The sequence below is a fragment of the Lytechinus pictus genome, unplaced genomic scaffold (genome assembly GCF_037042905.1).
Source record: "Lytechinus pictus isolate F3 Inbred unplaced genomic scaffold, Lp3.0 scaffold_19, whole genome shotgun sequence".
Lineage (NCBI taxonomy): Eukaryota > Metazoa > Echinodermata > Echinoidea > Temnopleuroida > Toxopneustidae > Lytechinus > Lytechinus pictus.
Genome location: NW_026974140.1, coordinates 3,751,834 through 3,812,781, shown reverse-complemented (window position 1 = coordinate 3,812,781; position 60,948 = coordinate 3,751,834). Strand labels below are relative to the sequence as shown.

The window sequence follows — 60,948 nt, the reverse complement described above, 5'->3', positions numbered from 1 at the left end:
TATTTGAAGAAATATTTCATCTTTACATCTTTTAAACAAAGGCAACCCAAAATGTATATATATGCAACACTCTTTATGAGCTAGGTTGAGTTTAAGCTCATTATAAAAAATCATGATACAACTTACCCTTTATATAAAATTATGAAAAGGAAAAAGAGGAGGATTTACGTGTGAGGTTTATGAAAAAGCCGGTAAGAAAAATAAAGAGAAACAGAGGAAGAGAGGGAGAAAGAGAACGAGAAAATAAGATATAATATATATACAGTAGACAGATGAGAGAAAAAAAATCTTTATGATTTAAGCACAATAGAAGACACATGGCAGTGCAGACAACATCGCAATTATCATGATCAATTAAAGCAATTAATAATTGATATAACATATATTTCAGTGTACCATACTTATATAGTTAATAGTTATATAACGAAGATGTCATATGTATGATTGTTACACCAATGTTGCACAGTAGCTCCGTCTGAAAGTATTTGATTAAGGCCCCATTAAACCACTCCTCACTTCGTATTAGATCTAGATAAAGTACAACTCGACGAGTATCAAGATTACAAGGTAAATGAATATGATGGATATTTTATTTCAGAACTTTACAAAAGAGGTTTCCTTGCGAGAGCAATAAACAGTGCGTCCCCCAAAAAACTATACACTTTTGAAATGGCTGCCAAATAAAAAGTATATCACCTTGGGGGAAAGACTCATATATATAGAAAACCAATAAAGTCATCTTTCAAATGACACCAAAATGTTGGAAAACTATTCATGCTTGAGTGAGCACTACCCACTTAAACAAAGGGTATGCAAATTAGGGTGGGCAGGAATTAGCCTTTCGGTTTCTTTCAGTTTTTGAGAGGCGAGTCCCTTGGAACTTGCAAACTTGAGGGTGTTGTGATGAATAAATGGTCATTCATTATCAATTTAAATTGTTAGAGCAAATTTCATTAATTATCCAATTGAAATTACATGCATGAGTGAGCGTGAATTGCAATCTTTAGTGTAGCATTTTAACTTTACAATGTGGGTCTCAGCAGTGTGTTTATTGGAGTCAGGAGAATAGGGTTAAGAAATTACTTCAGTGGGTGAAGTAAGCTGATGGGAAAAGGGTCAACAGAACGTTTAGCCTCCCTCCCACTGGCCCGTCCCTCCCCCTTCTTTTGAGATTGAGACTGATTGCTATTACATGTACGCATTAAGTCCAGAGCGGACTGTCAATTCTGAAAATTAGGACATCATTTTTACCTATCAATCATTCAATCAACAATCTGTTAGTAAATCAACTCAATCAATGTGATCAATCAAATATTCACCTTTTTCAATAAATTATCAATTAAACATTCATATTTTCAATAAATCATTTCATAAATCATCATAATTAGTCAAGTTCTCAATAATCATTCAATGGAAAAGAAAGACCCATCAACCATAAGTCACTTGGCATTTAAGTTTGAAATACCATCCAGGAGAAAAAAGGGGGTGGAGGGCGGGGGTGAGTACATGACATGATATTTGTAAGAGGACACAAAGAAGAATACCCCTTTAACCCAGTCTTACCCTATCTCACCCCCTTGCATGTAACATGTACCATCACATTACTCTGACTCTCACAAGCACTTGCTAAGATCCACATAATAAACTAAAAATGCTACACTAAAATTGCAATTCCTATTTACTCATGAATTACATTTCAATTTAGTAACTCATGAAATTTGCTTAAGAAACCAAAACTGATCTCAATTCATCAGTAATTTTGCATAACACCCTTAACTTTGCAAGTTCCAAAGGACTGACCTCTAAGAAAAACTGGAAGGCTAATTCCTGCTCACCCTAGCAAAGGCTAGTCTCTCAGGAGGGGTGAAAGGGGTAGAGAGAGAGAGAGAGAGAGAGAGAGAGAGAGAGAGAGAGAGGGGGGGGGGGGTTAAGTGTTCTGTTGACCCATATCCCGTCAACCTACTTCCCCCACCTATAAGTCCTATCCCTATTCTGACTTCCATGAACACATTGCTGAGATCCACTTGAAAAAGAGAAAAAAAAATCATGTTCACTCATGCATTAAATTTCAATTTAATAATTCTTGAAATTTGCTCTAAAAACCTAAATTGATAATGCTTGATCATTGATTTATCAAAACACCCTCAACTTTGTAAGTTCCAAGGGACTCGCATCTCAAAAACTGAAAGAAATTGGCTAATTCCTGCCCACCCTAAATTTCATACCCTTTGTTTCAGTGGGCAGTGCTCGCTCAAGCATCAATAGTTTTCCAACTTTTTGGTGTCATTTGAAAGTTGACTTTATTGGCTTCCATATAAGTGTTTTCTCCCAAAGTGATATATTTTTCATTTGGCAGCCATTTCAAAAGTGAATAGTTTTTTGGGGACGCACTGTATAGAGGAGAAGAGAAATACACACATTTTTCATATTCTGGTGGCTCAAATGGGAATAGATTCCACTTGAATCCGCTCGTACCAACGTCATGAGTGAAATGTGATTTTCTTTACTTGTATATGAAATTCTGTTTTAAATACACATTTACCAATAAACTAGAATAACACAAATTTACATAACAGATGACACCTGTGCATTCAAGGTTATCCATACTCTCGCGTTTTGTGCAATAACTTAAGATGAATCATAATTGTCAAACTAAATTCTGATTGAATCAATACAACCTTACCTTTATGGATTTGGAGGTTAAACGATGAATTTAATGTTTGAGGAAGAATAATCCGCATCGAATGGAAATATTTGTTTATCAAAACAAAATAACAGAAGAGACAAAGTGAAAATAGAAAACCAATAAAATAAACAAAAATCTGTTGTGTACCAGTCCTTATTTCCTTACATTGCTTCAATATCACACTTTCATAATTTGACAAATAATTTCATACATTCGTAGACTCGTCAATGTTTAAAATGCATTGACCAAAGGTAGAAAATGGAACACATAAAAGACTGAATTCGTATCAATAGAGTTTTTTTTCTCCAAAACATACATTTATATAGAAGTTCAAGAAACACACCCCTTAAAAACAATATTCATCAAATCATGATTGAGAAGTGACAGAATGAAATACAAATAATGATAAAGGATGCTAGAATTACTTTCGATGTATTTGCCAGGTTCTGAACGAAATATAAACTTAATATAAATCATGGTTTGGATTCAAGATATAGATAATATCAAGTGGATGACATCAGGACCCGTTTCATAAAGACGTAAGTTTGTGGTAATTTTTTCATTTCCTACCATGGTAACTTTGTCTTTCATTGACTGAGTCCTGTTTTTATATGGAATCTATCATGACGGCAAAGCTACCATAATCGTAGGTTCTTAAAACAACGGCTTCCTGACTGTTTTACTGCCATTTTTTCGTATCCACAGAATGTAATAAATTAATGTCCAATAAGTCGGAAACAATTTCTTAAAACAGTTTTGGTTACTTTAGTTCAAACGAGACAATAGTCTGTTAGAATAAAACCCATCAATATTCATATATCTACCAACTTATTACTTGAGGAAGGTTATAAAATAAATAACTTGAAAGAAAGACATAATAGATAATTTCAGCCATTAAAATGAACTATGACAGGTAGAGAAATGTACTATTTGAAGGTGTTCTCAGTTCTACAAATAACTGGAAATTTCACATTAATCGAATCGTGTTAAAATTATCATCAGATTATATCATCACCATCATGACCATGTAATGGATCAAAATTGTATTTCACTGCAGAGAAAGAGTAAATAAATAGCGCTCAGTGAATGAGTGAGAGAGAAAGGTGGATGGAGGGAAAAGAAGATATGGCGAGCAAGCAAAAGGGAGAGAGAGAGAGAGAGAGAGAGGGGGGGGGGGGGAGCACACAGAGTGGAGGGAGTGAGGAAGGGAAAGTGGATATATAGGTGGAAGTGTCTGCAGTGTCGGTGGTAATATATATTTAGATTCAATATGCTATATAATTATCACAACTATTACTTTCACGGAATGGAATATTAGTACCTTCGGAAGCAGTTGTGAAAGATACGTGTCAAAAAAGTGTACATATCAAGAAATGCTTAGTATTTGATAGTAATATATAAGTAGTGGATTATTATACATCATAATGAAAAAGACTTTTATCAAATATGATTTTCAAATTTGCCTTTGTGATTTTTTTTTAAAACTTGGATGAACAGAAAAAGTCGTTTCTTAAAGCACAACCTGCATCAAAGTAACGCCGATTGAATGGTTTCATTCGTCCACGTTCCCGTTGCATAAATATTACTATTATGGTAACTTTGCCATCCAATGGTAACTACCATGGTAACGATGCTCAACAGCCAATCAAATTCAAGAATGCCATGGAATATATCATTGGACGACAAGTTACTATTAAAGTAACTTTTTTTGCAACGGGGCCCAGAGCAAGAAGGGCTAATCGCCCTTTGTTCTCCTACTCTGTGGTGTCTCTAGATTGTAGTATTTTTTTGTCTCTAATCAATAAAGCCGAGTTATCACTACCCATTAAATTTCTTTAAAATTATACTTCAAATAAAGTTAAATCGGAATCTAATTCGATCGATCCAATGTAAGAAACGATCAATCGGGATGTTCAATGCATTGTGCATTTACAAAGGAAATAATTGTATTTAACAAATCGGCACAATGATGACAGAAATATAGAATTGTCAATTTTCGTCCCAAAGAATTGCAACATTCAGAATCGGCATTAGGCCCAGATTACTTGGCGCAATGCACATTTTCAAGTCTCTTGAAACATGGATTCGATGGTGAAAAAGAATAGATAACAAATGGTTTTGGATTAAACACTCTTTCAAACAATTCAAAATATTTTTTATTAGAAATTATTTAATTCCAAACATTTTTATCAAATCAGTAGAATAGAATACAAAAAGAAGGACATAGAGAGAATCTCTCTATCTTTCTGTTTTTGGTGGGGTGGGCTACATAGGAATGAGCCAGTTCGTAGTTCCACTTTGCGCATGATCAGAGGAAGGTCATTGGTTTCAAAGTGACATGGTGGTTTGAAATATAATGAGATAAGCACCGACTTTGATGTCTTGATTATTCATATTCTTTTGACTTGTGTTTTTCATTTACATCCACAAAAAACAACAACAATGTGTCGACGAACGACTGGTATTTCACAGTTTGTCAATTACATTGTACAGCACGATATAATTTGCATTTAAAGCAGAAATGCAATATATACCTTCATAGAGTGTTCATTGGTGTGCTATAATTCTAGTCACCTGGTCTATTCAATTTCTTCATCCTGCTATATAAGGCATGCCTACGTAATATCTTGCTTTGAAATCTGCCTATCATAATGAAAGAAATGAAAGGTCATTTGACCAAAATTGTCCATGTGTTATATGTAAGAAGAATTGTAGGAGCAATTACATTCATTTATTTAGTTATTTCCTCTTTAAAGTGATTGGTTAACATTGGTTTGACTTTTAAAAAATCTGAGCTAGAAGGTCACACTTGTCACCTGTGTCTGTGATATGTTACAAAAATGAAGCCCAGAAAAAATTGCGTTCGAAAATAATTATTCAGTGCTTCAAAAATTGAAATATAAAGTGACCGAAAACACCATCTTAATTTCATCCCATACACTTATGTGTACTATCTAGGCGTCTATAAGACGCCTATTTACAAAATCGTAATAATGGTTGTTTTCAGGGTTTATTAGTTCTAATACATGCACTTGTACACATGTTTCATCTTGGTTTGAGAATTTTTTTAATCGGCTGCTCACAAAGTTAAACAATACCTTTAAGGATATTCACAGCATGATTAAGAATATTCCAGAATGTCTCATAGCTTTGTGAGGCATGACTACACCTATTTAAAGTCTGAGGAATTTTGTTATTTCTGAATAGAGACTGCAACACAAAGAGATTCCAAGTGGTAGTGGAAATGAACAATAGGATTAGCTATGTTGTTTACAGTACATTGTTATTCGTCTGAGGTCATTCAAGAATGTTCTAAAATTAGACTGCTATAGAAATTGTCAGATTGTTCTTTTTGTAGACAATACTAGAAGCTTCCAGAATAGTGAATAATTTATATATAAGCTGGTAGTTTATTCAACATCACATCACATCATATCAGATCAGAACTCAGAGATTCACGCCAGACTTTATGTGAGAGCAGAGTTTATTTCCACCTGGAATATTTATCTTCTGTGGAATTATTTGCACGCCATCAATGAACTGTTTGCAGTTATTTTGAGAGAGGAAATTCTCAGTTCTCATCGAGATCATCAAGCTGTTTTAATGAACGCTTTCAACCCATGGATTGCTGAAATTGACTGTTTATCATCATCAATATCGTCTTAACAGACATTTCAACTCGTTAAATGACTCTTGTTATTCATCGTGCTTCAACATCAGTTTCATCATCGCCATCATTGTGAACTTTAATTTAAGGAATTTTTGCCAGCCAACCTAGATAATATTATTTGGAATAATTATCAGAACTTATACTTCAAGACATGTCAGATGTTTGGTTTTATTTGTTTGTGTATGGTTAATTATTTCCTGTAATAATAAAAAAAAAGGAAATTAAATTAAAAAACTATTTCATTGTTATATGTTGCAGTATCGTAACACATGAAATAACTACGAACTGGCCTATTAGGCGGAATTCTAGCGTAAGTTTACTGTTTATACAGTAAAACTGTTTTACAGTTTAGAATTTGTTCAAAACAAACAATTCTTTCCATGTTAATGACATATATTAGTAGCCACATCGATGTTTTGATTTTTACACTCCGTCTAGAATGCAATTATCAATTAAACATAGCAGGTATTGTTCTACGAGGCATAAATACAAAGCACTGTAAGGTGTCACGTCGGTCCGATGCAATAAACGCTTTTATTACATTCCACGCGTGAAATTCTCTTTGCTCGCACAAACGCTGGGAGATTACACATTGTGTAAGAAGTAAAAATTGACTGTTTTGGCCCTCATATTGCACATACCTTCAAAATACATTGAAATTCACCTGGAAACGATGAGTGAAAATGTCAGTTGATATTACACATTCATCTAAATATTTCAGGTAGATGATGTGAAGACTATCAGATCAACAATTTTTTTGTTGCTGCCGACGAGGGACATGAGTTTTGAGGAGGGAATGAAACATTAAAAGTACATCAATGTATCTCTAAAACAAATGCACGTCTATGTTGAGTTCGTCGCGACAAAATGACCCCAATCGGGGACTTCCTCATCATGCCATTTCCGATACCCCCAACGACTCAATTAGGTTTCCAAGATTAAATCTATGTGATTGGAAATCCATATTTTGATCCAACCTGAGCAGTACGCGACTGCATTGTTCAATAATTTCTTCATCAGCTACTTCCTTCTATTTAATCTAATGACCAGTTGACATGGAACAATGGATGACTAGTATACCTTGAGGAAGGTTTGTTGTGCGTTCCTGCATGCTTCCTCTGCTTCTTGATCATCAGTTAGATAGCCCGCTGCCACCCTGTCAGAGTAGTCATAATAATGACACAAATAATGCTGATGAAGATGATGAATGCATAGCAACAATAAGGCAGAAATGACAGAAGAAATTCTCAAACCCGTTGTTCAACCATGTTCTTGATTTTGGTGTACAGAACAGTAGTAGCCTTCATTCATGAAAAACCCCACAAGTTGTAAAAAATGTACAACCCTTTTCAGATTTCAAATATTTCAGAACATTTATCGGATATGAAATTGGAATGGTTTCTGCATAGCGTATAGTTTCATCGTGTGAAAAAAAAATAATTTAATTAGGAACAATGAATAGCTTAAATTCCAATCATTTCCATAGTCCGCCTAACTTTCCATGATGATAACTAAAGTGACTCCAACCTAATTCTGCAGATCTCAGACCTGATTGCAAGAACTTCCAAAATAAGATAATGTCTCTTATATGAACATATAAATGAACTTCTATTTATGTGGTAAAATTATTCTTGTAGTTCTTTTGTAAACGATCGACATACCTGAACTCCTGGAGCGTTTCCATCCCGCTAAGCACATCGAGCAGTCCAACTAGACCTCTGGCACACAAACGAACCTTGAACAGTTCAAGAACCTGAAGCTTGGGAAGGGCGGTAATGGCTCTTGTGAAAGACTGTGTAGTGGACAATCGGACCGAAAGTAAGTCTTCAGCTACATGGAAAAGGACCAAGATATATCAACATTTCCTGAATGTGAGCAATTGAAATTGAAGTAATGACTGATGACTTTTGGAGTTGAGAGCGAAGAAGTAAAAATTGCAACTGCTGAGCTTATCTTCTACTTCCTACTTGTTTAGGACGAACATTTGATGTCATTAGATTTGTAATATGAATACATCTGTATCAACATTTTAAAGTATGCGAATACTTTATCATAAATGTCATAGTCATTAATTTTTGTTTCAGCTGTTGACCCCTTGGCAGAAAATATTTTTTCTCTCATGATTATCAAGGATCTTGATGCTTTGTTCTACGAAGAAAGGGATTAATAAACTTAGAGGTTTCATAGAAAATGAATACGACAACATTATTTTGTTTCCCTGTCAATATATGAACTAAAGTCAACGAATAAGGAAGAGAAGAAGAAGAAGAAGGAGAAGAAGAAGAAGAAAAAGAAGAAGTAGTAGTAGTAGTAGTAGCACTAGTAGAAGAAAGGGAAGAAGAAAATAAAAGAAAGGAAGACCAATATACATGCACTTACGAAGTTCGTCATCCTCTCTGCACGTCAATGACAGCGACATGATTTTTGGCAGCTTGTTCAATGATGACGTCACACTTTTCACGAGTGCATCTGCGTTATGATGTTTGTAGAGTCCAATGTGGGTAAGGGATGGAACGAACTTGATTTTTGCAACCATTCTACTGATACCACCCTCACTGACTTTACTTACATCCAGACGGAGTCGTTGTAGTTTCGTGCACCCCCGCAGAGCGTCCCCAATTTCAGCTGCGGCTGTATCGTCTAGAGGGTTGTCGTTTAGGTCAATCACTTCGATGTTTGGGAAGCCAGCCAGCTTCCCTCCAAACTCTGCCAAGGTCTGAGGCTCCATGTGCTCAGAATTCAGGTAGATCCGACGCAAACTAGGCAAACTAGGAATCAAGGAGACAAAACTTTTCTTTATTTCGTTCCCGCTCACGTCGAAATGTTGGAGGTTTGGCTTGTCAACAAGTGCCCTACCGAGTAAAGACATCAGTACTGAGGAGAGATTGTTCCGACTGAGATCGAGTTTGACGAGTCTCCTCCACTCTGGTGATGAGAGTGCGTCAAAGAGATCCCGCCATTTCTGACTCCGCCTTGCTATCCCTGTTATCACTAGGGTTTCTACTGAGCAGTACCTGAGACCAGTGAGGATCCCGTCGAGATAAATCTCGTTTACCTGCCATTTCTTCATTTCTTCTTTGACAGGTAGATATGCTACAAATTGATTGTCTGAAAGATGATCTATATCCTCGAAATCAGCAGGGCTTTTCGTTGTCAATCTGTTTCGTATTGATGACCAAGTGTTCGTCTCCATCATGGCAAGGTTGTTGACATTCTGGAAGAAGTCTTTCTTTACTTTGGGCAAGAAATCTCTAATCTGTCTGAATTGATCGTCAAACATTTCGTTGACATGAATTATTTCTAGACTACGGACAGCTAGAATTCCATCACTGGCATTGCTGCTGTCATCCACATGCACCTTTTCATCTGATTTATTAGAGCCTTGATCGACGGCAGAACTCTTATTATGACATCCGCTGGAATCATCATTGGTACTGACCAAATAATCACATTCGCTTCTCCTTCCGTTCTTTGTTGGGAAAGCGACTACTTTGGATGGGACAGAGTGTTGCAGCATATACCCAAGGGTCCTGGCTGTCCTTTGGGGAGGTGAAAATAGTCGAATCACGTGGAATATAGGTTGCAAATGCTTGTTGAATTGTCCTCGGCATTGACTCTCGTAGTTCAAGTTTAGACACAGTTCAATCTTTTCTTGAACTCTTCTGCATTCACTGATTGGCAGTTGTCCACTCCAGAATCTCTGTATAGATTCTCTGTCCTCTTCGACAATATGATTTACAACGTGAACGATGATTTCCTCTGCCACCTCAAGTGATTGACCACATGCAAACATGAGAACATTTGTCAGATCTAGAATTCTCTGAACGGAGTCCACAAGATGAAGATAATGTCTAAACAATTCACTTTCTCCCAGTGCAAACAGTCGTGCCAAGTACCTACCGGCAAACATCTCTTGCACTGTCTTCAAGACAAATGAGATGTTACGAATACACGACTGCTCCTCCCAAGGATCAGCCGATACATCATCGTCTCTCGTAATGAGGCCAGCAATACATCCCTGATCAATAACTTCACTCGGAGACTTGGTGCACTTATCAAAGTCTTCTTCGCTAAACAACAACTCACCATCCTTCTCTCTGAAGAATCCTAAAAGGGCTACTTTTCCGAGCTGATCAAAGAGGAACTCCTGTGTCATTATCGGGATTGGTTTCTCCTCTATTTTATCTGGGGAAGACGTTGGACTTACAGCAGCCTTTGGTTTAGCAAGCTGATGTTCGAAAAAACATCGTACAAGAGTCTGAAATAAGGCCGTATATGTGGATAACTTTCCAAACTCAATCCCATCGGTCCATCTGGCTACTTGGCAAAAGGCACATAGGAGTAAGGGTACGGAGGACACTTCAGCCAGGAGGTTGTTTCCATCTAGATATGCATAGAGGTTAGTGCCAATTCGTTGCCTCGCACCAGTGAATGTTTTACTAATGTACTCATGAACATGTTCCTGTGTGAAACCTGTGACTTCTAGATGCTTGAACTCTCCATATTCTAGAAAATCCTCCAATCTTCCAGGACGAGTGGTGATTATGACATGTATATCAATAAACTCATCGTTCCGGAGCATGGAGACAATGTTTCCTGCTCCTTCTCCAATGAGACCTTTCCCAGGAAACTCGTCATATCCATCCAGGAGAACACACACATCCTTTGAGTTCTCTCTGCACATCTGTTCCACCGTTCCAGCGCTGATACTGGCATCCCGAGGCAAACAATACTGAAGAATGGCTTCACCAAGGTTACTCTGGAATGTCAGCTTACGCATTGGCAAAAAGAGCACAAGCTTGAATTTGGCAAGGAGCGCACCAGCGACCTCTTTGCACCAGTCTGAGAGTAACTTGATGAGGAGAGTTGTCTTTCCACTTCCGGCTTTGCCTCGTACAATAAACCGCTTGCTTGGCAAATCCGATGACTCTTCGGCAATGTTCTCGGTGAGAATGTCATTGTAAGATTCCAGTGGACATCGGACAGGGATATCCGGACCAACGATGTGAAGAATGAGTTGTACACAGATGAAGATAGAATCCACTTGAATGTAACGCTTCTTAGCCCATGGAATGAGAGGTATCCTTAAAAGCTTCGTCTTGGCATAGGATATCAACTTGTCTCTGATTGGAATGATCTCAGGTCCATATAGGCCTCTTGGAGCTGTAAAAATTAACAACAAAGCAAATCATGAATATCCCTCATCACCTAATGAACAAAAACATAATTATAGAAATAAAGTAAATAACCATGAAACGTTTTTGATCCATCTAGATCCTATGCGTTTGAAAAACACTATTGACGGGCAATGCCTTATGATGATTCGCACAAGATAATGTAACTGCATGGACTCTCATTTATTTAAACTTGGCTGGTTGTCTTCGGTCCCGTTGGTACATTCGAGAGGGTGTGATAAGTTGCTAAAGTAAGATTCAAGTTATATTTGCGCGTTGCACGTGATTTCAGCTAATCAGTTTCACGGTGACTCGCGTAAAAGATATGTCCCTTTTACAGTAAATATCGATTCTGTACAATTTTTTTTCAAATACGTTTTCATTTACCATTCAATTTTTTTGTACCAGCCATTTTCACTGTAAATAAATTATGTTATAATTCATTTCGTGCAATGGCTAAGGCAACATGCCTTACCAGAAGAGTGGTTAATCAACAAATGTTCTGCGAATTGCTGATGATAGCTAAACACGAATGATACTTACAGTGCTTTAAGACTTCTTTGGCAAGATGTCCAATCTCGCATCTCTGCAGTGCTTCGGTGAGTTTGTCTCTTTGATCTATCTCATGGCAATTCTTTCTCCAGTCACACAACATCTTGTATGTTCCGATGCTGGCAGCACCAGAAAACCAGTTCTCCCTTTCATATTTGGAAAGAGCCGCTTCCCGAATGTCCAACCAGAGTCCAAGCTTTCTCCAGGTATTGACGTCGATCTTCTCGGCAAGGTTCATCAACTCGAGCTCGGTGACGCCATTGCCACTGTCTGACGCCATCCCGAGGACGTCCCGGAGAGTCTGAGGGTCAAAATAAAGCTGACATCAGGTTGGCATCTATTGGTGATTTCTGAAACGAAAATATTTAACTGGTTAATTAAGTTAATATTGAATTTGTAATATTTTCATTAACAGTGGAATAACATGAATCTAGGTACACATTGAATTACCCATTAGAACGTATTTTACAATCTAAACCCCAAAAAGCAGAATAGGCGAAAATCTATATGAATATCGCAGGTTGCGATTATAAGACATTAGTAAAAGTTCATGTATGTTGTCCTAAAAATGACTGTTTCTTTATCTTTCTTGGTTGTTTGATAGATCTTAAAAGAACTGTTATCGACGTTTCGACCAGCGTGTTCTAGTCGTCATAAGCAGGTTGGTAATGAAGAAGGTATTTAGGTTGAACCAATTACCTTCTTCTTTACCAACCTGCTTATATACCCAAGCATTCGAGTGGACCATCATTCCTGATGACGACCATAACACGCTGGTTGAAACGCCGATAACAGTTCTTTTAAGAGCTACCAAACAACCAAGAAAAATAAACAAACAGCCCTTTCAGGACTACAAACATGGGCCTGTATTCTGAAGTCGGGTTTAAGTTAAACTTACGTTTAAAGTTGTGGTTTAAGTATGGATAGCCAATTGTTACATAAGTCACTAACAGTAGAGATATGATATTTTAGCTCATTTTGCTCTTAAATTATTCATAATTGTGTAGGAAGTATAATTAAATGATTGTCTTCACCAACGATGAATCAGGAAAGAGCACAGTAAACATAAGAAACATACAACTTAATAAAAGTTTTGACACTTTTGGCTTCCCATAATTTTAGCACAGAGTTAGACAGTGGTCTAAGTTAAACCTGACTTTAGAATACGGGCCATGGTGTTTACTGCAAAACATCCATTATTGTCTCCACAATGAAAGCCTTTAAAAAAAGTTCAAGCTTACTATTTTTTGGGTTACGAATAGACCTACAACATAGAAACTGACAATGTTCGTAATCGTTTCCCATTTCAGGATAGAATCAGTTAATCAAACCGCGAGTTTAGGATGACTTTATTGCTACTGTACCTCCGTTCAGGAACATCAAATGGATTGTGAAATTTTAGCATGATAAACTGTAAAAGGTAAATATAAAACGATTTCTTCTCAAAATCTGACAGTAATTCTTGCCAGCCTAGTGCCCCTTGTATAGGAAGGGTTATAATATTATGTATCTGACTCTGGAGTCTGAATATTAATATAAAGATTGAATATAACTTAATTATTGTTGTTAAAAGAGTCCAAAAATGCAACCGGTTATGACCGGAATGAAGGCAACATTATGGATTTGATTTATTTTTTTCCACATTCCAATAATAAAAGTATATACAACTGTAATCATTTTTTTCTTAGCATAACATAACAATAAGAAAGTGACATATGAATAACATATGCTTTTATATATTCTAATAATATAATTGAAATATCTTTATACCTGATAATTTTTTTTTATTATTAAAACAATGGCGAAAAAAATTATATATATACGTAACTATATCGACATAATACATTTTGAAATGTGGGAGACCTTCATCTTAAGCTTAGAGCTTGAAATTGATAAAGGCCTCAAAAGGAAAGGGGAAGGAAAACGAGACAAACAGTGCAATAATGATATTATTTCAGCAAGTAATAGGTAATCAGGATATCGGGTGCTTGGTTTCACACTACATTACCATAAAACAAGTCTTTGAATAAAAAAGGTAATTTCTCGTTAATCTAAGGAGTACATTTGCATAAATTATGCAAATGTACTCCTTAGATTAACGAGAAATTACCTTTTTTATTCAAAGACTTGTTTTATGGTAATGTAGTGTGAAACCTAGCAAAATTAATAATCAATTACAGGGATGCCCGTCGTGGAACGAGGTCTCCGATTTCCTCAAGAAATAATGATTTTGTCGATTCATATGATGGCTTGTAGATCTAGAACAAATGGGGTTATTTTTATTCTTAATATCCAAAAAGAATGGGACAATACTCGTCAAGTTTACCTCAAAACGGGTGGGGCGAGCCCCACTGGTGTAAATATGCAATTAAAATAACTATTTGCAATGATTATATTAAAATAAAAGTTTTGACGCATTTCGAGATCTAGAAATAGATCAGACAACATAGCATTTCAATGAATGCAAATTTTTCGTCCATAACGTACATGATCTAAAGGAAACAAATCTTTGTCAATCCTTAGACACTTGCTCTGATGAATAAACCAACGGGCATATCTGTCGCCAAAAAGAGATTATCCGTAAGCGATTCATGAAATACTTAATTTCGAAATATTTTCCATTGAGCAAAGTATTTTTCACTTATTTCAAGTATCTATTTATGCATTTACACTCTAAAAAGAATTTTCGGTCTTGGCGGGGGAGGGGGCATGGGGGGGGGGGGTCTAGATCCGCCCCTAGAATCAATCCCGGAACTAATCCATTTTACTACGGCAGTCGCCAGGGAAAAATAAATGCACATCCGTTTTGTGGGCCTTGGCTTATATCCGGGAAGCTTTTACAGACGAACTAATTCATGTTATTTTTTACCAAATAAAGTTCAGCGATCTGAAGACCTGTAGCGTGGAGCCGTGGAAACAATATCACGATATTCACAGCTAGCTCAAAGACAACAAACATGCCATCAATTAAATGCTGTCTTCGTGTGCTTGGAAACGGGGAGTAATTGCAATGGATACATGCGGTCAACATGGTTAATGTCATCCATAACCCGGATCCCTAAGCCCCTTTTAAATGTATAATATATTTAATCCTTCTACCTAATGAAATTAATTACAAAACATATTAATTGTCTCTGTTATATTTTTTACGCATGGAGGAAAATAAACGACGACTATATGGCATCTGACTCATATTTTCTTGTGTTATTTTTTTGTAACAGCACAATTTCAAGGGGAGTGTGTGTGTGTGGAGGGGGTTGGTAAAAACTGACCAGGTCAAAATCAAATTAAATAGCAATTACACGGATGGTAAATTTCCTCTATATTTCGTTGCCAACATTGAGAAGCAAATAAAATGATGCTACTCCGTGTGTGAGCTCTTTTTGTTTTGTCTGTCATATCGGCCATTAGAAAATCAAACGTGATTTTATTTAGAACTATATATGACAGCCGTCATTTTATTGCTGTTCTATGTGTATCGATTCGAAATTCGTCGGAATAAACATGAGTTATATAGTGACTTTGTACTGAGCGAATGGAGGCTTACTCACAAATACATCAAGCACGTATAGGCCTATACATAGTAAACCCGTCCGTACATTCTTTTCAACATAGACCTGCACGCCTTCGAACACTTTAACAATAGCATATTATTGCAGGGATTGAAAACGGACAGCTATTGTAAGAATTCGCACGCAAATATTTTACTTGATACGGTTCCGTATTACAATAAAGTACTAACCAACGGAGTGCCTTTTCGAATGAAGGGCAGTCTAATAGCGAGGGAAGATGGGAATGGTAGAAAACTGGCTATCCTCCCTATACATGCTATATGTCTGTAGTAAACACATGATTAACATGATTAACAAACTGTCCATATTATTGCATCGGTGGACATCGGGCATGATATGAATGTTGACTGACCATATAAGGCAGGTATACATCATTTACATGTGATTGAAAGTAGAACGAGCGCACGCCCATAAAGGACAGTAGTCACAGTGATAGCGTGAATTCGAAGTAGATATGTTTTTGAAGCAAAGGTTAATCATAAATTGGAAAATACAAAATCAGCTCAAATTCATGACAATGAAAGTTACGTGCTCAATAAAGAATAATCTACATATGAATGATACTTACCTATTCTCAATAATATCTTGAACAAACCCGAAACCAACGACAGATACGGTGCCCGTATAGACCTTTCACACACAGACACTATAGTGACGTCATAAAAACACTACCTGTTGACACAAGGAATGCCTAGTGATTAGTCATGCAATGATGACTACTTAACTCTTTCACCACTCTTTGCAAGGGAACTTAACGGGCGATTTTACCCCCGTGCCCCCCGCGCTTCCCCGTTTTCTTCTTTGGCTTCGTCAAAAGGGGGAAGGACAGAGGACTACTGCCCAAATGAGTTTTCAAGCAGCGACCAAAAGGGAGAAAAAGAGGAAAAAGAGGAAAAAGATTTAGATTTCAGCACACAGCTAGAGTGTTTATTCCGGGTATAGTTATTATTATCGTTATAATTATAATTATTTTCATTATCATTATTATCATTACTATTATCATTATTTATTATTATTATTATCATTGTTATCATTATTATCATTGGTATTATTATTGTCGTCATCATCATCATTATTCATTATTTTCATAATTAAACTATTTTTTCTTAAAATTAATTTTAACACATTATGTGAAAAGGGATTGTGTGTATTTGCTTTATTCATTTGTTTTTCATTTCATTCATTCATTCACTCACCCACTCACTTACTCACTCACTCACTCACTCACTCACTCACTCACTCACTCACTCATTCATTCATTCATTCATTCATTCATCCATTCATCCATTCATCCATTCATCCATTCATCCATCCATCCATCCATCCACCCATTCATTCATTCATTCATTCATTCATTCATTCATTCATCCATCCATTCCTGTTTTTGTTTTTTCATACCTTCTAAATTAAGTCATTTCTCTATCAAATTGGCTTTGATATTGGCACAATAATGCTGATAATGTAGTATATTGTGAAACGAAATGTTCATGTATAATTCAACAATCAAAATGGAAAAACACGTTAAGAATAGGCCATTCAATCAAAATATAGACATACAGCCAAAAACCTTTCTTGAATTAGTCCACTGAAGTAATATCGCAATTATCGCAATATTCAGAAAATAATGTAAAATTTACACTTTTCCTTTCTTATTTTTTCATGTTCTCCTTCTTTTCTCCCTTTTCTTGGTAAAGAAAACTTTAGGGGGTCTAGTGCCCCAAGCCCCCACGGCATAGGGCATTTGCCAATACTCTGAAAAATGACATCATCATCATCTCTCTTGAGGTGAATGTGGGAGAATTGCTCTCTCGTCGTACGCCTGGTAATTTTCTACTCGATTTCCTATTACAAAGGAAGCGGTTTATATTTGTCATCGGAATGTTGGGGGGGGGGGAGCGCATGTTGGTAACTATAACAAAAGGGAAAATAGAAAGGAAGAGGAGCTGTCTACGGAGCGGGGGGGGGGGTGATAATTAGGCCTTAGACAGAGGTCAAATTCCAAGGAGGAGCCCTGGCTAATGTTCATCGTTAAGTTTACAAAACAGTTAATTTAATTCGCTTAAAAAAAAATATATAGCAAAGTACTTTGAGTGTCACCTAAAAGTACGATGATGGTTAATAGAGCAATGATTTAGTGTTAGGTCTGTAAGGTTGGAATTGGCTTTGAACAAAAAAATGGGATGCGAGGATTTGCATCTTTCGTTGTAATTGAGGAATCATTCATGGATTCTTTGTAAAAAAAAAAAATCAATTTTACATTTAAAAATGTTCAGGGCCTCATTCAGCAATATTATCAAACTCGGAGGTGGCTTAAGGGTATTTTTAAGTATAAATTAATTGTTAAGGTTTAAGAATGATTTTTTATATTTAATTTAATTTTATTTTTATCATTATTTTATTTCATTTTTCTAAACCTGACGCTGATCTCATTTTCAAAATACGTTTGTATTCCCCCCTCCTGTTTTCACCATTTGGAGAGTGACAAGGTGGAGGGGGGGGGGGGGGGTGAAGTTTGAGTGTGTGCGAAGGTGGGGAGCAAAGGAGAAAATAGTGGAATAGGGGAATGAATAACAATCTGAAACAGGCAGAGAAATGAAATATTTAAACAGATTGCAATTAATATCTTTCATCTAATTGTTATAATTTACCTGAAACAGATATATTCTGAATAATTACAGCACAATAATATCATTGACATAATAGGTTCATGATAATATCAACATGATAATAAATAAAACAATATTCAATACCGAACATGGCTTGATTTCATTTAGCGATTATGAAATTAAAATTTACTTAACTTTAACAATACAAATTTAATTATTTTACTAGATATACATTTATATTTAATACTTCTACATATCACACTACCTTGTATGCTTGACAATACAATTCACCATTCAGTGCAAAGTTGTATGGTTAGTCACAGTATAAGCGGAACGAACATCATCTTGCCAGTAGCATTAGTTTTACTCTAATTCACATAATAATCATTCTTTGCATCCTAATGACTTTTCAACATGTTGAATCTCTTAATTTTCTATAACAAACAAGAGCCAGGGGTATAGGATGACATAATCAATGACCTTGAGAAAATCATCGAGTATATCGTATTCTCAAAATAAAAGAAAATCAAACAAATGAACAATAATATTTTCAGAAAAAAATAACGGTTTTTATTTTCCATGACCCGATATGAAACCCGAGCCTGTGTTTCTCTGAACACGTTATAAATGGGTAAGGTTGTAATATAGGCCTAATGTGTGTTGATGAATTTGAGGATACGAATTGGGAAAGCTTTGATTTGGTATAGTGAACAGCCTTTTCTATATGGGAGCAATATAGCGCCATTTGTGATAACCTCACCACTTATTTTCTTTTTTAGAACCATGCAGGCCAATAATACACTCACTTCGACGGGGCTAGTTAGGTATGTTAGGCAGGGGCGGAAATCTCCCCCAAAAGGTAGGGGGGACAAGGGGCCGGAAAATTTGACAAGCAAAAAAAAAAAAAAAGGTTATCACCCAAAATTTAAGGTCATTTCGACATAAATAAATTTGACAAGCAAAAAAAAAAAAAAAAAAGGTTAGCATCCCCAAAACAAGGTCATCTCGTCCTAAAATACATGTTTTATTTCGAATTTGAATGATGTATTTCTTACCATCATAAAATACCACAAATAGTAGGGGGGCCATTTGATATTGTGTCCCCCCTACTATTTTGAGAAGGGGGGACACGTCCCCCCTGTGATTTCCGCCCATGATGTTAGGTATTCATGCAGTCATTGTCTCTGGCCCCGTTATCATGGTTGTACCGATTCCAACCAAATTTGGGTTGCGGATACTCCTTCAATTATAACTATGAAAACGGTGAAAAGCAAAAATCTGTTTTCGAACGGTCCCACTCATTGTCAGTGGACTAACCATAACACCATGACATCTCAGTTTTATGTCTTATTCATTGTGTGCCATTGTGAAGTTTTTGCTCCGCGTCGTACGGAAGATTCAAGAACAGAGAAAATGTAATGCCAAATGCCTTTCATGACAAAGAACTACCAAGAAGTCTTTGTCAAATATTGGCTAATCAAAACGACAGCTTCGTCTTTGACTGTAGACAAACGACATATTTGCAATCTTTTGGTCAGCTCCGAAAATTAGGACGAAACTGCTGACCGGTGGTTCACCAGTTTTCGCCAAATTAATGCCTCCCATCTGTTCTTTGTCATTTGACAGACATTTTCAATACATTTACAGTGTGTGTTAACCCTCCGTGCGTCGCGGAACGAAAACTACCTAATATCGACAGATATGTGTGCTTTGTAAATCTTAAAATCATTATTATTAAATGTGTATCAATTCGTTGTGATGTTTCTACTCGACGCATCAGTCGACATACTTATAATCAAACAATTTAAGGGTTGACACTATAAAGAGGACTTATCTGCACACATAGTTAGCACGAATTAGATGTATTCGAAATACATCTTATACTCCCATTTCGAGTCTTGCTTCAGTTTCGCCTCGGTGTACTCTTTCATTTCGTGCATTTTAAGTAGACAGAACTCCTTCATGAACTCATCACCAAGAGCTGATCCTATAACATCATCCTGAGAAAACGCCTCCAAAGCTTCGTTCATGGTAGCAGGCAAGATGGCCGTATCGGCGGGAACATTGCCAGGGAGATAGGCGTTGTTTTCGATGGGTTGAGGTGGGATCAGTTTTCGTTGAATCCCATCAATCCCAGCAGCGATTGTGGCTGCGATAGTGAGGTAGGGGTTGCTGCCACTGGCACCCATTCTATTCTCGATGTAAGTATCAGCGCCACCTCCGACCTTGACACGTAACGCACAGGTTCTGTTGTCGAGTCCCCATGTGGCATTGTAGGGTGCAAAGGAGTTGGCTTCAAATCTCTTGAGGCAGTTCACGGTAGGTGCCATTAAGATACTCAGGGCCGGGGCATGTGCCAGCAGACCAGCTATCCAATGACAGGCAATCTTTGACAAGCCGAACGGTAGGTCCTCAGCATAAAGTAGGGGGCGCTGTTGGGTAATATCCCACAAGGAATGGCAGACATGGGCTGAGCTCCCGTTCAGTTCGGCCCATGGTTTGCTCATGAAGCTAGCCACATAGCCCCTCTGCATAGCCACTTCCTTGATAGTTGTCTTGTAGGTGTAAGCATTGTCTGCAGCCTGGATACCGAATGCTGGTTTGTATGTGATCTCCACCTGCCCTGGGCTCTTCTCCGTATCCATCATCTCCGCATCCACACCAACGGCAGGTAGGGCTTGCAGAAGAGATCGAATCAACAGAGGGTCCGTGTAGTTGCGCACCGTGGCTCGAAGGTTGAAATCTTGGGTTAACGGCTGCCCAGACTGTCTGTCTACGATGTAGAACTCGTGCTCATGTGCTGTTAGCAGGGACAGTCCCATCTTCGAGAGGCGGTCTACCTGTTTTCTCGCCAATGTTCTAGGAAATAGATCCACTGGTCTTCCTTTCAGAGTGGGCTCTAAGATCACTCTTGCTGTATTGTCACACCATGGCAAAACTCGAAATGTTGATAGGTCGGGTGTCCAAACTGCATCGCAGTAATCTCCTTGGATAATGTACTTCGCCTCATCTACAGGGCGCCCTCGACAGTCCATGCCCAGGTGTGCAATAGGAATATTGATGCCTTTGCGTGACTTGTCTCGGAAGTGACGTGATGGTATGATCTTTGACCTTGCAATACCGTGAAGGTCACCAAATTCAAAGCGGACAAACTCGATGTCTTTTTCCTGGATTATCTTCATGATGTCGTCTAAACTGAGATTCAAGGAACTCTCATCTAAGTTGTTCATCTGTGGAATGAAATAAGACAAATTGAACTTGTTTGTATTAGAAATACCTTAAACACTCTTCTTAAATCTAATTTTTTACATTACTAACAAACATATTAAAATGGAGACATTATAAGCCTGCATAGTTTTATAGGAAATAATCCATCCTTTTGTTAGATGGCCCATTGGTATTGAAGAGAACATGAAAGTGTCTTTCTAATCACGTTATCAAGTCAATTATACAATGTATATGTTTTGTCATTCCAACAGGGCTTTAAAATGTTGAAAGAGTTAGGGAGTGTGTGGATGAAGTTGTGCACTCGCATCAGTAAAATTTAGGCTCAGGGTAAAACTTCGTGTACTCAATTTGAATAACAGAATATATTTATTCATCATTCAAATTTATTAATTTTTGTAAATTTCTTTCAAAATCTAGTAGATTGAAAATAATTGTTTAATTTTCATTTCCTGTTGCTTTTGCACTTTTCAATCCTATCATACATCTGTTCGCTTGTTCAGTCTTTGAAAATATTATTGGTATAATATCATTATCAATGTTTTTATCACGATCTTTTAAATCTAATTATTATTTCTATTATATCAATCATTAATATATTATTACTATTATTGTTTTCGATTCATTTGTAATAATCATAATATATAATTCTTATTATTAATTTTATTATTATTTATTTATTTATTTACACTGCTGCGTTTTTTAAAATAAATTTATTGGTGTAATGGAGATATATTGGTATTTCCTGTCAGATTTCTTCCCACCCTTTCTCATATACCAACATATCTGCAGGCAAACAGCTGTTCCATTGACAAATTTATCTAATTCCGTAAATTCATAGCTAAGAATGAATTTGGGTATTATCTTTTATGTTTGTCTATTACGTGTACTTTGGGAGCATTCGTTGCTGAAGCAACAAAATGAAATGATACGATTTAAAAAGGTATTGTAAACGTTTCTATGTAAAGAATTTAATGTTTTTTGAAGAGCGCTTATAAATGAAAGGTTAATTGCGAAATATTTTGGGACATGTAACATTTTATGATATTTTCACATTGCCCCAAAGAAGGCAACATAGATCCAATAAAAATCACACTCATTTGCATTGTCAGAAAAAAAAAAGATTCGTCATACCATGTCCAGATGTCAGAAAACTTTGGATAATTTTAATTGCTGAATTTTGTCATACACATCGTATCTTAATAAGGCTTAACAATACACATTCAAGAGTATAAATATAATATCGTGACAATAACTTACCTTAAACTCTGACAATAAGTTGCCTCTTAGAAAATGATGACAAGAAGATCAAACGAAAACACAATTCCGGTTCTCTGTTACAAAGGCCGTTCTTCCACTTTTAGATAAGACTGTTAGTAATGGTAAGTTTGGGTTTTGTACTCTTAACTGCGCTTTGATCCTTTCAGTTTTGAATGTCTCGAAAAATCACTCTCAGTTAAAACAGTTCATTGTGTCGTATCTGTTAACTCTTCTGATTGGAAAAAAAAAATCCGTGTTCGACATCGTTTTCATCGTTGAATTATATTTTGTCGTTTTATACCGGAAGAGAAAACCACCAATCCTTTAGCAACGTCGGAGAAAGTAGAAGAAAGGTATGATAGACCATTAGAAGAGGCAGAGAGACAAAGAGGATGAGAGATAGAGCAATAGGGGAGAGGGAGAAAGAGAGGGAGAGGGGGGAGGGGGAGTTGAAGAGGGGGACGGGAGAATTACAATAAATGTATTAAAGGCAGATACATTTTCGGGGAGGGGAGGGGTGGACGATGACAATGACCCTTACCCATCCTTAACACACTAAATGCGCGCGCAGGTCTCTCTATGGCAAAGATGGAGAACTGTCCATAGAAAATGGGACGATACTATGTCTTGCATGATTTTAGAACACATTTATCCCCAAGAGAATACATGACGTTATTTATGAACTTCTGTAGGTAAACGCAGAAGTTTATTGGCGGGTTTTGTCATCTTTAATAATCTCCGAACGGTGGGGCTCGCCCAGTGAGCTGGAAAATGACAGCGGCAGATGTAGCCGTTCACACCGTTTCCTACCACTCCACCTCCAACCAGCATCCAGCATATTATCTCATCTGGTCCCTCATGGGAGTGAGTTGGGTGTGAAGCCTTAAGCGGCATCTTTACTAGTGCCTGTTGGTGTGAAATTTGCAGTGTAATAAATATTAACAACGATGAACACATTTGCTTGATCTTGTTTCACCTAGATGTCTGCTCTAGTCTCGTTAAAGGCCAAAGTCGGCCCCGACATAAGTTTAATTGAACCTATCAAAATCAACCAAGTATAACGATGAAAATTCCATGGAAACTGGACAAAAAAAGAGAAAGTTATGGGCTTTTTAATATTTTCGTACAGAACAGTCAGGAATAGTGTACAGGGGGCGAACGCCCCATTGAATGTTTAAGTAGGGGAAAATAAAGAGCATAAAAAAGGAAAAAATAATGGAAGAAGAAAGGATTCATCTGGGTTGTGTATAAATCTAAAATACCCAATTTGTTCACACTTCGTCTTGTATATAGTGAACCGACGCCGCCCCTGAAATTTGTATATAATAATCCGTGTAATACTCCGTCTATAATGATGGTATAATGATTGTAGCTTCTTTTCCGAAATAGTCAGACCAACCCATATTATTTACGACGGCATGGTCTTATTTCCTCTCATTATATGTGTTATAAAACCCTTCCATATTACAGTCGTGTTTAAAACGTGGCGAATGAAGTTTTTTTTGTAAACATCTTGTTTAGCTCATCTTATAACGTATACTCACTCACACAATACACGATGAATTAGGAAATATGTATGTATATATATATATATATATATATATATATAGGTCCTATACTATACTCTAATTAAAGGAAATTGCTCAGTAATGCTTGTGTTTATATAATTCTGAAATAGGGTCTTTCAAAAGAATGAGGAAATAAAAAAGAATAATGGGGAAGTTGCATAAGAGCGAGATATATTTGGTTTCTTCCTTTTTACATGCAAAGTTGTTAAATGAAAAACCTGGCTATTCGCATTAATTTTGATTTGATAATAACATTTATTTGAAATATTCAGTGAATTATGAAAAAGGGATGGAAGAACGTGTAGGAAAAATGTGATGTTTTCCATGCCAACATAATGTATCTAGTATGTGAAAATGCAAAAAATAAATGAATTTCAAGAATTGGAAAAAATGACCAACAGCTGGCGCTGTTCTTGAATGACTATCCTATGCATATTGATCGGTAAAACAACAAAAATGTCCTCCAAAGTATATTGCTATGTGATTTTGATGGCTTGCGGAGAGACAAATGTAATGTAATTAGTTGCAAGCCCTCATTTTAGTTTGTTACAAAACAAATAAATAGTGGAACATAATGGCGAAGTGGGGGAGGGGAGAGGGGGTCGTTGCTTGGGTTAGCAGTAGGCAACATTATAAAGAAAATACTGCATGTACTCTAAAACGAGTCACCTCACGAGTCAAGAAAATTTGATTCAAAGTTCCCACCTGAAATACAATCAGGTGCCAGGCGCGTAGCCAGGGGGGGTGGTGGGGGCGGTCGCCCCCCAAAAAAACGTCCCCAAAAAGAAAAAAAAAGAAGGGGAAAAAGAGAGGAGAAAAGGAAAAGCGAAGAGAGGAAAGGGAAGAAAGGTAGCTTTGTAGGTTTTTCTTTTTATTCTTCATTAAAAAAAAAAAAAAAACTCCGTGACCCTTGCTCTAAATTCATACATATAAATTTTGCTTCCGCGCTGCGCGCGGTTAAATGACAATATTGCAGTTCTCCTTTGTTTCCCTCACCCTTTCTCTTACCCTGTTTTTCTACCTCAGCTATATGTGTTTCTTGCCAGTTAAAGTTCAAATGTATACATTAGGGCATGGAATTAGAGTAAGGTTAGGCCGAAGTATATGAACGTATCTTTTTTTTAATTGATCGCGCAACTTCTGGTCGGGTCGGCTCCGGGCGGGTAAAATCTTTATCTCGATTTCTGCCGTCACCTCCATATAGGCAACTTTTCCCGCTTTTCCGCTCATTACTAAACAACCATAATTTGGGGGCAAACAGGTTCCTAATTTAAAAAGAGGAAGGTATAAAATTCGTGTCGTATTAAATAAAAAAAGTACAATTTTTTAATCAAACTCTATTCAACTTCATGTCATTTCCCTGCACATTCATCTCCTGTCCTTTTTGCGCCCTCAGTTTGAAATTTTGAATGACACTTAAGTTTCTTTATCATTCAAAGTGAAGCGCATCAGGATAAGTGAAAGAAATTATACGTCATCGTGTTTTATATAATTTCAATAATCACAAAAGTTTCAACTTTTAGCGCAATATATTCCTTGTAATGAAGTTCAATAATCTTAGAAAATTAATTGAATTAGAGCTGATGGGGGTATTTGAACTCGCCCTTTGAAGTTTCAGAGTTTCATTGCTCTGATGAGCGGGGAGGAATATCTTCCTCCCGGCATATATCCTTCTTCTCCTTTGTTTTGCGAGTTAAGATATGCACTGTCGCTAAATTGTTTGTAATCAAATCTGATCTTTCAAAGGGAAGTATTCAATATAACTTAGAAAATAACCTTTTCTCGTGACCATTTTCTTTGCAAATTTTTTTATAAAACGCTTTAGCTTCCGCGCTTCGCGCGGGGTTAATATTATTTTAATTTCCTCCACTGTATCCCTTTTTTGTTCGTTTTACAATCACTTTTGAAAACAAGGTTCAAAATCACAATATAGTCAAATGAATTGGAGCTGATATAGGTACTAGAGACAAGGGAGGCGGCTCCTTTTTACTTTAATTTATGAAACACTGAAAGCTTTGCGCTTCGCGCGGGAGGGGGAAACTCCCCCTCCCTGCATCCACCCCCTAGGGAGCGCTCTTCGCGCGCTCTGTAAGTGTTGGCACGCTTCGCGTGCATTTACCGCCCCCTCCAAAATGAAATCCTGGCTACGCGGTTGTCAGGTGCTAAACAGTCACACAAACTATACTAATCCCAGATCTGTCATAGTATTTTATTATATTCTGAATGGCTTAATATCACCTTTCGATTTGTTTCGTTGGTGCGACTATAACGTACACTGAAAGTATCCTACAAATACAAAAATTCTATATTCATTCCCACATGTTCTCACTTTTTACTACTGTATGGAATATACCTGTCACATTCCAAACATTATTTTCTCGATTATTGTTTACCTTTTATAATTATGATTCATTTTGTCTATGTTGAGTAAACTAGATCGGCCTTTCTCTGTCTGCTTCTTTTTCTGTAGCTGCTCATCTTTTTTTCTCTTCTCCTCTCCCACAGCTTTCCTTGCCTTTATCACGATTATATTCTCGTTGTATTTCTTGTATCATAATGGCTTATGATCATGATGATGACTTCTTCTGTGATTCGACTGCCATGACTGTTGTCGGAAATTGTTTCTGGCAATTCTGGCTATCTTCTATCTCTCTCCTTCCCCCTGTCTCTCTCACTCTCTTTTTCTTCATTTTCATTTTCAATCTCAAATCTCTTTTTTTTCTAAGGACCATGCTGGTCATATATCACTGGAAACTCTCTGGGTAGTAGTAGTTCACTCACTCAAGTTCATGACCTGTGACGTAAACGACCTCCCACCAACTAGAGCAAATCTCATTGACGCTCAAGAGAATCTCATTTCACATCTCACTCTGTATCAGAAAAGACACTCATATTCAGCGGATTTTGTACTTCATTAACCAACTCGGAGTAATATGACCATGATGACGAACGTTAGAAATGAGATATCCATATCATTTTAGAATGGAAACAACTTATTGATAAGATCCCTGGTTGCTTTATACATTAATGATGTTCATCATAAATCTGATTAAACAAAAATACTGAAGGGGGATTAGGGGTGATTACCTTTTCGTCACATAATAATTTTTTTATATTTTGACATTTATCTAAAGTGAAATTTTTTTTGTTTCCCCCCAAGACAAAAGATTAATTATTCAGTAAGTAATAACCGATTAAACGATAAGAAATGAATGGAGATATCTAGCTACGTATTTTGCTCGGCTTCGCAGGAAACTTTGGACTGGGATCATGCTTCCAGAAGTGGTGGTGACCTTGACTTCCTGTTTGTTAATTTGAAAATGATTTTTTGTCCCCCCCCCTCCTTACAAAGTTTGACATGAACACTACTGCTTCCCATCATGGACCTACTAGCAAAGGGTGGACAGAGTCGGTAGTCCATTTGCTAGTATATATGTCTATATTCCCATCCATCAAATATGTTCGTATCCTTCAAATACGCACATGATTTCCGTGGGTGATAATGACGTCACAGCTATCAGTACACCGACCATGTGTGATGTCCAATCCTCTCAATGTATAATCCTCGGTTGTTCTCAGCTGAGAAGTCACGTTGCCTCATAAGGCAATGTTACGCTGCTGGAGGGCGGACGCGCATTCCTATATAGTTCCTCGTAGTCTTCTGTGATGGTATCCATCGAATACGAGATCGTCACTAGCTTAATGGACGTCATTGAACTCAACACTGTACATGCCTGGAGCAAATTCAAAGGTAAAAGACAAAAATCGAATTATGAATGTCAATATCTCGCTGATAGGCCTATATAGGGGCCAAGTCGGAAAGTACCTAGTGTTTCTGCGCCGTCTATTTCTGGACATCGAATAGCAAAAGTGAACGATTCATGGGATAATACTACATTATTGCAAATAAATAATAAACATGATCAAATATTATGCTATTCTGAGTTATCACTAGAAAGCTGTAATCTATTCAATTCATCATCGTCTGACGGGGGGGGGGGGGGGGGGGGGGGGGGGCTGGCTACCACGGGTGGTTATGCATATAAAAACATTCTTTTCGAAGGGAACAAAGAATAAACGGTCAACAATGCCAACGACATGCTAAGGGGGTGGCTGAAAATATATTATGTTGTTGCTTTTATTTTACAAAAATCACAATAAAAGTTGTTTGCCTAGTTATATTTCCGCATTGTGAAGTATAAGTAATCCTTGGTGTAATTCTAATCTATTTGACAAATTTCATATTTATTTATGTTGCAAAATATCGATAAAATGGTGAGTTCGGTCTTTGCTTTCTTTACCAGTCTTCTCTTAAGAATGAAAAGTAGATCACTCTAAAATTAGATAAAAGACATGTCTTTGTTGGTATACCCCCTGTCCCGGCCGTGGATTAGTAAAAAGGAGTCAACCAGAGCTCTTTTTTTTTACTACACAATATTGAAGAAGGCGCTGAAAATTTTATACATGATGCAATGTTCGAGTTTATTATTATATTTTCCCCTCTCATCCCCAGAAATAAAGAAGAATTATTCGAGGGGTACAATAGGGTCGAGAGAGAAGAATGTATTCTTTATTATGCAAGAGTTTGTTGTTGCTAGGAAACCATTCCACACTATGTTTCCAAAGTCCAGTGATGATGTTTACGTTTCTTGTAGACACTGCGGACCCACACGTAGATGAAAAGGAAATCAATTTGTCGTTTACATTTAAAGTCTCTGGAGATTGCCAGTGATTGTGCAAACATACATCCCCCCACATGCGAAGGAAAATGTAAACATGAATTTAAAGGACAAATTCACCCAACAAATAGTTGATTTGAATAAAAAGACAAAAATCCAACAAGCACAACACTGAAAATTTCATCGAAATCGGATGGAAAATAAGAGAGTTATGACATTTATAAGTTTTGCTTAATTTCACAAAACAGTTATGTGCACATCCCACTCGGTATGCAAATGAGGAACTGATGACATCGCTCACTATTTTTTTTGTATTTTATTATATGAAATAAGAAATATTCTAATTTTCTCCTCATTGTCCTGTAAAACAAAGTTTTTATTTCGCCCTGAACATGTGGAATTCCCATTGTTTAACATTTTATGGTTCAGTCAAGTTGGTCCTTGTTGTAAAATCTGTAAATATTGAAACATTGTATAATTCAAATAATAAAAAAAAGAAACAGTGAGTGAGGGACATCATCCACTTTCTCATCTGCATATCACTGAGTTCTGAATATAACTATTTTGTGGGAAATAAGCGAAACTTTAAAATGTCATAACTTTCTTATTTCACATCCGATTTTGATGAAATTTTAAGCACTATGCTTGATTGATTTTTTCTATTGATTCAAATCAAAAATTTTCTGAGGTGGACTTGATCTTTAAAGTAAATCGACAATATTTAAAGGGGAAATCAACGCCGAGGTTGAGTTAGTTCGATTAAAAACAAAACCTAAAGGATAATAAAGAGAAACACATTAATGAACGTTTTGCGAAAATCTATCAAAGAAAAAAAATGAATTCTTAACATTTCATTACGTGACGTCATAAGAAGCATCCCTCCATATCATTGTAATACAATAATTGCCATTTCTGAAGAAAAAAAAACAATCAAACTTTATTGATTACCCGTTTTAGATAGTACATCTACCATGATGTGAATGCTATGAAAACTGAAAAAAAGTGTTCAAACAATTATTGCAAGATTCAGTTTAAGAAAAATTAGGATATTCAATTCTCTTGTATATGTGCGCTCTTGTTGTATGTAAACCAACACAGAGCACTTTCAAATCGTTTAGTGTTTACCAAAGTAGGCCTATATACTGATATATAAAACACGTTCATGGGAAAGTGTTTTCGTGGTTTCAGGTGATGGAAGCGCAACACGTTAATAAATAAAAATGGACTTAAAATAACGATATCATTTGTGTCTTTTATGCCCTAAAATATTTCTCTGATTTGAAAAGTCCCGGATCCACCCAGAAAACCAACATCGCGGCGTTGTTACACCCCTCCAGCGTGTACCTCGTAATGCTTGCATGTACGTGTGTATTACAAAACGATGGAGTCACGTGACAATGACTCCTATACAATCCTAACTCCATCGGGAGGGGGCTAACGAGAGGGGGACCAAGATCCTTCGACTTAAAAACGCCCCGGTGGAATCTCAACGAATGACATTCATGTTACGGTGTGGATTGATATGTTGAGTAATTGAAGGGAGTTATGTACTCAGAGACATTGATGGGGGTGTGGATCTGCACGTATAACGTTTATAGCAGTGAGATATACCGCCTTTTATGAAATCATAAAGTTACATCTGGTTCTTGGGAATGATTCATATTCAGATAAATCAATGCTAGGGTTATCTCCCGCAAAGCCACTTATTGGTATATCAGTCACACCAATGAAAACGATTCCAGACCGATCAAAGCTATTACGTTATTTCCAATGGCATACCATCGTTCGGCTTGGAGTCGGTTTTCTTGGTGTGACGGTTTCATCAGAAAACATATGCTTCGATTTTGAAAAATAAAAATGGGAGGGATCTCATACAATATTTCCTAAGTGTAGTTTCCGTTCTGGTGATTTGGTTATTTCACCTGTAAAGCTTATTCACTCTGGGGATTGATAACGGAAAACAGATGATACAAATTTCAGAATAATTTCGTTCTGATAATGCGAAATAATAGTCCCCTATAAAGCAAGATTTGATATTAAAAAAAAAAACACCACGAAGAGTAAGTTAAACTGTCACAGTGTGCCGTTAACCTCTATAGTCCGAAGGAGGTCAAGTTGCACCAGCCATTGGTCGAATAAATAAGCTCAATATCTAGTGACCCTGATGGTCTTGATAACTTTGAACCTCATTTTGGTAAACATTAGTTTGCATCCAAATGTCCCTTGGAGATTTAGGCATCGAGCCAGATAGCACCCTAATTAAAGTCCATTTAAACATTTCAAGATATATATTTTTACATGTGCTTTTGGCAAATGTCCATACGGTTACTGTATTTCATTAAACTCTAAAGTGAAATATAACTAGAAGATACGTTCCCTTAGGAACTGAAATAACATATTAAATCCTCTTTACTTTAAACTAATTAGACATGTTAGATTTCGAAAACAACATGGCATTGATAAAGACATTTTTTTTAATGTGGAGAAACAGTGCTGACGAATATACAACTAACCTGCAAAAAGAAGATAAACAAACTATAAGTTAATGATTGGATATGAATAAATAAAATTGCAAGAAGGATACATGTAGTTCAAACGTCCCATATCTGTTTAATTTGAAATTTTACCATTAAAATCAATTGGTCTTGTGTCTCTTCTGTAATTACGGTGATGCACTTCTACTCTTAATCACCATTGCCTCTCAAATGATGAAAATATTGCGTTATTTTCTTTTCTTTTCTTTTCCTTAAGGTCCATCACTATAATGTCCGCTCAAGATGTCATCGATGCTATCAACGAAGGATCGACAGTTGACGAAATCAAACATTTAATCGACGAGTACGACATCGACGTTGATGAATCGGTGGGCGAGTTACGATTACGTGCAATCCACCATTCTGTATTCAAGGACAGACTCGATTGTGTGAAATTGTTCCTCAGTCATGGATGTGATATCAATGCTCGAGACCAGTGCGGATTCACCCCTTTACACATCGCTGCAAGGTACAACCGAGCTGACATGGCTAATGAATTGATCACGCTTGGTGCGCACATCGATGCATCGGATTCTCTAGGGTGCGCGCCACTTCACCATGCCTTGCAGAAAGGCCATTACAACTGCTCAGAGGTGCTTCTTCAACACGGAGCAGAGGCGAACACGTTTTATAAGACAATCGGTTATGAGATACATGCCTTGCCTGGCTTACATTCAGACTGCTTGGAGCTGTTGCTAAGTTACGGCGCCGATCCCGATGCACGGGACACCCAGGGCTTTGTACCGTTACATCACGCCACGCGAGCTCGGAATAAACTCTACGTGTACATTCTCCTGAAGAACGGTGCAGACCCTGACGTGCTTACCCTCACCACTGCTCCTGAGTTACAAGGGAAAACACCATTGCAGCTGGCTGTTTTCGCTCCCTGCAAAAGCATTGTCGAGCTCCTACTTCTTTATGGTGCTGACCCAAACTGTAAAGACGAACATCGCAATACACCTCTTCATCATGTCGCAGCTCGTGGTCATATGGAAATCGCCAAATTGCTTATTGATCATGGCGCCATTCTGACTGCACGCAATACGCTTAGATACCATCCACTCCACAGAGCATGCGGGGCGGGAGCCACTCCAGAAATGATCGAACTTCTCCTTGAAAACGGTGCCTTCGTTAACTCTACAACGTCACTGTTAGAAACCCCAGCCAAATGTCTACTATCCCATTGGCAAGAGGTCAATGAAGACATCAACAACAACGGCGCTGGTGGTGACGGCGCCGATGTTTTAATTAAAGGTAGAGATGAACAATGTCTCCAGCAGATGTTGCGTCTTCTAGATTACGGAGCGCGGATTACAGTGAGTACTAGACAGCACGATCCCTTTAGTATCATCAAGTGGTTACCATCTCTTTCGAGAATGAAGCAAACTCGTTACTTATTGCTGGAAGCTTCTGTTGACACCAGGCTCCTCAACCCGGAAGGCAAGATGCAAGTCGAATACACGTCCGCTGAGTTTCAAGACGTTTTTAGTAGAGCGACCAATCCACTTTCGCTGCGCCAGGCGTGCAGGCGAATCATCCGAAAAGAACTGGGAAAGCGAAATCTTCCAGAGGCAGTGAAAAAAATGCAGGTGCCGGCCATCCTGCAATCGTATTTAATTTTTCGTTCATACTAAACTTTTTTTCTTAAACAGAAAGAGAATATTTCTGTAAAACCCCAAACATCTCTAAAACCCTTATACCATGTATACCATGGGCCTCCTTCACCGCATTATCTCTCCACACGGACCCACAGTTCTCACTTCCTAAAAGTGGCCCCAAATACCCTTTCGTGGTACTGGTAGAAGTACAAGGTTCTCACACACATTAAACTCGTTTGCAACACTTTCAAGGAAATATATCTTAAAGAACAGGTCACGATTAAAGACCGATTGGCGTTCTTTCAGTAAACTCTTTCCTCTTGGTTTCGGAGTGTCGGAATAATTTATGCTAATAAATGACTTTAAATATTTGGTTTCTACTTTCTTTTCAGACATGTCACAGACCATATAGAGTATATATCTTTTATTTTGTAATGTTGATATTTGATGAAATAAATTCCATTGGATGAAAATAAACTATTAAGGGTTCCATGTCTACTCATGTATAAAATAGTAAACTAGTTTGTCATTGATACCGAACACCTGAAACAACAAAGAACTCAATAAGAACAAATGCACTTGTCGATATGAGTCGAACTTGACAAGCCTGTTCCCAGTGAAGATATGAGCTTTGACGAAGTAAGTGTCATCTGTAAGAAGAACAAGTATTATATGCCTCGAGCAGCTCTGCTATGACGTACAGGGACCTTGGCAAATCCTCGGTCGCAGATTGTAAGCATGTGCTGAATACAAATACGATCACTTCACAGATAAAATCAAATAAAGGAAAATGGAAAATGGTAGAAAAATTCACACTTTATACCAAAACCTGTTTAATTGAAAAGTATGGAAGCTTAAAAGTGTCACCCAGATGTTCATATAATCATCTCGTCATGTCTACATCTCTTAGGGAAAAGGATAAGATGACGAGACCTCGGATCTCGTCATGTCTACATCCCGTGGGGGAGATGATCAGATGACAAGATTTTGGATCTCGTCATGTCTACATTAGATGACAAGATCTTGGATCTCGTAATTTCTGCATCTTGTAGAAGAGATGATCAGATGGCAAGATCTTGGATCTCGTCAAGTCCCCATCCTGTGGGAGAGGTGATCAGATGGCAAGATCTCGGATCCAAGATCTTGCCATTTGATAATCTCTTCTAAAAGATGTAGACATGACGAGATCCAAGATCTTACCATCTGATCATCTCTTCTAAAGATGTAGACATGGCGAGATCCAAGATCTTGTGGTCTGATCATCTCTTCTAAAAGATGTAGACATGACAAGATCCAAGATATTGTGGTCTGATCATCTCTTCTAAAGGATGTATACATGACGGGATGCAAGATCTTGTCATCTAATCATCTCTCACATGAGATGTAGACATGACGAGACCCGAGATCTCGTCATCTTATTCTTTTCCCTAAGAGATGTAGACATGACGAGATGATTATATGAACATCTGGGTGGCACTCTTAAGCTTCCATAGAAAAGAGTTTAAAAATGAATTGATAGACGAAACAAAACTTGAGGGAAATAAGATTTGAAAAGGAGAGGAATGAAGAGAGAGGAATGGAAATCGGTTAAGAACTGGGGTATGTTAAATGTTCCTTTTGCAGATGCTAAAAGAAATAGGAGAGGGGCAGAGGTCAAGACACACTTCTTCTCAACAGGTGTTTTGATGAAGAGATGTAATTATAGAAAGGAGATGGAGGCAAGGTGAAGAGATAAATCAAATATGAAAAAGTACGGAATAATGCAGGGGACAGAGAGAGTTATATAGATATATAAAGAGAGGGAGACGGGGGGGGGGAGTAGGAAGATATAATCATTGGACAAACCTGAACGAATATAGAGACTAATGAAATAACTAACTACAAGATAATGTGAAGAGAAAGTAAGAGAGAGAGAGCGAGAGAGAGGGGGAGAGTGGGCGTTGGGATGTTTGGCAGGATAGACAGATTTTTTGTGATTGGTGATATGATCATCCAATTCAATCATTATGACGATGAGAAAAAACATGAGTTCAGTCAGTGATGGTCAGAAATAAATCAATTTTTAAAGATAAATCAATATCCATTTCATAACCAGTATTAACATCGACATGCCATAGCATAACATAAGTCGACAAGAGAGGCAGAAAAGCGGGAAAGGAGAAACAAAATCATAGAAGTTTTCTCTTTATAAGTTCTTTTTTTCTTAATCTCTACAAACATAAATGGTACCATTTTTCTTCACTCCAATCTTACAAACTCAATATGGATTCCCTTTTTTAGCATTAAACCTAAAAAAAAAAAATCCCAATGAATGTTTCTCAGTATTGAACACAAACGAGCCATCTACCGGGGAATGAGAATAGTGGGTTTTGGCCGAAAACTCTTATCGAGCCTAAATTGATTTGAACTATGAGTGCTACGTGTTCAATTACCCCCTTCCTCTAAAGGCTGTAGATTCGCTAAGTAACAACAGAATAATTTGATTTTAGGGCAATGAGGTATACCAGAGACCATATCTTGCCATTGGCAAGAGAAATGCGAGAATTGCCTTGGGAGATGCTCGATGACAAAACAACAGAAAGGGATAGATTGAAGGAGGGGATATAAACCCTTAACACTTTCATAAATGTCCTAGCCGTCACGCAAACCATATCATCAGATGAGTATTCATTCTGTAATAACCAGGCAATAAGGAAGACGAGTTACCTTAATCAATATATATGAGTTTAATGACGGAATTCAATATTGCGTTGGTGTGTGCGTTTTGAGCGTAAATCAGACTGCCTGACCTCGCACCAAAACAGAATAAGGGTTTATAATATGATTCCAAACATACTACTTACATCCCAACACCAAGGGAATGTTTCACAGTCGTTTCAAAGAGTTCAGTCCTAATGCGCAAGTGATATTTAACCCGTACAATACTATGACAAAGACGGTAGAAGATAAGAAATTGGAAATTTAAATGCTACTCTCAGACGAAGCTGCCTGGGTGTATATATATGGGATATCCCCTGGCAGCTTAAAAAGTCAGATTAGCGGTGCAGCTTCTTGGAAGAACTTCATAGTTGGCCTAAAATACTGTCACGCGCATTCGCAAGGAAACACGTATCTTATCTGCGCTGCGAAAGCGCGTAACATTTTTGTTGATTATCTGCTTCACAGAAGATGATGTGTCAAAAATCTTCACAGAAGATGTGTCAAAAATCTAAGACTGTCTTGCAAATTCGTACTCTGACATCGTTTTGGTCCAAAATACTGTCTGTAGCTAGTGATAAAAAACTACCCAAACATCAACATTTAGTTTTTAACAATAATATAAAAACTCCCCAGTGACTGAATGAGGACAAATAACATATCATTCAGAACGTCCAATATAGTTAGAATTGGGGTGATTATTGTCCATCTGTCATTACCTATGTTCACTTCCCACTAACTAGACGCAAAGATCGAGAAGCATTTTCTCACGACATTTCTTCACCATTCTCATGACGCGTGGTGTCCCCGTGGAGTATACTGCACTACCAAGGATCAAGTGACTCAGAGCAACAGATGAAAGAAAAATACTATTTTCAAGTCTTCCTCGTCGAACATCACACTGCCTTCATCTTCAGTCTGACTTTGCTTCTCTCACTCTCCCTCTTTCCCTTTCTCTCGTTATCTATCTATCTATCTATCTATCTATCTATCTATCTATCTATCTATCTATCTATCTATCTATCTGTCTGTTTTTCTTTCTATCCGTGTATGCCGGTGTTGTGTGTATGTGTGTAAGAGGGTTTGTGGGGGTGTGTGCGGGATGGTATGTATGTATGAATTACTTAATAAAAACATGTTGAAAAAAGTACGTACCTTGCTGTCCATCTTTATACCTCCTCGAAGTGTTGAAAACGTGATGAAATGTTTATTATAATGGCCCTTGGAATTTCATATAGTTTGATAAGAGATAAATTATATTCGCTACGAGGTACAACATGTCCTGCAAACACGAATTCGTGTTTGAAATACTCGCAAAAGTTTGGACCTTACAGTTCAATTTTTCTAATCATCTATTTGATTGTTTCGTGTCTTAATGTTTTTTTTAATAATTTATCGTTTATCAATCTTTATTCAATTTTTCCCCATTTTTTTGTTTTGTTGGGGGGGGGGGGGGTTCGTATTTTATATGTTATTGTATCTGAACCGGGCATAGGTGATAAATATTTTGTAATGGACATTTTAATTTGTAAGTATTCAAGCCGAAAAAGTAAAAAAAAATAAAACTCACAATCTGGCATCGTTTTCAACTTCTTAAAAGTTGTAAATGAGAAATGACGAGACGAATTTTGCGATTCATTTCTTCTCATTACTTCTCTACAAGCCGTGTAACGCCAAGGGAATTTCTGAATGCAAATCTCTCGAGGAATCTACATTTTCTGTCAGATCCGATGTTAAAAAAAATTGCTATTCCTATCCATGGCGTTAAATGTTTCATTGTCTTGTAAATGTTAGAATAAGTGTCTGAGAGTTGTGGTAAGGAAATTGAAACTGTCCAAAATACTCAATATAATACGAAAAAGAAAATAAAAGACACGGAAAAGAACAAAAACAGGGCTTGTTTTAGATTTTCCAACACTGAAATTTTTTCCAAGGGGCAACGAGAATGGGGGAGGGGGGTAACAATTAGCCGTACTTGTTGAAGATGATTAATCTATTCCCCGTCATCACCTTCACATCTCATTCTCAAGACGTTACTGTCAACGACACTCAAACAAACAAATAACGATATGATTTTGTGGATGTCAAATTATATTTCATTTGTTTTATATATTTGTTTATTTATTCAGTAATTTTTTTCAACATTAAAGCCCATTCAACATGCATCATATAATCATGATAATTCAGGTGTGAATCGGTTGTAATAACATTGTGCTTACTTTTCCCCTTTAAAAGAAAGAAAAAATTGTAAAAAATTAGGTTTAGTTCATTGAAAGAATAGACGCAGTTTACAAGTTACACCCAGGCCAAACAATCAACATGAACGATGCCAAATAAGAACTGACAACAGAATCGAACTCAGACGCTCTCCTCAAGTGATATCAATTTAACAGAAGATAGAACTTGACGGCAGAACATAGCACGCATTGCACGTATTCAGACATTGAATTCCATCACTTTGGCAAGGTTAGAGGATTAGGGCAATACAGCAAGTCTGAAGAAACTTTATACGTAGATGTGTGGGGGGGGGGGGGGGACTCAATGTCACTTGAATTCTTCGCATTCATTTTAAATATATATATATATATATATATATATATATATATATATATATATATATATATATATATATATACATGTATATATATATATATATATATATATATATATTTATATATATATATACATGTATATATATGTACGGGGTCTTGAAGAATAACATAAACAATATAAGTTTTCTCCATTCTTTTGATATTATCCAAAATTATCACGCCCTAGTCTTTAGTTTTAGGCGAACCAAGTAACACAGGATTTATCCGCACATTCTTTTACTTTCGTTCTAACAAAATTAGTTAAGTGAGAGAAAATTATGTTAAAGAAATGACGAAACCCATCAGAGAAGACGAAGTTAATTGGTCAATTCCTTACAGCTTTTATGTAACTTATATTAATATGCTAGCGTGCAACCCCCTTATGCGTCAAATAGAATAAATTCCGTAATGAGCGATTTTATCATTAAATTAAAATCATTTTATCTTCTATAATCGGACACATTGATTCATCCATTCGCCTGTAAAAAAGCATACATTTAAATGCCATAAAACACTGAAAATGGCATTTGGTGAAATCGAAATTATCACGGGGTTGTTATCAAACAATAAAACTAAGAATTCACAACACCGTAGCTCTTCATGTATCTTTATTGAAACCGTCATTATGTTTCTCACATTTAAAAATCAGGGCGGACTTCCCATTTTACATCAGTTCATCTATTTAAACTATCAACAAAGGTTTTCCATGATGCTGTTACAATCATGGGTGTCGATATCTGTTTTGAATCTATTGTTCAGGGGGGTGGTGATCTATTGTTTCATCCTTCCACTTGAATAGTATGACGACACGGATCGACACCAGTGACAATGATAAAAATAATTTGAACAAGAAATGAATTTGTAACGAAATATTATTAAGTTTTCATTTATCACGGTGATATGAGAGATATGAGTCCGCTATAAGCCTATAACTGCTCAAGAAAATAATTATTTTCCTAGGTTTGTAACTTTGTCATCTTATAAATCATGTTTTAATGCCTGTATTTTTGGTATTTTATATGTTTTATTGGGTCAACACAGACCAAGTATAAACAAAAATAACAATCAAACATGATTAAATTATTTACAAGTAATCATAACATAATTAGAAAAACAAAAATATATAAATAATAATAATTCAAAAAAAAGAAAAAGAAAAAAAAAAGAAAAAAATGATCTGTCATTGATTAATAACTTATCCGGTCGTCCTCTAAATTTCATACAAAATTCATCACTTTGTTTTGTAATAATCTTCGGTTACATGAAAGCAGAGACAAACAAACTCAGGTTACCTTATCAAAGAATTTATTTCATCAAAAGTGTTTAATTCCAACAAAGCACAAGGAAAGATATACAATTTTCTTTTGCTTCAATTTCAACGACAGTAACAGGGTATTTTCTCATCCACTTTGCAGACGCTTTCTGGAACGTTGAGGACCCATTGATATGCCTGTCCTATCACAGTGCACAGATTATACATAGAGTTTGGTGGACCGGGACAGCACACCGTCTTAAAGGCCCCCTCACACCTAACCAAATTGCCTGAAATATGCCTTGCGATGGCTGGCGAAAGTCATTTTTTTTAAAAATCGTTTTCAATGTTAACTGATAGTAAATCATATTTACCCTTCGTGTTTGGGTTCGCACACCTTCTGAACTAACAGCTGCGATTATTCAAATTCGCGCGGAAATTTTGAACATGTTTAAAAGCCCCCTCACACCTGACATGCCTGACCGAATGTAGGCGGACGAAGGGTGACGAATGGGAAAAATGCTTGCGAATTCAACGAATTCAAATAAAACTTTCGTCAAATCATGCGATCAGTAACTATTGTCAAATTTTATCAACGAACGGTAAGCGAAGGATAAATATGACATTCGGTCAGGTGTGAGGGGGCTTTAAGGTGTGAGGGGGCCTCTAAGCATCGGGTGACGAACGAGTTTCTGTCATGAGTTTTCGACCCAATGATTCACGTTCTCCAGTGTGAACTACCGCCCTCTTGTGAGCCTTTAAGAACAGCTTTTTGGCAACAATCTTCCTGACGACTAATATGATATTTGAGAAGCTTTCCACAAACAGCTGCTAATATGCGTTTATCAACTTATTGTTCGCTAGTCAAATAACAACTAAAATTTCCCCCCTTTTTATTTCGTTGACAGTTAAATGAGTAGGCAGCGCCAAGATAAAACGCCTACTCCAACACAAAATAAGAAAAAAAACCCCAATAAAATGGGTTACAGGGAGAATAAAATTCAATCTTATAATACAATTTGTAATATTGAAGAAGATACTTTCCCGAGAATAGTTTTAATAGAAATTATGAATCAAATAAAAATGGGCAACTTTGAGAGCTTTGCTTCCGTATCATTAATGGGGATGGAGTCTGACACTCAGTCGTTCACAGTGCCAACCCCCCCCCAAAGAAAAAGGGACTTTCATTCTTCTTTCTCATTGTTCTATTGGGACAATTTTCGCCTTAAAAAAAAACCTTTTTATCTATCAATACACGTGCTATTCATTTAAATGTAACTCCCCACTAACATGGAAAATAAAAAAAATATGAACTTCCGTCAAAGTCTTGTCACAGCTAATCCTAATCGTCATAATTCCAGTCCTACACTCTAGCCCTACACCATTCAAGTCATTATTATCCACTTTGACCGGTTTAAAATTTTAAAGTATGACCGTATTATATGTAAATGAACAATTGCAGAAGTTTCCATCTGAACTCCTTTTTGTATGCCTGTATAATATCTGTTAAAGACAAATGAATAAATTGATGGTGTATTGTTTTATATCAGGAGCTTTCATTAATAGTGCAAATTACTTTGGGTAAAAATAGCCTGACAGTATATCAGTGATATATACCGAGTCCAATACTATCAAGATAGCGACTTGTATTTCGATAAAATTATAACCAAAATCGATTAGGGGAGATAGATATAGCTGATCGTTAGTAAGAGGCTCGTATTCTTTTACATTTTCTACGTTATATGAGAGAGTTTGTCCCGAGGCAAACTAAAGCGGTAAAACGTGCGAGTTGGTGAAGACTGGAGAGAAAGGGAGAGAGAGAGAGAGGGGGGGGGGGGGGGGGAGAATGAGAGGGTGGGGGGGGGGTTGGGGAGAGGGGGAGAGAGAGGGATACACACACACACACCCACGCACCCCTACACACATACAACTCCACCCTCGCACACACAGAGGATTTTGATGATAATGAATATAACAATAATATTTCTGCTGTTGGTAAAATCTTCGAAGTCCTGTGCTCACTTTCCCGGCCCTGTTCACTTCGGATGACAGTAGGAATGACTAGGGCACTTGTAACATACTAACAATTTCATTAATTGGGTAGGGTATAGTTAATATACCATAATACTCATTATACGAACACACACGTGATTTGAATAATAATAGATCTTATAATGCACAAAACTTAAGAAAGTAATGCTAATAGACAGAACTCTCGTGACGCACAGTGGAAATGCCAAGAGGTACTCTTAAATATGTTTCTCGATACGAACATTCGTTTTGTTATTTCTAATCATTAATGTATTATCCCTCATGCTCGGGTCTAAAAAACCTGAAAATAATGTGGAGCAATGGAAAAAATGAAACATTTTATTTTAAAGGCTAGTTGGGACAGATTTGCACCCCAGTCACGTCATACCTAATGCATGAAAATCGATTTGAACAGGAGATACACACTATAGAGAGAAGTAGATCCATCTATGGGTGCGTTCAACCAATACTTTTTGAAAATCTTAGAAAAAATCTTTTCAAAGACATTGAAGTTTAAATCGTGTATGCGTTTAAGTGATTTTTCGTCGGTCGTGAAAAAATCGGCGTCAAAACGCGAATAGGGCTCTGAAAAAAAGTGCGATTTGAAGTCAAGGGCGTTTAAAGCTAACTGAAAGCATCAAAGATATCAAAGATAGATACATAAACATATTTGAATGCTAAGCTATGTTTGTTAAACTCAACTACGATGCAACAAAGATTTCGATAATGTAATTAAGTATTTAATTTAATTTGACGCTGATCCACTTTCTTTGAAAATATATTGAACGCAATTGACATCGAGACCACAGACATAATTCGAATTCTTCGGATCAGACTAGCATTTTCGACACTTATTGAACTAGTAGGCTTCAAAAAGTCTAAAAGTTACCGTGTTTTCAGTTTGCGTTTTTTATCTTCATAATTTGAGTTTCTAATCATCTTAAGAGACATGATTGAACGCATCCCTCATGAAATTGGTATCAGCACGTTCATGCCCTTGAGCACAATAAGACACGCTCAACTAAAAAGTGATTTGCCGCAATGTTAAATGTTTCAGAGATGAATCTTTCCTTCTTAGTTTCCTCTTCGATTGTATCTTAGAATATAATTATATGAATTTTCCCTTTTAAGTCGATTTTTTTCATCCAGCTGTTACATTTTCTATTCCGTCTTATTTAACAATGATTAATACAGATTTATTCTGCTTCTCTTACTTCTTGTTTTGGTCACTCTCAAACGTGATTTCCCCTCACTGCAGGTGGTTTTTAGAATTTCCCCATTATATTTGATTACTTCTGCTCTATTTATTTTTTTACTGTTCTCTTTTCATGTTTTTCAATCCAAGGCTCTACATAGAGTGAATGGCCTCTCTTACTATATTACAGTAAACCATGAACTCAATGTAGAGTTATCTGAAACGCAACAATGCATAATGATTAATCACATTGATTAACTTCTGATAATTCCCAAATATAATGACTTACATGTATAAATGTCAATGATTTAATGAAATGAAAATCCCCTATATCAGTTCAGTTCAGTTCAGTTCAACTTTATTCAATTCCAATATTAAAAACATTTAACAACACATTGGATAAAAAATGCAATTCAAGATAAAAAAAAAAAGTATGTACATGTATATTGAATAGAAAAGTATTGAAATTAGGTATAGCTGTAAAAAACCATAAAGGTCTTTTCAAGACAGCTCCCTTAATAACATAATATGATGTTTTAGAATCATAGTTAACAGTAATTGTTTGGACAAACTGTTTTTATTTTAATAACAATAACTAAAGGCTCATTGTCAAAACTAATATGTCAAATTCTATAAAATGGAAATAAACATGAGACGTATGGCGTCAGATTGAAGAACTCAAATAAACAATACAAAGGGTATATTACTCTAGAGATCTAAGAAAAAGGGTCAAGATATATCGTTCGAGGTCTCTTGACAAAAAAAATATGAAGAAGGTCCAATTATCTTCACGAAAAACTAGACTACAATCCCCCCTCAAAACCCAACAACCTACACACTAAGAAATCCCGGTGCAAATGGGGTGCACGATACGTGCGTACACCTCGCAATACCATCGAGGTGCAAGTTAGCTCTTATGCGAGAGTATGTGTCTGTTGTACACCCCTGTACTCTTTTGCGTGCACCCCACCTGTCTCGCTGATAGAAGTTTGGTAAAGATAAAGTTAATTTTGATCAAAGATTACCCGAAATAACAATGAACTTCACCTAAGTGAAATGTGATGATTATTGTTAAAAAAATCGATACAGAAAATGAATGGACCGGAAGCCTCGACAATCTTTTTGTTATTTTAGGCGGGGTATATTATGCACCCTAAGGGGTAGACGTGTACACCCTCTAAGGTGCAGATGGACACCCAAAATAGGGGTGCACACTGAACACCCCTATTTGGGGTGTACAGTGTGCACCGCTAGGGGTACTCGTTTATGGACAATCCTGTGCACCCCTAGGGGAGTAAAATTGAACCCGAATTTCTTAGTGTGTAACGAAGAATAAAGAAAGTTTAAACCATGTAGTTATAACTTTGCCCTCTGAACCCGTTACTTGCTGTGTTGTAAATAATAGATGTGAGAATGTGGTTAAATATCAAGCCATTTTCGAGTTTTACATGAAGTATGAGAATTCACCTCCGAACCTTCTCTAAAGGCATTTTTCTTTCATAAAATAGTTCTTATTAACCATCTAGTTCTAGATATGAAAATATCATTGCATTATGAAAGCATTCATGAACGTTCACATTGTGGCAACATTAATTTTCCGCATGGTGCAGTATCTTGGCGCTAGCTATACTGTACAGAATAAATCGACAGATTTGAATATTTTATTTATCAAAGAATTATGCGTTGTTGTTAATGACCATGAATTCAATCAAATGTCAAATTTAAATGAAATAAAATTCATGAGGTAGGTAATTAGACCGTAAACTGAGGATGGCTTTTAGTTATGCACAAAGTGATAATCTATTCATGTACAAAATAATCAAAGAAGAAGAAGAAAAAAAAGAGCAGAAGAAGATGAAATGAGAAAAAAGACAGAAAGTTAAAAAAATAGACTGGAGAGGAGGAGGAGGAGATAGAGAGAAGACAGAGAGAGGGAGAGAGAGAGGGGGAGAGAGGGGGGGGGGGGGGAGGGAGAGAGGGGAGGGGGGTATGCGTAGTCGTGTTTGCAATAAGCGATAATTGCATCCATACATTTTATTTTCTATTTACATTTTTTTCAGTTTAATTCAGTTCAATTCTATTTATTTTTGTCTCAGCATAATAAATGATATATGTACAGGAATGGCAAATAGTATTGGAGAAAAATGGAAACTACAAAAAATGTTTATAAAAAAAACTTGTGAATAGTAGCTCTCAATAAACTAGATGATATATAAAAATAATAAAAATATACTCTCTTCTAAATAATAAACACATAGGATAATCGACAATAAATAATCCACTAGGTGTATGCATTCATTTATTTAATATCAATTATCATACCCATTTACCAAAGGAAGGGGTATGAGATAAGGTATTCCTAAAGGGAACGAAATGTGTATAAATATTACAAGTACGATTTAGACAAAGATGCTCGACACAAATTTATCAGGTTATCAGAAAGGAACGAAATACAAACTGGCAAAGTTCGAGAAAAATGGATCGATAGTGAGCATTTAATCAGGGTGGAAAATTGCTGGAAAATCCATGATTTTAATTTTGATTTGTCATTTTGTTCAAAGACATAATCATTTTGGAAAACAAAATTCGACGGATTTTACAAAAAAATTTTGGTTTGCGATTTTACATAAGAACAAATCTCATGTTCGTTTGTACCCCAAAAAACTTGGTACTTCTTTCTTTAGTGCAGAGTATAATAATTTCCTAGAACAGAAAGGTCGCCACTTTTATTCATTTTAATATCTGTCTTTCAGTATACTTCCCGAACCTCTGAATAATTATTCAATACATATTTCTTTGTTCATGTTCTTGTAAACATCTAGCATGGTCTCTTTTTGATTGCATATTTATTTTATATCCATTAATATCATATCACATTCAGTATATTATGATATGATTCAAGTTGCCTTTATAACCAAAGGTGTTCCTGTTTCTCAAATGACGATAGCTATCACTCCACTGTCACAAATGTAGGTATTTCATCCCTGTTAGTTAAACATGCAGGTTGATATTACACCCTACAGATAAGAGGTTTTTCTTACTCCGTTGTTATGTCACTTAACATCAGTCAGTAATGCTATAATGTCAAAAGTGTTTAATTCACCAGCGTGCATGTCCTTACAAATCACAAGTCACGATACCTGACTTTGATCAACAAAATAAGGGATATTGTTATAATATTAACCATGCAAGTGCCGACCATACCCATGATTGAAATATTATATGGAACGCAGTCCGGGATCGTACATTGACACCTTCAATAAAATAATTACTATTTAAACTTATTCACCCACTTACAAGTCATGATATTAAAATTGTTCATATCCCTCAGGCTCACGTATAACTTCACGTGGTTGATGTCGTATTAATTTACCACTTCCAAACGCTTCTTGGAACACGAGAAACGAATGAACTATCTGATGTCATATATTTTGATGAATATTATTTGGAAAAATATTATCGTAGAGGGTGGTTTTCAACCTCAGTTTCATATCACATATATTAATTAAACTAATGTATCGTCTTTCTTCTGAATATGATACGTTTTGTAGGAATAAATTTGAACATTAGCTTCACGGGGAAACGTAATATTGAGCCATTTACTTCATCCATACGTAAAAAAGGCGTCTGTGAATTTGACTGGATCTACTCAGTTCGATGATAACCAACCCCACACACCCACCCACCCACATGCACACAAACACATCCCTCACCCACACACCCTAATATATATATATATATATATATATATATATATATATACATATATAAAATAAAAAATCAAAATGCGTGCAATAAAATAATTTAATATACATTATTATGTAGTCGCCTGCTAATTCTTTTAGTTTAAAAGGAAAAGAATTAATGATCCGGGCTAAAAAATATATTTATAGCTAAATAAATAGAGTAAAATTCACAAAGCAACATGCTGAAAATTTCATCAAAATCGGAAAAAAAAAGACTTGCATTATTCCGGTGAAACAGTTCTAGGCATGTCTTCATGAAAATTCATTAGATGGGCTGATGATGACATATCCCCACATGTCCTTTTGTATTTTGTCATATGAAATTAGGTTTATGCCAAAATTTCCTACCAAGAGCTAAAAGAATTGGATTGACAACTGGTTTAGTGCATTATATATTTCTTGCTGCAACTTATTTCATAATAATAGGGACACATCATAATGATAATGGTTTATTAAAAAAATTCAGTAGCAGCCAAAGGCTGAATTGCATAATCTTTTTACAAATAATAATATAAACATGATAGTAAGTCACATAATTATACAATTCTTAACAAATCAAAATAGTTATACGATCCCTATAAACAAACTTGGCTAGATAAATAGTATGTAATATATCATGCATTATTTGAAGAAGAAAAGTATACACACATAAAAAAGACAATTCATTTAAAACACACACGCCATGTCCATCAACTTAAACTACGAGACGGGCATTAGAACAAGAACAGTTTGATTTAGCAAAAGTGAAAACGGAGGGGGAGCGGAGATAGAACAGGAAGATAAGAAGTGAAAGAGAGAGAGAGGGAGAGCGCAAAGGAGGGGAGGAAAGTTAAGTTGAAAGTTTGGAAGATAGGAAGTAAACTAGAAGAGGTAGAAAAGAGAAGTTTTAAGGCTGCAAAGTTAAAATATAATTAAAGGAAAACACATTTGGAAGAATTTGAGTAAACATTATAATAGATTATCCTTGTCCAAAAACATTATGTATACACAGGTACAGATTGAAATCTGGTTATTACACATTAAAAAGAGTGAAAAAGTAGTAGTAGTAGTAATAGTATTAATGGTAGTAGTAGTAGAATAGTAGTCGTAGTATAGTAGTAGTAGTAGTAGTAGTAGAATCTGCAACAATCGGGAAAGACAGGTCAGGCGGACAGAGAGGGGTATGGATGTCGTTCAAAAGAAAGGGAATGGATACATGTCACAGAGATGTGGATAACAATTAAAATACAACCAGTTTGAATAAACAGTGACTTAAAACTTAAGAATTATCAAACGGATCAGTAAAATATCGTGTGTGTACACAAGAACTTTTTTTTACATTTTTTGAACAATTGTTTACAATCATTTACACATTTATGAAAAAATGAAACAATTATGATTTTATGTGATAACATAATTTAAAAAAATGTGGGGATATGGCATCATCAGCCCACCAAAACATAATTTTTGAATTTTTGGCTCCCCATAATTCTGGCACAGAGTTAGACCGTGGTCTAAGTTAAACTTGACTTCAGAATACGGGCCATAGTGCTTATAAATCTGTTATTAAAATGCAATTTATCTTTTCATTATATAAAGCTGCGACCTTAGAGGCCGTCCTAGTGATTGACATTGTTTACCCTCATTGTATCTATCCTTATTACATATCTATTTATTTTCATTTATAGCGGTATATCTCTTTCCGTTATGAAACAAATCCTCAGCTCGAAGTAAGGATGAAACTACCGAAAAAGTAACATAAGGAGATGCGGGGGGGGGGGGGGGGGGGAGCATGAACAACTTATATTTACGGTGTATTTTAAGCACAAACATTTCCCCTCGTTATCATGGTTATTGATGATATTCAATTTTGATACTATCAAAACTATAAATTGTGTTGCTTGGCAACGGATGTGGCATATTCAGCCGCATGAAGTCCCCATAGGCCATGATGTTCTACTACGTGATAATTTTAATCAAAATTCATTTTTGCTAATTGCAATATATTCTGACTTTTATTAACGATGCGATGATTTGGTTTTGCAACCAGATACCATGGTATGGTATGGTATGAAAGCGGCCGGTATATATGATTGTAAATGGAGGGAGGAGACTATTTAAGAGTAATGCGTGTATTCATTTTAAGGGTTAAAAACATTATTTTCCTGTTACAACTAAATCTTGTACACATTTGATTTTCTCAAACTTACGAAATCAAATAAAAGTTATTAAGGATTGTCATATCATAGAAGTGTTGGCCTATTCATAATGACAAATAGAATTAAATAGACATAATAAGCATCTATGTTAGTTTCCCCTACTTCTTGTACTTTCTTTTCTCTTTCCCATTCTGTGGTCATCTTTCATTGATGTATATACACGCAACTGCTATATTGTACATAAGGGTGTGTTATAGTTTAATGTTTCCTCTTATGCCATCTTTTTGTTCTAATACAATGTTTTATACATACCACGAAAGGGGTCGACAGAAATTTGCAAAAAATTTCAAGTTCAGTAAACAATTCAAATAGAAACAAATTAAAGGTGAGGGTTGAGGTTGGCGGTGTAGACGCAGTGTAGATGATAATTATATACCACTGTTGATATTAAAAGCTGGTTTTAATCATTTCCAACATCCGTTTAGCCTCAGAACGTATGGTATATTATTACGTATTCATGTCGACATACGTTTACAGCCCTCGATTTCTTCATACTGACAAGCTATTAGTAACTGTTGAGAAATATGGTTTATTTTTATGGCAATGGTAGGTCCGCCTGCTGAGGGTTAGTCGTTCCATCAGGTGCATTGGTAAATTAGTACTTTCTGAGCAATAATCCCACCCAACATCAGTCTGTAATCATGGAGATGATGGATTTATACGACATCAAACCCTTTTAGGCAGATAGTGTAAAGTCACTAAACAGATCTTTATTTGAAATAAAATCATTTTCATTTTATTAACTTCGTGATTTTTAAAACAGGACTTAAATATCCTCCCATAGCAAATACGGGTACCACGGGTCCATCAGTTGATGAAACAACACAACACACATTGTGACTTGATCGATATTTTATAAACAAGTCAGGAATCATCAAACTTCTCATCTAATTCTGTCTTTCTTGCCACCAAGACTGTACAAAACAACTCCTAGTCCAGGCCAGTATAAGTGAAGTTGATGGCTTAAACTATGTACGGGAAATAAAACATGTCAGCCAGGAACCTTGCTTTAGAAATGACAGCAAAAACAGAGCTGAAGGTTGATACGCAATTCCTGCCAGGATCTATTTTGCGCCCGGGATTTTGCGACGGGTTAAATAGGTTCACAGTAATGTTCCGTTCAGAATTGAAACAGCTCTCATGATTATAGTGTGAAATGACCAAATAGTGGAATAAGTTATAATAAATAAATAATAATAATACATACGATTTATATAGCGTCTTTTCCATTTTGATTAAATGCTCAAGGCGCGTAGAAGAGAGCAAAACATAAAAGTAAAGAGAAGTACAAGAAAGGGTAAATTACAAATGAGGAAAATGTCTGTCTTCAAACCTAGTTCCTGCTGGTGAACAAATGCATTTTAGGTTGCCCTTAAAGGATGTTGCAGAGCTTGTGTTCTTCAGCTCCTGTGGTAGTGAATTCCACAGGGCTGGTCCGGCATAAGCAAAGGCTCGATCGCCCCAGGATTTTTTAGATAGTGGAATATGTAGGAGACTGGATTGGGAGGATCGCAGTGTGCGTGCAGGTTGATAGTGGTGTATAAGAGACTTGTTGTAATCGGGTGCGGATCTATTGATGATATGATAAACCAAAAGTAGAATTTTGAAAACTATGCGATCCTTTATGGGCAACCAATGGAGGTCTTTAAGAACATGAGTGATGTGATCGTGTTTATTTGACAGAGAAACAATGCGAGCTGCTGAATTCTGAAGTCGGGTAATTTTAGAGTTAGGTATATTAAAGAGAAGACTATTGCCGAAATCAAGACGTGAGGAGATGAGTGAGTACACAAGTTTCTCTGTTGCAGAACGATTTAGATATTTTCGAATGAAACCAATGTTACGCGATTGATAACGGACAGATTTACAAATACATGTCAATGTCAAATCAGGTCACATGATGTGACCTGATTTGACATTGACATTTGGGAATCGAAAATGACACCGAGATTGGGGCAAGAATCAGAGAGAGGAACAGGATTACCGGCAATGGAAATGGAGTCTATGTAAAGTTTACTTAATTGAGATTTGGAGCCAAAAAGCATGAACTCACATTTACTGTGGTTCAGTTGCAGTGAATTTGATTTCATCCAGGTGTCAATAGCTGAAATGCAATTTTCCAAAATGCGCAAAGCTTGGGAAGCTTGAATTTGGTCTGGTGGAAAAGAGACAAAAACCTGTATATCATCGGCATAAATATGGTAATGAACAGGGTGATTATAAAAAATATGGCGAAGACCGAGTAGGTAAATTGAAAATAAGGTCGGCCCGCCTACAGAGCCCTGTGGTACTCCACAACCTAATGACCATGAGGAGGATGTGAAACCGTCAAGAACGACAGACTGTGAATGGTATGATAGGTAAGATCTAAACCATTCAAGAGCCTGGTCCTGGATAGTTAAGCTTGCAAGAGTATTTACAAGTATCTTGTGATCTACTGTATCGAAGGCCGAAGACAGATCTAATAAGACCATTGCTGTAGCAGATCCAGAGTCCATTTTCTGCAATATAAAACTAGAGACGTTTATGAGTAGAGTCTCAACACTATGATGAGGTCGGTAAGCCGACTGAAAAGGGTCAAGTAAATTGTGTTCTAACAAATATTCGTGTAGTCTAGTGAACACAACTCTCTCAAGGATCTTAAACAGAAAGGGAAGATTGCAAACTGGACGATAATTCTTCAGGGATTCCCGATCCAAAGATAGTTTTTTCAAAAGGACGAATCAGAGCCGACTTCAAGAAGGCACAGTGGTTTGATCTATTCTGAGGTTAACAATTTGACAAATAATTGGGGCTAGGAACAGTAGGAACAGGGTCTAATTGGCAAGATTAGGGAGGCAGTTTACGAATAAGGGAAAGAATTTCATCTGCGCTGGTATGTCCCGAGGTAGGAAGAGGTGACTGGCTCTCATTCAGATGGCACGTTATGATGTAGACTATTTCGGATTTTATTTACTTTAGAGTGAAAAAAATTGATAAATATTTCAGCCATCGAACTACCATCGGTGTAAGTCGGTAGAGGAGCAGACTGCTTCTGGTTCAGAAGTCGATTATATAGGTTGACTATATAGGTGGGTCAAACTGACCACATTAAATATATACCTTTAAAAATGTTAATAACTCTCGTCTTTGTTCAAAATCTTGGACAACTGCAGAAAGAGTAGCACGAAATGGGACTACGATGATTATTTTTCAATAATCAGGATCACACATTTGGAATTGTGTTTCAATTCTCTGCAAGTAAAAATCAAGACAAATATTCATTAGAACAGTGCAGTGTTCGACTGATCCAGTAATTCGATCAGATATCCCATAACAAAATCGAGAAAGACACTGAATGCAGTACCGAGAACAGAAATTTAGAAACCAATTTTTAAAGCTCTCTAAATTCCCAAGATTGAAATAGATTGCGATAAGGGACCAATCTAAAGTTAGATTGAAGTTTTCAATGTGACGGATTTAAAATTCGATCTTATTTTATTGAAACTTTCGATCCAATTTTTGATTGGTCCCTGACCACAATCTATTAGATTGACTTTTTATCTACAGAATCAGCCGCCCTTTCAAACGGAAAAAAAATATATCGTAATTTGAATGATGCTTCCAGTGAAAAATAAGGCTAATGACGAATTTTTAGCACGTGTAAAACCAAACTAGAATCACGAACGCTAATCACAATCACGAATTCAAATTCTACTCCGGAGGTTAAGTTTCACTGAAATTACGGTACGAATTTTACGTGTGAAAGGCTTGACCTCCAAAATATCTTTTAGGGGCGGAGCTTACTTTTCATTTCAAGCACTTCCGTGGCTAATACAATTGTCATGCACTCATCGTATTGATGCAGCGTTTTCATTGACAAGTCACTAAAGACACATACCGCCTTCGCTCGGGAATTCGAATTTAAATCACAGTTTTCGCGTGAGCGTGTGAAAGATCCGGTGATTTTAAAGACGAAATGCAATCATCAATACAATGATAGTTCAAGATTCACGTGTGAAAAGGCCTTTAGAGAGAACTGCCACTGCTGATCATTATCTGCAATCAATCCTATTAACGGTACGATCATTAATAAAGTTGCTTATACAGGGTTCAAATCCTTTGAACATAGGTGGAGTGGTCTAATGTGCAAGTCTTCGTCCTGTAAATCACAAAATGCAGGGTTCGAATCGATCCAAATGACTGGTAAACAAGAAGGTGGTGAGAATGGATTTTCCAAATCGAGAGAAACACTGAGTGCATAGCCAAGAACAGAAATATAAAAAAAACAAAATTTAAAAAAAACTTCAATTGAAATCCATATATTTATTTTATATTTTTGTGTATATTGTGTCTAATTAGTACGTCAAGAAAACTACCAAGTTTATTTGTCAATTGTTTGTTATTAATGATATTTGATATGTGCTGTACCACAAGGATATGAATTTGATTCCTATATCTCAATTTAATCCCTGTTTCTCGGGAATTATATTTTTTTCATTTCAATGGGGGAGGGGAACATTTGAACATTTGGTTTTGATTTGGATACTAACTTTGTTACGTGCATGATAGGAATTCATTAAAATGGTTTCATATATAAATATATCATTTCTTAACCAATACAATACCCATAGATAAAATGTAGAATGATAATACAATAGTTACCTCCATTATATTACGTAGACTTGTCAACATTCAATGAGCAGCAATACCATGAATGCAGATATGCATCTTTAACCTAAATTGCCACAAGGAATACAGGTCAATATATGGAGTATGAAAATAGATGTTCTGGAAAATAGTCTTTGGTTTCAATTTAATAGGGACTATGAAGCGTATTCTAACCTGTCCAAGATGACAAATTTGATACACATTAGCTAGAGGGTGAAAGATATCGTCTTACTCTCCCGACCCCCTGTAGACAAATTACCGGTCAACCAAAAAGAGACAAGCTATCACTCTCTTTTATTTGGAATTCTAAAAGGTCCACCCTCTGTTTGGAGTAATAACAAAAAGTTTAGCCTTTACCGCGGATCGTTTTTCGAGTAAACCCTTTGTTTCTCTAAACATGCTAAAAGGATAATCTTTCATCTGCAAAATTCAAAGAGAAAGAAAGAAGAAAAACTATGTTGCAAGAGAGGATGTGGTGGATGTTCTGTTTAAAAATTCAGATATTTTACTAGTAAGTTCAATCGTCCACGTGGCTTCATACATCCTCGACCCAGTGCTTGCAAACGTGAAAATGTGTTAAATGTGTAATTTTAGTATAACCAGAATGATGTAGTGCGAAGAGATCTTAGACATATTCATTCAGGCATGGTCTTTATGGAATGGAGTTCAATCATTACCATCCAAATGGTTATTAAAAAAAACCTTCGGTATTCTCAATTACCTAACTTTTCTTCGTTTTTTCTAAAGAAACGACCCTGCATTGATGATTTACTTAGTAATAACCAGCGATTGATTGATGTAATCAACATAGATTAATTAGATTAATTCCACAAAAACTATTAACTTCCTTCATTGTTATTGATCAATAAGTTCACATCTTCCTAAGATACTTCAATAACACCCATTAGAGATTGAATTTACTTTTAATGGTTTTGAACCAGTTTCAGTACAGTTAAAATGTTATTAAGAGCTAAGAATGAAACGAAATCAATTATTAAACATTATTGATGAAGTCAAGTAGATACATTAACATGGAAAATGATAGAAAAAAAAATTTGGAATTAGTGCAAGAACAGATTAAATATTTGGCTTTGAAGTTGAAAGAAATGTTAGAAGTCCTAAAACCCACATAAAACCCGTGGAAAGGATTTTGAAATATAAATCATTAAAGGTGAAAATAATGCTGGAGATAAAGATTGAGTTGGACAAAGATGGACTTGATCTAATGCCATTGGCAGTGGCGTAACTACGGGGGCATGGGGGGCACGTGCCCCCCCCAATCGGCTGGCCAAAAAAAAGAAAAAAAACGGGGAAAAGGAGAAAAAGAGGGAGAAAGGAAAAGTAAACGTAGTGGGAAAGAAGAAATTATTGTGCATTATAATGTTATATTATGTTATATTATAATTATGTTATGTTACTGTATATTACATAAAAAAAACTTTTTTTAATAACTGTATGAAACATAATTTGCTTCATTGCACTAGTTGGAATAGATCAAATATTTTTTCGGAATACTATAGTTTTCAAGTATATTTGAGAAACGTGACGTTGTAAAATTAAGTCAATATACACCAAATATATTTCCTCGCACGTATTATTGTTTTATTTGGTGACATATATATGCTTCTTTTTCATGACTACTTAAAGTGATAGCCCCATTTTAAGGTCTTAATATAAAACATTTCCTGTCCGTGCTTACGTTCGCATTAAAGGATTAGTGAGATATGTCTGCTCTTCATGAATTCCTAAGATCAGTCCTCAAAATGTCCCTTTTTCTGATCTGAATATAAAAAATTTTCAGCTCGCGCTTCGCGCTCGCATCGTTTGGTTAGTGAAATACGTATGGTCTTAGTGAATTCCTACAAACAAGCCGTAGAATGCCCCTCTTTAGGTCTGAATTTCCAATATTTTCAGCTCGCGCTTCGCTCTCGCAATATTTGATTAGTGAGATGCATATGATAATCAAGAGTACAATAATATATGAAAAGTGCTTCATGTGTTTAAATGTAATTCTAACCAAATCAGCAAGCGCTTGGCATTCGCATTAGATGACTATGGTGAGATATGTATACTCTTAATGGATTTCTAAAATACAGTCCTTAAAATGTCCCTGTTTGGGGTCAATACATACAAACATTTCAGCTTGCGCTTCGCGCTCTGATTGTATTTTTAGTGAGACCAGTACATAACATGATAACAAAAATTTGCTTAGAATGTCCCTTTCTCGGTCTGAATATAAAAAAAATTCAGCTCGCGCTTCGCGCTCGCATTATTTGATCAGTGAGATACATATCCGTTTAATGGCACTGTCCTTTAAATGTTTCTATTAGGTCAGTATACCTGGCAACTGGTGCCCCCCCCCCCCGAATGCCGTGACGTATACATCCTATTTAGATGCATAACGGCAAAATGACAATTTCATGAACATCAAAGAATACTCGGCAAACTAAAACGAATCAGCAATCAGAAAAGAATATCACCTCAGGGAATACCAGGCCCATAAAAGGCAATATGATATCTCAACGTATTCAATAATTTGTCGTCTTTTATTTAAACAGATGTAGAAGCAAACTAAATTAACCTGTTGAAATGTATCGCCTCTCCATGGCTCCTCGAGACCTATTGATCATCTATCATGAAATCCGTGTCCATGTTAGTGCATATCTCCTATCTATTGGGGTCTGTTTAAATCGATAAAATTGAATTTCAAACCTATTTTGTGACTCAAATGAATTCATGAGATCGTACACTTCTACCAAAGACGCAGTCTACTTAAAAGAATGTCATTGGACTGGCGCCGTTACTGTTCCGCTTCAATCACGTGATAGGAGTACGATTCACCAATGGGAGCGTCGAAAGGAACTCTAAAAAAGATACATGTGTGTATAAACATAAATCTTTGATAAAAAAATCCATTGTTTTAAAGGTAAACTCCTTGAAATGATTTTCGATAAATCCCATTAAACGGTTTCTATTTGTAAAAGGGTAGGCCTACGTAATAAATCTTACTGTCAGTCTCTCAATGCAAAGCTATGATAAATATATCAAGCTGAAATAAATAAGAGTCTTTTGATTTTAATCATGAAATGTGAATTATGATTTTAAACTTGCCACATTTGGCAAAGACTCTGATAGAGAGAAAGATACGAAGAAAATTCTAAATTTGATAATATGAGATAAAATGACTATATTATTTTTCGAAATTAAGATTAGGACTAGGGTTCTACCATCTTTTTTTGGGGGGGGGGGATGGAAAAAAGGAAACTGTGAAAAAAAAAAAACGAAATGTCATATTCAAGTCTGAATGTTATGTTAAAATATCTAATGAATTCAGGACTTCATTCTGTACAAGGTTAAGGGTTTTGTTCGCTGTCGAATTATTAATTTTTTTGGCCCACATGCAATACTCGTCCCAATTCCTTTTGCATATTACGCCATTGAATGTAATGTTAGAGCTTTATTAGATTAACAGGAAAAAAGTTTCATATCAGTCCTATTTCAATTGTGTTTGTAAACTAGTTCTAGTTTTCGATCATATAGCAAAAAGAAATTCTCGGAATACAGATATCACTGTCAGCGAGTTACTCCCTTAAAATAAATCTTGGATGCATTCATCAATATGTTATTCGTGTTTCACATTCTAGAGGGATATATTTCTCAGTGGACACGAGTAAATGTGTGATACATCACTTCTGCAATCAGTTCCCCGATGAACCATATTAACAATCATGGCCTAACAACCAATTTCTAAACTGTGTATCTTACAAAGATTCTGGAATATCAACATTGACCTTGGGCATGTTAAGCTATGAGAACCTACCCCATTTTCGTTTTCAGATAATTTGATATTTTTCACTTAAATTGTATAAAAAAATTTGTCCGAATTTGCTCGGCTCAATTCAATAGAATTAATAGAACATGATCGAAAATCCTAGTGTTTGTTGTTGTTGTTGTGATTGAAATGAAATTCTAAGGGACATGCTTCGAATACCAACACACCAAAGCAAAACGAGCTGAACCATTTGATAAAAGTCGGTTACCCTCGTAACATATATTAAGAACATTAATCACAGTACCGTAAAACTCATATAAACATTAAAACAACATCGCCACAAAAGCACGCTTCTATAAGTACGTGTGAATGCGGGAAGGGGAAAGGGGACGGGGCATTGATGATAATTATTTTAACATCTTCAAGGGGTTTTCATGTATTAATCCTATCCAATCAATTGCAGGATTTCCAAAAGGTCAATCTAATCAAAACAATGATAAAAACATGTACTCTGCTAAACAATGGAAACAAATAAGAAATTATTTTAATGTACCTTATCAGTACCCCGCGGGTACAATCATGTTACTCTTCGTTATTATGACTAGGAATTAGTCGTCCACGAAGTTGTAGACCTTCGGGCTAACTGTCATCTCCGTCGCCAAGGCTGGAAAAATATGACGACGAGGACGGTAGCAATAACATTAGAACGATAGAACAATAATGTTCCATATCTTACAGAGTAACCTATAAATTTGCAAAATTGTGTTGGAGAAAGTTATGATTTGTGATGGTGACATCTAATATAAACACTGTCCCAAATTTAAAGAATATAATTGCTGCTGGAATGAGTGTAAATGGTTTGACTTTATTATCATGATTTTACTTGCTTTTACTTTAATTCAAATTAAAGGTCATGTGTCACTTTCAACCTTTCCCTAGAGCATTCAAGGATACTGGATTTAATTTGAACCCTAAAATAATATTTTTTAATCTCGAGGGATTTGAAATGAAATCCTTTGAAATTTTAAAATGAATCTTTAGGATTCAATATCCAGAATTCGATTGATCCCCAATTACAGTCTATCTGGATTTATTTCAAAGACCCAGACCAGACCCACAAGTGAAATAATGATATACCAATCGAAAACCTATAAACTACATACCACAGAACAGCAAGCCTTATGCATTTTCACCGCCTTACAGCTGAGTATTTTGCTTAAGAATAGCTCCAATTATCGGGCTTCGAAAATAGGCTTTCTTGTACGTGCTTTCAGCGGCTTCGAGACCATGACGTCATGATCTGTTAGAAGCGTTGTGATTCTATAGGTTTGTACACAAAAAATAGATTTTTCCGCTTTTCAGATTACGTATTTAAATTTATTCACTTCTATGACAAAGAGATGACATAAATATCTTTCCTGCAAACTTGAATTTGTGGAATCTAAAGTTTTTGAATAATTGGAGTTATTCTTAAGCAAAATACTCAGCTGGAAAACGGAGGAAACGCATAAAGTTAGCTTTTCTGTGTAAAGTAGTTTATATGCTTTCGATTGGTATATGATTTGTCAATTTCACTTGGGTGTTTAAATCCCTGTAATTTGGAGTGCACATAAAAGGGAAATCTTTTTTATTAATCTGAAATATTAGAAGAAAAAGACACTCTCAGAAAGAAAGATCAAAAGTCGTTAATAGAGCGCCGAATGAAATGGAAAAAAAAAAACGGGGAGTGTAGTTCATATTACTTTTTCTGATTAAAAAAGAAATATAATAATTCATACATAAGGTAAGGTTCAAATAGTTCATTATCAATTTTCGTATGAACGAATCGGACTTTCGAAAATTTTCGGATAAAGAACCTTTGAAATAACGAACCCTGTAATGATGCCATGATTTTTTTTATTTTCGTACTCGTGAGCATCTTACAAAATGTGCGTGTTCGAAACATTGAACTTTCGGAATAATGAATCTTCGGACTATTATGACCCTATTCGGAGTAACAAACATTATTTCAATATCGGATTAACTATCCTTGCGAACCTTCGGAATTCACCGGGAAAATAAAAAAAACGGGAAAAAGAAAAAAAAGGGGAGAAAGAGAAGAAAGGGAAGGGGAAAGGAAAGAAAAAAGAAGAAAGGGGGAAAAGGGAAAGGGGAAAAGGAAAGGGAAAAGAAAACTAAGAAAAAACATAAGGGAAAACGGAAAGAAAACGGGAAAAGGAAGGAAAGAAGAAAATGTGAGAAAGAACAATTTTCCCCGATATACAATTACATGAGCATGATTAGGGAAATAAATTATAGATGAAAAAAGGCAAACAAAAGCGGGAAATGAAGGTAAAATGGAATGAGCCAAAATCTACATTGGAAAATTAAGAAAAGGGACAAGATAACGCAGCTACCGGGCTGCCGAGGATTGAAGATAACGAGCGGGAAGAAAGATGGGTGGTATTAAAGTATAATGTCGTATGAAAGTCTTAAGTCTATCATAAACTTGCTAAATCTCCAAAGCTACCGGGGAGTCAAGACCCGTGCAGTGGGGGCTCTTCATCTGTAAATTTTAAAGGGTTCTATACCGGGCCCCTATATGGAACTTCCTGCATTAAGTTTTGCGTTGAAGCACTAGCGTACGGGGGGGGGGGGGGAGCCGGTTCCACAGCCAAGGGGAAATAAAAGAAAATAAAGGAGGCATCGATATGAGATGAAAGAAAAAATATATGACATGATATTTGCTATGATGTAAAAATCTATCACATGATTAAAATTTCATTTCAAAAGGCCATTTTTCTTTATTGCTCGCTTCGCTCGCTGGCGCCTTTTACAAATTTCCCACATGTGCTATGGTGTGCCCCCTAAAAATATCTGGATGATAACGGTACACAACTGCATTGCAGGACCCCACCCATAAAGCAATGTTGTATGGATGAGTTTGGACTATGGCCCCCAAAAGTTCTACAACCAAACCAAAAAAAAAAGGAGGAAAGAAAGAAAAGCAAAGCAAAAGTGTATTACATTTTTCTGAAGATCACGTCAAAATCTATCTTCATGTTAGATTCTCATGAAAAGGTGATTGTTTTATCTCGCTCGCTCGGGACTTTTATTGAGCTACTTCTTGCCTCAAGCGCCATACTGGGCCCCTCCAGCATAATTCATAGAGCTTCGCCCTGATGCGCATAATCATAACAAAAATCTTGTTCACCGTGGCGTACAAAAAAGAGACAGAAAAGGAAAGAGAGAATGGTGAAATATGATATTATCTTTTTAACATTATGTAAAAATCTATCGCAAAATTGGATTGTTGCAATAAAAATGTCAAAATTTGTGCTCGCTCACTTCGCTTGCTCGCATTTATATACATTTTTGCCCGATACACCATATCGCCCCCTCAAAGTTTTTGCCTTATGACGCCATTGCCTGTTCCATGATATGACCGGGAAATTTTTGGCCTTTGCCCCCCCTGGCCACCGACCCCTGTTACGCCCCACCCAAATAAATAGAAGAAAGAATCCGCTTGAATCTGTAAGCAGAGGCCCTTTAAACCCCCTCAGGGAGCAGGAGAGTCGAGGGAAACGGTTCTAAGGAAAATAACAAGCATGTCCGAGTACATATCCTCATGAATGGTGACTATATATAGACCCGTTGATATCGGTCGCTGAACAGGCTCAATGAGGTTAAATATCATCACATATATTCTTGAA

General features: G+C 36.4%; 3 protein-coding genes across 6 annotated transcripts; 1 reads left to right on the top strand and 2 right to left on the bottom strand.

Moving 5' to 3' along the window:
• Positions 1–2,823: 2,823 nt before the first annotated feature.
• LOC129261017 (NLR family CARD domain-containing protein 4-like) lies at positions 2,824–16,310 on the bottom strand. Of its 4 annotated transcripts, none has more exons than XM_054899046.2 (5): positions 16,223–16,310; positions 12,074–12,432; positions 8,736–11,519; positions 8,018–8,186; positions 2,824–7,512 (listed from the first exon to the last, which is right to left on the bottom strand). In XM_054899046.2, the coding sequence occupies exons 2-5, from the start codon at positions 12,360–12,362 to the stop codon at positions 7,428–7,430; spliced, it is 3,327 nt and encodes a 1,108-aa protein (XP_054755021.2). In that variant the 5' UTR covers positions 12,363–12,432; positions 16,223–16,310; the 3' UTR covers positions 2,824–7,427. The 4 variants fall into 4 exon arrangements, 3 of the variants coding, with proteins under 3 accessions (XP_054755021.2, XP_054755023.2, XP_054755022.2); XM_054899048.2 differs by having other exon boundaries at positions 12,074–12,383; positions 16,223–16,307; XM_054899047.2 differs by having other exon boundaries at positions 12,074–12,419; positions 16,223–16,306.
• Positions 16,311–18,272: 1,962 nt separating this feature from the next.
• On the bottom strand, positions 18,273–23,016 carry LOC129261191 (lengsin-like). Its single transcript, XM_064114418.1, has 2 exons — positions 22,746–23,016; positions 18,273–21,490 (listed from the first exon to the last, which is right to left on the bottom strand). The coding sequence occupies exon 2, from the start codon at positions 21,488–21,490 to the stop codon at positions 20,117–20,119; it is 1,374 nt and encodes a 457-aa protein (XP_063970488.1). The 5' UTR covers positions 22,746–23,016; the 3' UTR covers positions 18,273–20,116.
• A 4,896-nt stretch (positions 23,017–27,912) lies between these two features.
• LOC129260034 (poly [ADP-ribose] polymerase tankyrase-2-like) lies at positions 27,913–33,925 on the top strand. The gene is made up of 2 exons (XM_054898131.2): positions 27,913–28,064; positions 31,744–33,925. Exon 2 carries the CDS (start codon positions 31,757–31,759, stop codon positions 33,158–33,160), a length of 1,404 nt encoding a protein of 467 aa, XP_054754106.1. The 5' UTR covers positions 27,913–28,064; positions 31,744–31,756; the 3' UTR covers positions 33,161–33,925.
• The last annotated feature ends 27,023 nt before the right edge of the window (positions 33,926–60,948 follow it).

Coding starts and splice junctions, on each gene's coding strand:
- LOC129261017 (XM_054899046.2), bottom strand. CDS start 12,362: ATGGCGTCAGACAGTGGCAATGGCGTCACCGAGCTCGAGTTGATGAAC. Junction 11,520..12,073: donor CAAAGAAGTCTTAAAGCACT/GTAAGTATCATT, acceptor TAATTTTTACAG/CTCCAAGAGGCCTATATGGA. Junction 7,513..8,017: donor GAAACGCTCCAGGAGTTCAG/GTATGTCGATCG, acceptor CTACTCTGACAG/GGTGGCAGCGGGCTATCTAA.
- LOC129261191 (XM_064114418.1), bottom strand. CDS start 21,490: ATGAACAACTTAGATGAGAGTTCCTTGAATCTCAGTTTAGACGACATC.
- LOC129260034 (XM_054898131.2), top strand. CDS start 31,757: ATGTCCGCTCAAGATGTCATCGATGCTATCAACGAAGGATCGACAGTT.